This window comes from Impatiens glandulifera, chromosome 8 (genome assembly GCF_907164915.1).
Source record: "Impatiens glandulifera chromosome 8, dImpGla2.1, whole genome shotgun sequence".
Taxonomy (NCBI): Eukaryota; Viridiplantae; Streptophyta; class Magnoliopsida; order Ericales; family Balsaminaceae; genus Impatiens; species Impatiens glandulifera.
The window spans coordinates 38,669,480-38,741,568 of record NC_061869.1 but is presented as its reverse complement, the minus strand read 5'-3'; the positions used below and the strand labels follow the sequence as shown (position 1 = coordinate 38,741,568).

Genomic DNA, 72,089 nt, shown 5'->3' with positions numbered 1-72,089 from the left:
AAACAGAAAACAAGAAATCTTTGAAGCTTCAAGGTTTTTTGAACTTGATTTTTTTAACAAAATAAATCTTGTTTGATGTATAAAGTGCCCTATTTAGGTAAAATGAAAACAATATTATAAAAGATAAACTAAGGGTATCTTGGTTCTTTTTGTTGATGATTTGAACGAATCTGATGGAATGTGTGGTTGATACTAGTTTTTATTTGGTTTAAATCCAATCTAGGTTTAATTTTAGGCTTTGTTTGGATTGTGTTATTTGAATAATTTTCAAATAACTCATTATCTTTTCATTCATTCTCTCCTCAATTGCATCATTCCAATCATCAATCAAAATTTGTTTAAATAATCAACTTTTTCATGACTCCATCTGAACCCTCGTCAACTGAAATGCTAAATTATCCAAAATACCCTTATCTTGCATTCACAAATGTTTTATATAAAATAACTCAAGATCCAACATGTCCCAAATATTACATTTTGCAGATATCGACAAGATTTATTGGAAATGCCTTTAGTCGGTATCGAGGCAGTTCTCTCTAGCGACGATCTCTGATTACCAACCGAGAATGCATTTTACGAATTCCTATTTAATTGGGTGTCGATTCATTATTGAAAACTAGACGAACGTCACATGATCATGAGTACGCGACTATGTAAACTCATGTGTTTTCATTACATGTTGTGCCGAAAGTTGAGAAACATTCTGACTTGTGTCGATATCGATTCTTGGGTTTCTCACAAGATTGTCCGCAATGCTCACTTTTTCAAGGCCGAGCCTCTATACAAACAGCGCGCCCTTTCCACAACTGCTGACTTCTCCGTTGAGTGGAGATATAATTATCATTTGGCTAAGATGGTTGAGTTTAAATCACCTAACCCGCGATGCATTGTTTATCTCGACCTCAAAAGGGAAGAGTGTGCTTATCTATTATCAAAGCGTCAGAGTTATGTTAAGCTTTTCCCTATTGATGGTAAAGGCTTTTTCCTATTTGCAAAATTCATTTGTCAAGTGAACTTTTCCTCCTTTGGACTTTTCTTGGGAATGCAAGATAAGGGTTGTTTGTATTCATCTGTTTTGGTTGAGTACGAGTTTTCATCTAGGTTGAGTACGAACAAGAAATTTAGTTGGAGATATAAAGGGAAATATACTTTTTGGGACAAAAGGTGGTTGGTTGCGAAAATTTGTTTAATAGGGAACCACAGACGGTGGATTTCCTAGATAAAGATAGTGTAAATTTCATTGATGTCCTCCAACAAAAAGAAGAGATTAGGATCGACAAATGATCAGAGGTATCTCAAGGGAAAACTGACATTCTGTTTTTGTTGCTAGTGGATGATAGATCGATTAGTGTAGTGCAATAATATTGTAAAAATTTTAGTGACTCATTGCTGTTTAGAAGAATTTGTGACGATAAATATAGTGAATTACCATTCCATTTTGTCTATTTTGGATTCAAACTATTGTCTCAATGATGAACTAGGTTTGTTTGATGTAGGGATTTTTTCGAAGAGAAAATCTTGTTTGACCTTTTTGATAGTATCCTTAGTCATCATCAACTCAATTCGATAAGTTTGATAAGATCAACTCAATTCGATATAGGTTCGGTACTTCAGTTAACTGGAAATATGTTGGCAAAAACCGTGTCCATAATCTTAGGAAAGAATTCATATGACTTGGCTAACTTCATATGTTAACTTTTTTAATATTTTTTTCATGTAACTTGTTATGGCTCTCATTGTTGGTTGGTGATTGATGCCTTATGATTTTCACAATTGATATTTCTTTTGAGTTTTATCATGTTTCCTGAGTTTATTTGTCTAATTCCTTTTTGGTTGGTTTGTTAGTGGTCTCATTTTCTTATATGCTTGTAATTCAATTGATTTAGCCATTGTTAAATAATTTATTGGTTTTCAATAAACATGAAATTTGAATTATATAAAAGTAGAAATTCGATAAGAGTAACGATAATTACGATAACACGCGAAAGATGAATCTCATAATACCCTAATAATAAGACTTAGATAGCATTAATAGTTAGAAACAAAAACAAAGTATGTTTATATTATATGAACCAAAAATTACAATCACAATATTAAAATAAGAGTGGAGCATCATTGGAAGTGTTTTGGATTATTTTTAATGTTTGATTCATCTTATTAGTTGGTATTTATGTACTTAGACTATCTTTTTATTAGAATACAAAGTATTTTATAATTGTAGTTTTTATGTTAGGAAAGTCATCAATGTATATATTATCATGATTTGCTAGACATAACTAGCTTACTATGTATATATTGCATACAATTGTTTTAACTCTTAACTTATATTAATATATAGAATAATTACATTTAGGTCTCAATGTTTGTAATCAAAGAAAGCCAAGATAATATCATACAAATGTTATGAAACATATTTCTTATTTATACTATATTCCTACAAACTATTTGTTAGTGTACAAATGGGTATTGAAAACTATGTTCAAGGGGAATGAACATATTTATTGTCAAACTTGTTAACATGATTATATATTATCTAAAAATCTTCATTCATTTCCATTAAAGACAATAATTTGTTAAGATTTTGCGAATTAAGAAGATCTTAAGTATGATATGTCGAACTTTTAAATGAGGGATAAACGAGAGGCACTTATATTTCAAAACAAATAATTTCGGAAACATTTTAGAAAGCTTGGACTTTGAATTAAGAAATTTAATATTGTTCAAGATTTGGCTAATCTAATAACCTCTAATAAGATTATGAAAAATGAATAAAATGAATTATTTTCAATTATATTATCAAAATCAGCGAGATATAGTGGAAGTGTGATGGGCCCACAGGTCCCAGGATCGAAACCTGGCTTTGACAAGGTTTTTTTTTTTTTTCTTTTCACTATTTTATTTAGTTCATCTTCAATTATATTATTGTCTCAATGTTTTTAATCAAGGTAACTAAGATACAATCATAAAAATATTATGAAATATATTTCTTGTATGTTCCTACAAAGTATTTGTTAGTGGACAAATGGATATTGAGAACAATGTAAGAGCAATGTATATATTTGTTGTTAAACTTGTAAGCACAATTATATCTTATATAATAAATCAATTCATTCCCACCTAAGACAATAATTCAATAGGATTTTAGAATGGTGTAGAAAGATTTTTAGGAGAAAAAAATTGGTTTTGCTGCCATCGGATGAATTGGAGGCATTTCTATCAGCTTGAATTTTGAAGATGGAAATTCAATATTATTGAAGATTTGGTTAATCTAATAATTCTAGCAACCTATAATAAGTTATGAAACAAATGGGTATTGAAAACTAAGTGGGGAAGGTATAGATTTGTGAATTCTATAAAAAGATTGAATTTTGAAGATAGAAAATCAATATTCTTAAAGATTTATTAAATATTTTTCATTTAATCAATTCTAGATACCTCTAATGAATTGTGAAAAAGATCTTGAAAAAAGATTGACTTACAAAATATATTCCCTTTCAAGGGTTATATGGTATTATCGGCATTCTTTGCCCATAAGAAATTATAAATAAAAATGAGTAAAATATTTCATAATTTTAAATGTTATATATTTTAAAGATAAATAAAATTATTTTGTTATTTTAGTTTATGTTTTTGATGATAGGATTAAATAAATGACTGACAAGGATAATGGGTAATTTGAATTATATTTAAGGCTATATCTGAAATTCTGTTTATTTTAAAAAATTATTAGTTTTGAGTTATTTTGGTAAAAGGAGAGCTAGTTTGATAATTATTCGATATTTTTAAAAAACAATCTCAATCACATCATATATATTCCCAATAATCAAATTACTTAATTCATAATTTAAGTATTTACTTTATTTTTATATATTTTAAATATAAAATATATTTTAATATATAATATACTTAACCCAAAAAAATCTCACATTTTCATCAAATAAAATTTTGATTTCATATCTTTAAAATACATCAAGTAACTCCACAACAAACAAGCTCTGAAAGTAAATATAGAATGCAAATTTATTTTAAAAAAACATGATTATTTGAACGATGTGATTAATGATTCAAGAATGTATTATTTGAGATTAAATTCATATCATTCAGAAAATCTTTAATTATTTTTTAACGTTTAATTATTTTTATCTTTAATTTTCTCAGTATTTCTAAGGTAAAATCCAAGATACAATCATGGACAAATGTATTGAAAACAAAGAAAGGTGATATGTACATATTTGTTGTCAAATTTAGATTTTATAAATTAAGAGTAATGGAGCTGAAGAATGGTGTAGAAAGATATTTGGGAGATAAAAGAATCAATTGTGCTGTTATGAGATGAATGAGAGAAACTTCTATCCCAAATCGAATAATTCAGAAGCTTTTTATAAAAAATTTGGATTTTAAATATGAAAATTCAATATTCTTAATTGATTTTTTCTTAAATCCAAGATACAATCATACACATGTTATTAAACATATTTCTTTATTTATAGTACACAATATTAATTAGTGGACAAATGGGTATTGAAAATAAAGAAAGGGGATATGTACATATTTGTTGTTGGATTTTTTAAATTAAGAGGAATGAACTCAAGAATGGTGTAGAGATATTTTTGGGAGATAGAAGAATCAATTTTCCTTTCATGAGATGAATGAGAAAAACTTATATCCCAAATCGAGAAGCTTTTTATAAACAATTTGAATTTTAAATATGAAAATTCAATATTTTAAAAATATTTTATTAAATATTGTTCATCTATATCAATTATAGCAACCTTTAATATACTGTAAGAATGATCTTGAAAAGAAGATTGGTTTACAAAAATTAATCCCTTCCAAGGATTATATGATATATCTAGTCTCTTTTGCACATAAGTAATCATTAATAAAATGAGTAAAATATTTAATAATTTAAAATGTTATATATTTATAAAAGGATTTTTCAAATTAAGAGAAATTTGAGCACAAGAATGGTGTAGATTTTTGAGAGGTAGAAGAATCAATTTTGCTGTCATAAGATGAATATAGACACTTCTATACCAAATCAAAGAATTCCTAATTTTTATACCGTTTTGATTTTGAAGATGAAAATTCAATATTCTTAAAGATTTTATTAAATATTGTTCATTTATATCAATTCTAGTAACCTCTAATAAGTTGTGAGAATGATCTTAAAAAGAAGATTTATTTATAAAAAGTATTTTGTTATTTTAGTTTATGATTAGAACAATATGATGAAATTTGGATTAAATTCAAGGCTTTATCTGTAATCTGGTTATTTTCAAAATTTATTTTTGGTTTTGAGGTATTTAAAAATAATTTATTTCGGTAAAAATGTCAGAGCTAGTTTGATATTGAGTTATTTGAGTTTAAAAAAAATATATCTTAATCATAGTTATATTCTCAATCATCAAATTACTTAATTCATTTAATTTAAAATACTAAATATATTTATTTTAATTTTATAAATTTTAAATATAAATTGTCATTTTAATAATTTAATCTAAATAATAATAAAAAAAACCAGACATTTTCATTGAATGAAATTTGATTTCCTATCTTTCAAATAATTATACAACAATATCAAGCTTATCCTTGACACTTTCTTTTCAAAAAGGTTGAGCCTATGTAGTGGTCCCTAACCGTCACTAGATTATTAATTAGTATTGTTTACTATTTCGGTAGGATACAAGTATTCGGTAATAAGTATCTTCGTCTATTAGAAACATGGTTTGAATCTTATTATTAAAATAATTTAGATTAGTAACAATTTTTTTTTGTCTTAAATCATAATTGTTTTGTTCGATTTATTTGTTTTATTTCTCATCACTAATCTATACACTTAAAACCTACCGTCTCTTAATTTTTATATTTTTGTATGAATGAAAAATGTTAGCATAACCTACAAAGTAATGACGTTCACTTTACATTAGACGTTCTAAGTGAGAATCGACATATAATTTCTTATATATTATATAAAATAAATACTGAATTTTTGTTTTAAATACATTTATATTTAACTATTCAATTTTGTTTAAAGTGATTAAATATTATTTAAAATATATAAAGAGCTTAAAATATTAAAAAACTATTTAAAATTTTTAATTTCTGATAGGGACAAAGTATTAAAAATTAATTATAGCAATCCTCCTATAAAGTTTAAAGTATATAAAAAGCTTAAAATATTATTTGAATAAATTCTAACCTCTTTTATAAATAAAGAAATACAATGTTTATCTGTATTTTCAATCAAACTTAGGGATTGTTTGAGTAAGTTATTTGAAAATAATTCATAATTTGTTTGATCTTGAACTATTTATGGTTTGATTTATTTTAATATAATAATTTAAATATATAAATTTTATTTTAAAATATAAGAAATATGACTATAATAATTTAATTTTAATAATTTAATTAAAATAATTTAATTTAATTTTAAAATGTAATTAAAAGTTTATGAAAAATATATTTTAGTTAATAACTTAAATATTAAGTTTATTTATTTGAATAAAATTAAAACAAAAATCTTTAACGGTTGATTAACATCATAATCTACATGATATGACAACTTGAATTCTTACTGTTTTTCTCCATATAAATAAGTAATTAAAAAAATAAAAAAAATAATAAGTAAAAAATATATGTATATATAAATTTAGTTATTTGCTTACTTACATATCATATTTCAGATTTCCCTCTCCTCTCTCTCATCGGAGATATAAAGTTTTCAGTTCGTAATTAGCAGGTACACATGAGATTTCTACTTTTTAATCTATTTTCATTACTTGAACGAAGAATCAAATATATGAAAAGAGACCGTTCTGAGAATAATTTAAATATTAATTTTATTTAGAAAGTATTGAAAACTAATCTCTATTGTGGATATGAAAGACATAGAGATTAATCATTGTTGTTACATGTTTAAATGTTAAAGAAATGCTAATAGTTTGTCTCTTTTTCAAGTGGGGAAATATAGGTATTCAATTAAACAAATTTTTATGGGATGGATCAATTTAATAGGGTATCTTTATGTTTGAATTCATATGCTTATTTGAGTTGAATTCTTTAATATTTTGTTATATACATGTTTTTTCTTGTGCTGATTTTTATATCTCCTTGTTGCAGAAAAAAAAAAGTAACATACCTTTTTAAAAGCTCATAAATCAGATTACAAGAAATCAGGTGAAGAATCCAAACTAAACACTACCATATATGCTGCATTTTCTTTATGAAAAGAATCATCTAAAGAAAATGAAGAACAATGAGCAAGGAGATGTTTCAGTTCTTATAAAGAAGATTGAAGAGGCAGAGAGCAATTCAAGATCCAAAATTGAAGCCTTAATGGTAAGTTCCAACTACCTTCAACTCAAGAGGAACAAAATGGCTTCAAACAACATCGAAGCTTCAAGCCTAGTAAACAATCCAAACATCCAATCCAACTCCAACACCAACACCAACGAGAGTATGCTACTAGAACTGGATGCATTAAGAATATAGAACAATCGTCTACACAATACAATAATCTAAATGGAGAAAGAGAATAGGAAAATTGTGAGTCATCAAAACAGCATCATAAAAAAGTTAAGCGACGATAAACAGGAAGTGAAACAACTAGTAGAGAAGAAGATCAACGAGACAACTGGAGAGTTACGTAAAAATTTAGAAGATTAAATCCGAATGATGAGCAAAAGAATAAAGGTGGTAGAACAACTTCATATCGAGAATAAGGAAGTTTAAATGAAAACAAGAGACAAGTACTCAAAAGAGAAGACTGACATGATAATTATTGAGGACTTGATGAAGGAACTCAACAGGGTGGGAGTTAAGTTCGAGGAATTCAGTGATGATATTATGAAGAGGGTTTCGACATTTTCTTGTTGGGATGTGTTTGCGAAGGAATGGGCTAGGAAGAAAGGAATGGAGGAGAAGGAACGGGAAGAAGAGATAATGGAATTAAGGGAGAAGGTGAAGGAAATGGAGAAGGTTGTGAATGAGAAGGATGAAGAGATTGCTATGATTAAGGAAGAGAAGAAGGAGGCTATTAGATAGTTATGTGTCTGGATTGATTATCATCGAAACAATAAGAGGGGTTACTTGAAGGAAATTGTCTCAAGAAATTGTCGGAACTAGAGGATTTTGCGAAGGAAAAGCTCAAGTATGATGTAGAATTTTTGCAGAGATGAACAAAAACGCTTCTATTTCAAAACAAATAATTCCTGAAACATTAAAGATAGCTTGGATTTTGAATTAAGAAATTTAATATTGTTCAATATTTGGTTAATCTAAACTTATGAAACATGAATAAAATATATTATTTACAATTATATTATTAAAATCAGAGTGGCGCAACAGAAGTTTTGTGGGTCCATAACCCACATGTCCAGATCGAAGCCTAGCTCTAATATTTTTTTCTTTTTACTATTTTATTTAGTTCATCTTCAATTATATTTAGGTCTGAATATTTTTATTCAAGGTAACTAAGATACAATCATACAAATGTTATGAAACATATTTATTGTTTATAGTATGTTCCTACAAAGTATTTGTCATACAAATGTTATGAAACATATTTCTTGTTTATATTATGTTCCTACAAAATATTTGTTAGTAGACAAATGAGTATTGAAAACGAAGTTGAGAAGGTGTAGAATTGTGAGTTTTATAGAATGATTGAATTTTGAAGATAGAAATTAAATATTCTTAAAAAGTTATTAAATATGTTTCATCTAATCAATTCTAGACACCTCTGATGAGTTATGAGAAAGATCTTGAAAAAAGATTTACTTACTAAATGTATTCTTTTTTAAAGGTTATATGATATATCTTGCATTCTTTTCCCATAAGAAATTATTAATAAAAATTAGTAGAATATTTATAATTTTATATTTTAAAGATAAATAAAAGTATTTTGTTATTTTACTCTATGTTTTTGAAAGATATGATTAAATAAATGATTAGTTCCTCCCAGATTTCTTTAGCAGTAGAGCATGATCTGATTTTTGCGAAAATGTTTTTGTCTAAAGTTTTGTAGATAGCATCTTTGGCTAGGTTGTCAAGATTATTCTTCCTTCTTTCCACAGCTGTCCATTCGCTTCTTTCTTTTTCGATTTTCATCGGGCCGCCGGTGATGACATACCACACGTTATCATCAAAAGCAACCAGATGTGCCTGCATTCTAATCTTCTATTCATCATAGTCTTCCTCTATAAGCATAGGAATCATGTTTAACAGAGACATGATTCGAAAAATTGATGTTGCTTGAGAATAGAGATCCTCACTCTGATACCACTTGTTAGGCTCGGGATCCCCGAAGGAGATTGGGGGCCTTGCTAGAACAAATGCTTACACAACACACCGGTTGATACTAACTCAGTTAGAAGTTATTATCGATCTCTATTCTACGCAAACCATCAAAAACTCTTGTACCAAGTTCAAATGCGGAAATATTTGTTTCGATTTAAAGCAACGAATAATCGGTTTGGAAGATATAGAAAGAAAAGAACACAAGACACAAAGGATTTTATGAATGTTCGGAGAGAACTCTCCTACATCACCCCTTCTTCTCGACCTCGAGAAGGATACTCTTCTCAACCTTGAGAAGAGTATTCACTTGAATATTCAAGTTGGTTACAACAATTTAGTGGACCACTCGAGACTTAGTTACTGCTCGGTTTCAATCACTCAAAACTTTCACTTTGTTGAATAAATAGATTCAATCAACTTACAATCCTCACCACTCACACAGAATAGATGATATAGCAATACACTTGATTCTAACATAATGTTTTTGAAGGCTTGAATGATATAAATAAGATGCAAGCAAGAGGAGATTGAAATTCAATTTCTATGTATGTATATCTGTTTGTGTTTTCAGTTGGACTCAATTCGTCTTTAATATAGAGTATGACAACGGTCATATATCTTCAACGGATACATGTAACAGACAAATTTGCTTCATAGGACAATAGTCTTTGTTTAATTGGATGAGTTTTAGAATTGGTACAACAGAGAATATCTTCTTTGATCTTTTCTGTTCTTGATAAGAGAAATTCATTTAATGGAACCTGTTGTACTAAGGACGTTCATTTCAGAAGGTTTGAATAATTTTGGTATATGTGACAGTCTGTCTCTACTGCTGCGTCAGACTGCCCATTCCAGATTGGTGAAACAATTCTTTGCTAGACTGCCCATCACGAAACTTTAATTCGGAGCTGATATTGATTAGTAATAGAAATAATTTATTCAGATTATCTATTTAATTAAACCGGAGCTCATTTAATGCTGAAGGCATTTAACTAGAGCTCATTTAATATGGAATGCACGCATCATTTAATGCTGAAGACACTCCTCATTAAATACCAAAGTATTAAATACAAGACGATCGATTTCCACTAACATTAAATACCGGACGACCGATATCCAATACTAGAACATTAAATACCGGACGCGCAACCTTTATATAACCGGAACATTAAATTCCAGACGCACTTCTGAAAACTGACCGGTAGACTCATCTGGAAACCGATCCTAGAAACCGACCGATAAACCGATTTCGCATGAGTGTCGGTAAACCGATGTCACCTGTGTAGAAATTCCGGTAAAACGATGTTGCCTGCATGTAAAAGGTAAACCGATGTCACCTACATGGAAGTTTCGATAAACCGATGTCGCATGCATGTAAATTCCGATATTTTCTCAGCTTCCCTGAAATAACAAAACTCTAATTATTATTTACAGCTGGTGAGATTCAATCCCCGGTCACCTGTGTGATAGGAAGGAGTGCTTACAACTGCACTACAACACATTATTGTTATCTTTAAAACAATTAATATACTTGATATAACTTAGCAGTTTAACTTATATATTTATTTGAACTTAGTTTTATTCATTCATTATTAAAGCTTTTCATAAATTCTAACAATTATATTCTAACAGGTTCTTTATCTTGGGAATGAGAAGAGGGGACCGTGGACGCATCCTTAGATTTGTCTTCTTCATTAAGAATATCAGCACATACTTGGTGAATTCCACCTGAAATATCTTCAAAATGTAGATGTAATTCATTAACTTTGTCAGCAATGTCTTCCATTGTCCTAATAGGGGATGATCGAGGAATACGGGAGTCCGGGATGAAGCATTCTTCCAAAGGAATACCTTCAGAAGAATCTTTTTTATCATCTTGTTCCCCCTCAGTAGAGAGAATTTCCCTGAAATAAGCTTCCTTTAGAGGTTCCCACTTTGCTTATAAATCAGGAGACTTATCAGCAATCATTGTAGATTCTTCTTCTCCCACCAAAGGTTCTTCTTCAATATGGGTAGTAGGAGCCACCTTAGATGTCTCCTTCTATTGAATATCAAATAGAAGAGATTCAATAACAACCTCTTCTTCTTCTTCTAGAACTATTTTAGTTTGACCCAAGACATGGGTTTGTTCAGCAGTCTTCAGGGCCGTGAGACGCGTCTCTTCAAAAGAGATGTTTGCCATTTCAACAAGATGGGCATAAACCTGCTCATCTTCTTTTATCCCAAATTGATCAACATAAAAAATCTCCATTGGCTCGTCTTCATTAAATGAATCATGAAATAAACTCAACCCAAAAGACTCTATACCGTAAGCCTATTGAAGAATTGTTATGCAATAATTATTCATGATGAGATCTAACTTCTTCAAAGCATTCTGCTCTGCACGAGAATCCCTGTCGAGCGAGTTGAAGTTGGCTTTTCTCTTTTCAATCATGGGAAGAAGGATATGTCCTATGATGTTGGCCACCACCAGTTCCTTTCGATTGAGCGCTTCAGAAACCACATCAGTCTTATCCCATCTAAAGATTATTATTCTTAGTCTTTATAATATTCTTCCATTCTTTCAAGATCTCATTCTCTAAGAACATCTCATCGAATTGAGTTTCTAATCTATAGTTCACCCGAGTATCAAAGATGTTTATTTTCTCAACAACTTTCATTTCCACTTGCTCCATCACAAGGTTGACTATACAACTAGCTTCATAAATCTTCTCCGGAGATTCTAAAGCAATCTCCTTTCCCTTCCTAGAACCACAGCTGGTTTAGGAGTCGGCAAAAGTTCTCAGTTGACAATGCCTAGAGATCCCCTTGTTGCTCTGATAATTTCAAAAGGGGATTGAGGCTTAGAAAACACCCCTTCTAGAAGAGAAGACATAATGCCCTTTCCTATAACAGCATATTGGTTTTCAAAAATCCTATCAGAAGGAGGTTTGACATTCGGCAGAGTGGGATCCTGATCAGATAGTAGAACATCAGCATGCGTTAAAGCAATAACCTTCTCTGTTTCAGTGGTAGTTTCAATATTACCAGCAACCTCAATAGCTGCTGACACTTCGGGTGGACAGGCGAAGAAACCCTATCAACATTTTCAATAGTTGGACCAACTAACTCAACAGTCAGCCCTATATCTTGTTCCATCATAGGAACATCACAAATAGGCATAGAGACCAGAGGAGATGAGGAGGTTACCTTAGTGGATTTCATAGATGCCTTAGACGCACCAGATGCCTTGGACACCTTGGACGCCTTCTTCTAATCGACAGTAGGACCAAATGACTTAGCCGGTTTCTTCAACGGGCTGGGGGATGGAGAAAGTGACGAAATAGGAATGGGGACAGTAGGAGGAATACTTTGTCTTGTCCTGGAGTCAACTACTCTAGAATCCTTCTTTAGGGAGCTCTTTTGGCTATTCGTGCTAGCCGCAGACTCCATTACAGATTTGGTTCATTTTGCCCCCGTAGACAACACGAAAGTAGCATGTCTTTTAGATCGAGGGACCGAATGGCCACTTGTTTGTTGGCTAGAAGACCCAGAGACCATATCCTTTTAAAACTTCATTCTCGCAAGAGCGCTCTTCACAGATAAATTAGTGTATATGTGACTCGGGTTAATAGCCTCACCCTCTCCCATAGGAACACCTAAATACTTTAGAAATCGGCTAAGTTGGACTGAGAAGCCCACACTCTCCCTGTTCTTAGATTAAACTGACTCACATAGATTAGAAAATAGAGTAGATTCCCAGTTAACTTGAATACCTTTTGAAATGGTTGTCATGTAGTCAAAGCGATGCTGACTATATAGGTCGAATAAACCTGCTTTGCCTTGGAGTGCCTTCGCTACGATGTCGTTCAAAATAATGAAATGCGGCTTTAGAGCCTTTTTCTCCCCGTTTAGCCTCATTTCAGAACCATCGTTTGAGAAAACATTCTTCATATCCGAGATAGTTTCTGCTGGTAAAGCAAGATTAAAATTATGACCCTCCGATGGAAGTTCAAGAAACTTCGCATAGACATATTCATTAAAAGATATAAGTGTTTCGTTTACAGTTGCCTCAATAGATTCTCCGACCACGGTCACCGTTTTGAAAAACTCCCGGACTTCTTTCTCGTAGAATATGAACGGACTGCCAAGATACTTTTCGAGACTGGAAAACTCAAAGGAACGGAACATATCAACGTCCTGTTGATCAAGAATGTAAACCGAAGCGAAGTCCACTTACAGAGTGTTGTGACCAAGAGTAATGGGTTTTTTGTTAGCTGATAGGATCGGCTTAATCAATAGATGCAGGGGAAAGTCTATTAATGAAGGCTTAATAAAAACAGTTTGATATAAATCCCGTTAAGGATTTAAATCACTTTCTATTATGCACAAACCCTTGCAAACACTTGAAAAAGAATCAAGCATGAAAATGTTTACTTAGGTTTGAAGCTGGGAACCAAGAATGAAAAGATGACAGAAAGAAAAAACACAACAGTTTGTTTATGGATGTTCGGAAAAAAAACTCTCCTACGTCACCCCTTCTTCTAACCACCAGAAGGATTCACTATAATATGCTTTGAATCAAATACAATTTGCACGAATAGCTCACTATTGAATAGAACAAACTCTGTTCAATTTACAATATGATGAAGAATATCACTCAGCTAAAACGATGCTTTGATTCTAACTCTCTATTGATTAACACACAGTAAAGTCGGACCTCTGCCAAGCAAGACATTAGATTTTATTCTAGGTTTGTCCTCTCGCGCGGAAGTGTGTGCGTTTACGTCAAATGTAGATAACTACTATTTAGCTGGCAAAATTAGTCCTTACATTGTTCTTTTGAACACAGATTGACATAATCAATTCTGTCGAGAGAATTCTTTCTTTAATAAGTAAATTTCCCACGGTTGAGCCTAGTCCGACAAGACTAGCAAACATGCTACTAGACCTAACTATCACAGAAAAGAAGGGAAAGTAGTGTTCGAGGAGTTTTCCTACTTCTCTATTCTTCCAATCAGATCCGAAATAGAAAGAAATAAAAAGTCAGTGGACCTACTTGTTCAGATATGATGGAAAAACTGGCAATAGAAACCTAGAAGAATTAGTTGCAGAAAGCGCGACTGTTCTGGAATAAGAAGAAGGCTGAAAAATAGTCCCTCGCTTCTCTCCTTGCTCTTAATGCCTCGCTCAATTCGGAATCTTTCTATTTACTCTTAATGCCTCTCTCTCTCTTGAAGCCTTTGTAGTTGTTCCCACGGTCTGCTATTCCGGGGATACTTTCTTTTTGATCGGAATGCAGTTATACTTCTCCTTAGTAGAACCCCATATCAACCTTCTATTGGCCTTCTCGATGGCTTCTATGTTACGTCGTGTGAGAGAAGCAGTTTGCATCGAGTAACTCGGTATGGTGGACATCACAGAGTTTATGAACGAGAGTTTGCCTTCTGGTTTTCCGATAGGTTGGAATCACTGCCATCGTCTGAACTGGACTTTGAATCAGTCTTTCAGGAGCTGAACCTTTTGGGACCTTATCTTATCTTATTAAGGTAGATGGAAAGACCACATGCTTTCGGAAACCTTTGTCAGTGAAGTCCCTCTCTTGAAAAAAGCTTAGCCATCGTAGAGCTAGACTAGGGGAACTTACTACTCAAGCTAAGGGAAAGGAAGAGAGAAAGCTGGTAGTTTCGATAGAATAATCTAAGTATCGATAGATCGATTAATTGGCTGGCATTTCATCCGTTGTCCTTGAGATTCTTTAAATAAGGAGCATGTACTAACGGTCGAATCATCATAATGACATGTGGCGAGCTTCCATTGGAACGCCTCAATAGTACACAACAGACTCTAAATACAAGGATCGTGGCCATACACAACTGGTAGTGCACAGAATATTCTTCAGAGATGTACCTGCAAAACAAGTAGTGTGAAGGATATTCGCTTACGTGACATTGGTTGATTGGTTGCAGCTGATTGTCGTATCGATCTTCACTGGAAAGTGGAGCAGGAGTAGCGTACAGCTAGATCACGTGAGTAGGTGGGTGGGTGCTCGCTTCAAGCAACCGCTTAAGCATGACATTAGACGTATTTCAATTAGATGACCTCGTCTATTGAAATCAGACGTCCCCGTCTAATAACAGGATCCATTAGACCACCTGGTCTAATGGGATTAGACTTCACGTCTAATTACAATTCACTTCAGACTAGTCTGAAGGAGTTAGATTGCACGTCTAATTTTCTCTTTCTATTAGACTCCACGTCTAATTCAACTAGTTAGACTTCACGTCTAACTCCGCTAGTTAGACTGCACGTCTAACTCCATGTGTTAGACTACACATCTAACTAAACTAGTTAGACTGCACGTGTAACTCAACAAGTTAGACTGCATGTCTAACTCCGTGTATTAGACTGCACGTCTAACTCAACTAGTTAGACTGCACGTCTAACTCAACGAGTTAGATTGCACGTCTAACTCAACTAGTTAGACTGCACGTCTAACTCAACTAGTTAGACTGCACGTCTAACTCCGCTAGTTAGACTGCACATCTAACTCCGTGCATCTAATGTCAAATCGGTCTAATGAACCTCATTAAGACCACGTCTAATAAAGTCTAATTTCGTTACACCTGCACCAAAGACAATTAGACGCATATATTAAATTTTATATTCATTCATCATCAAAATTCTAATAGTCAAACTACATTGACATTTAGTCAAAATAATTTGACCCAACAATTTCCCCCTTTTTGATGATGATGTTAAAAATTTTGCACAGATAACAGGTTAAGTATTCATCATATAAATATAGAAAAACCCCTATTTATCCACAAACTTTTTCAAACACACAGCATTCAGAAAATTAAATCCATAAACACAAAGTACCATTGACAGATTAAACGCATAATCAGGAATGTTTTCAGAAGAAACATACAAAATATTTTCCAAAAATAACATAAATAAGTTCAAAACAAAACAACATCAAAAGAGCTTTTCTTCCTCTTCCCTTAATTATCATTTGGAAAAGAGAATCTACAACCTATGGAATCTCTAAGACTACGGTTAGAGCGGAGTTGATTGATTCTCAGTCCCATTTCTTAGATTTGAACCTCTTCACTCTAAGAACATATTCAACAACCTTCAGGTTGTTCAGAGTTTTGGTAGATAGATGATACCCTTTTCCAGGTTCATCAAGAAGACAACAAAGGAAAGCGCTAAGAGGACCGTCAAAGCCAAAGATAGTCTTCCGAGCACAAAGCATTCTAACTAGATTTCCAAAGAGAAAACTAGTCTAGTTGATAGGTACGCCCCAAGTGATAGCCACCATTATCTCAAAAACCTTCGTACAATACTTGTAGGAAGATTCTTTGGCGAGAAGAGATCTGGAAATGATGTCGCTGAGAAGAGCAAACTCATCTTTCAATAGGCTTTTCTTCCCGTGAATATCCATAAGGGGCGAATCAGCAAAGACATTCATCATTTCGAACATGATATCATAAGGGGAAGATGAAAACTCATGAATACCTTCAGTAGGAATTTAGAAGAACATACCAAACGTGCTTTCGGTGAAACAGATCATCCTGCCTATAACGATCCCAACAATAAATTTGTCCTAATAGAACTTGGTTGTTTCGAAGAATTCACGAATCATCTGTTCGTGATAGATAGGATGAGGGCTGAGGAATTTCTGCAGCCCAGAGGCTTTCAACTATTCAAACATTTTAACCATTCTAGGAGATTTCAACGTAGATATAGATTTAAAATCCACTTGAAGAGATTTCAGAGAAAAAGATGACATTTTGACTAGATGAACAAGAACTAGTCGATTCGAATACTAAAGAGAGAGACGGATTTGGAAGAACTCTACCATTTGAGTAAAACCACTCATTAAATATCAAAGACTAACGTGTAGAAAATATCTAATGATCATATTGACCGTCAAAAACTCAGAAATCTGTTCCCAAGGAACATAGCATTTAATATTAATCATGAAAATGCACAGTTAATACTATACGTACAAAATAAAGTCGTCAGAAATTTTTATCATTCTTTACGTATTGAAAACACGTGTCTTCAATCCTTTCGAGAAGTGAATGATTTAATTTTTGGAGGGAACAAGTACATAAACAGATACATAATCAGATAACAGCTGTCCAAATAGACAGAAGATGAAATGTCTAATTACACAAGTAGTTAGATGTTAATTTTACTTTTCACATTTTCACTTCCTTTTGGGAAATCTGTCTATTAGACGTATACGTCTAATTATGCAAAAACAACACGTGTTGTACGTGTGTCTGGTTAGACGTGAGCATCCACTTGATCTAAACGTAAAAACGTCTAAGTAAAGACATAGGTTCCCAAAGGAAGATTAAACTTCTAGAGTAGACGTACGTCTAAGTAGTTATGTTTCTTAAACTCTTAATCCTTTGGACGTATTAAGACCTCTGTCTTCATGTCTGTCCAGTTACGTTATGAACAACACGTTCCCCTTAATTTATGCACATAACAACATCAATAAAGATCAACAAGACCTAAAATGTTTCTAAAATGATAAAACTTAGCTTCGGGCAGAGGCTTCGTGAAGATATCTGCCGTTTGTTGATCCGTAGGAATATATTCAAGACGAATTTGCTTCTGATTGACATACTATCGGATGAAGTGATGCCTGATTTCGATATGTTTTGTCCGAGAATGCAGAACTGGATTATAGGTGATTGCGATAGCACTAGTGTTGTCGCAGAAAATTGGTGATTCTCTAGCCTCAATCCCATAATCCCTGAGCTGTTGTTGAACCCACAAAAGTTGAGAGCAACAACTTCCAGCTGCAAGATACTCTGCTTCAACTGTAGACGTGGCAACCGACGTCTGCTTCTTACTAAAACATGATATAATACGATCTCCAAGGAACTAACAAGTTTTCCTCGTGCTTTTTCTATCAATTTTGCAACCTGCATAATCTGCATCTGAGAAACTAGTCAAATTGAAACTGGAATCCTTCGAATACCACAATCCCACATTTTGAGTTCACTTTAAGTATTTAAGAATACATTTAGTAGCAGTAAAGTGAGAAAGTTTAGGATTAACCTGAAATCTTCCGCAAACTCCAACGGCAAACTGAATGTCTGGCATACTGGCAGTAACATAGAGCAGAGACCCAATGAGGTCTCTATAAGCTGTTACATCTACACATTGACCACCATCATCTTTGTCCAATTTACTAGAGGAGCTCATTGGAGTGGCTTTTGCAGAGAAGTTCTCCATCCCGAACTTCTTTACCAATTCTTTGGTATACTTGACCTGATTGATGAAGGTTCCTTTTTCCAGTTGACGAACTTGAAGCTCAAGGAAGAAGGTTAATTCTCCTATCATGCTCTTTTCAAATCTGTCCTGCATCAGCTTTGCAAATTTCTCACATAATTTGGGATTAGTTGAACCAAAAATAATGTCGTCAACATATATTTGAACAAGCATAATGTGAGAATCTTTGGTGAATCAAAACAGAGTTTTATCCACAGCTCCAATAACAAAATCGTGATGAAACAAAAATTCAGTTAAAGTGTCATAGTAGGCTCTAGGAGCCTGTTTTAAACCATATAAAGCTTTATCAAGTTTGAAAACATGATTTGGTAAAGTATGATTTATAAAACTAGGAGGTTGCTCAACATAGACATCTTCATTCAATTTACCATTTAAAAATGCACTTTTCACATCCATTTGAAACACTTTGAAATTATTAAAAGATGTATATGCCAGGAAAATTTTAATTTCCTCAAGTCTTGCAACTGGTGCAAAGGACTCATCAAAGTTAATACCTTCCTCTTGTCTGTATCCTTGAGTAACTAAAGGAGCTTTGTTCTTGACAACTAGGTCATCTTCATTAAGCTTATTTGTAAAGACCAATCTAGTTCCTATGATTGACTGACCAGTTGGTCTAGGAGTTAGATGTCACACTTTATTTCTCATAAATTAGTTTAACTCCTCCTACATTGCGTAGATCCAATCTGGATCAACCACTACTTCACCAATTTTCTTGGGTTCAATATGAGAAATGAAAGCGGAATTGACTATTTCATCCAACAATTGACGTCTAGTCCTTCGAGGAGACAAATGATTTCCGATGATCAATTTTGGTGGATGATTCTTGTTCCATATAAAGTTGGATCTATCTCTGAAAAATATTCTTAAACTATGAAGCGATATTGCAGATCTTTATGACATCCGACTAGGATACGTGAAAGGAACTCTATTCTGGCACGACCCTTGGTTTGAAAACCAGCCTATCATCGACAAGGAGGAGTTTCAAAATACTCGTTTCAGAAGGGACTGCGCAAAAGCGAAAATCAGAGACATCAAAGATGGGAATTGGAACTTGCTCTTGAGAAAAATTCCAGAAGGAAAGAGGACACTTGATCATATAAGTAACATACAACTACACGACAGACCGGATATTCATGAATGGAAATCTGAGGACAATGGGAAGCTGGTATTGAAGAAAATATGGGAGGTAATCCGGGAAAAAGCGCAGACAATAGAATGGGCTCCTCTTGTATGGTCAACGAAGATTATCCCTCGATACCAGTTCATCCTATGGCTCGTCTTCTAGGAAAGACTCAGCACTCATGATTGTATCAGTAAGTATATGAGCATCCCGGACGCGAGTTGTCTTCTATGCATAAGAAATGAAGAAACTATAGATCACCTATTCAGGAGCTGCTATATTGCTTCGGAGCTTTGGGACAGATTCTATAAAAGCTTGGAGCTGATCAGTTTCCCGAGCGAATGGAATGAAATCAAAGAAGCAACACTACTCAAAGCCAAGGGAAATAGATTTGCAACAAGCGTGTTCAAGTGCGGCTTTGGAGTAGTGGTGTATAACATTTGGCAAGAACGGAATGCAAGGGTATATGACAGAACCCGCAGGAGTATTGACGAGTTATGGAAAGATATTGTATTGGATTGCAGTGCCCTCGCGGGAACGTGGAGAAGAATTCCAAGCATGGAGCAGAACTAGAATATCTGCAGGAACTGGAATTTACCGTTTTTTAAACATAAGATATTTCGTTTTTGAAAGATACTTCTTCGTGAATAGGATTAGATTCAATTTCAATCAAACTCCCTTTAACAAAGCTTATTGGCTTAATCTTGTTATTTGCTGAGTTAGAGTTTTTGCAAGAAAGGTTATGGTCATTGCTATCAAATCCTAGACCGGATCTAGATCTAGCAGGTTTTAACATGCTGATCTGATGTTTGACTGCTTCTCCAGACCTTGTCCAAGCATTAATAACATAATTTAACCGTTTTTTTAGATGAAAGAGTTTGAATCTGTTCCTTGAGAATCTCATTCTCAGATGAGATCTCTGCTACGTTTTCGTCAAAAATATTTGATTCAGAATATTTATGAGAAGAAGAGATATTTGCTTCATATTTCACTTTCATTTCGTAAAAAGAATCAGATAACTTTTTGTACTCAATGGCCATTTCATTGAGTGTAGTAGTTAGCTCTTCATTGGAAAATTCTAGTGGAGAAGTATCATTTACTTTGTTTTGATCGTCTTCCATCAAGCAAGTTACCTTTTCAGTATCCCTTTCAACAGGTGATTCTTCAGAATCACTTTCTTCCCATTTGGATTTGTTTTCAACACACATGAAAACTTTCAGATCTTTCTGATTCTTCTTTGCTTGAACATTTCGACCATAGATTTGAGTCAGCTTCTCACATATTTCTTTAGCAGAGGAACATGACTTGATCTCGTAGAAAATGTTCATGTTGATCGATTGATACAAAATATTCTTTGCTACATTGTCCAAATTGTTAATCACTTTATCTTCAGTAGTCCATTCACATCTTGGTTTCGAAATTTTTATGGGACCATCAGTAATGACACTCCACATATCGCAATCAAGAGTAGCCAAATGTGCTTCCATTCTCATCATCCAATAATCACAGTTGTCTCTTTACAGATTACGGATCTCATTGATGATAGACATGATTTAGGTTCTAAAAGCTTGAGAATAGAAAACAGAGCTCTGATACCAATTGATAGGATCAGCTTAATCAATAGAGGCGGGGGTAAAGCTATTGACGAAGGCTTAGGAAAAACGGTTTGATGGAAATCCCGTTAAGGATTTAAATCACTTTCTATTCTGCACAAACCCTTGCAAACACTTGAAACAGAATCAAGCGCGAAAATGTTTAAATAGGTTTGAAGTTGGGAACCAAGAACAAAAAGATGACAGAAAGAAACAATACAACAGTTTATTTATGGATGTTCGGAGCAAACTCTCATACGTCATCCCTTTTTCCAACCACCGGAAGGATTCACTATAATATGCTTTGAATCAAATACAGTTTGCACGAATAGCTCATTGTTGAACAGAACAGACTCTGTTCAACTTACAATATGATGAAGAATATCACTCAGCTAAAACGATGCTTTGATTCTAACTCTCTCTTGATTAACACACAGTAAAGCAAGAAAGCAGTTGATAGTTTCGATAAAATAATTTGAGTATCGATAGATCGATTAATTTTCTGGCAGTTCGTCCGTTGTCCTTGAGATTCTTTAAATTAGGAGCATGTACTAACGATCGAATGTTCATAATGACACGTGGCAAGCTTCCATTGGAATGCCTCCATAGTACACAACAGACTCTGAATACAAGGATTGTGGTCGTACACAACTGGTTGTGCGCCGAATATTCTTCAGAGATGTACCTGCAAAACAAGTAGTGTGAGGGATATTTGCTTACTTGACATTGGTTGATTGGTTGCAGCTGACTGTCGTACCGATCTTCACTGGAAAGTGGAGCAGTAGTAGAGTACAGCTAGAGCATGTGGGTAGAAGGGTGCTAGCTTCAAGCAACTACTTAAGCATGACATTAGACGTATTTCAATTAGACGACCTTGTCTAATGAAATCAGACATCTCCGTCTAATAACAGGATCCATTAGACCACCTGGTCTAATGGGATTAGCCTTCACGTCTAATTACAGTTCACTTCAGACTAGTCTGAAGGAGTTAGACTGCACGTCTAACTTTCTCTTTCCATTAGACACCACGTCTAATTAAACTAGTTAGACTGCACGTCTAACTCCGTGTGTTAGATTGCACGTCTAACTCCGCTAGTTAGACTGCACGTCTAACTCCGCTAGTTAGACTGCACGTCTAACTCAACTAGTTAGACCGCACGTCTAACTCAACTAGTTAGACTGCACTTCTAACTCCCTGTGTTAGACTGCACATCTAACTCAACTAGTTAGACTGCACGTGTAACTCAACTAGTTAGACTGCACGTCTAACTCAACTAGTTAGACTGCATGTCTAACTTCGTGTGTTAGACAGCACGTCTAACTCAACTAGTTAAACTGCATGTCTAACTCCGCTAGTTAGACTGCACGTCTAACTCCACTAGTTAGACTACACGTCTAAATCCGTGCATCTAATACCAAATCAGTCTAATGAAGCTCATTAAGACCACGTTTAATAAAGTCTGATTTCGATACACCTGCACCAAAGACAATTAGACGCATATATTAAATTTTATATCCATTCATCATCAAAATTCCAATAGTCAAACTACTTTAACATTTAGTCAAAATAATTTGACCTAACATTAGCTATTTGAGAAAAGATGAAGAAGATGAACACAATTTCTTAGAGAGAAGTTAGAGAAAACTAGGATTCTTAAGAAATTATTCAGAGTAAAAATTCAAGCGCATGCATGTCCTTAAATAGAATCCCAACAGTCACATGGTCTAACCGTCAAATTTAAAAAAGAGGGGTCCACCAATTTAATGTTAGACACCTTTTCCCAAAGGTAGTCATCATTAAATTAGAGGGTATATCAGTCATTTTCTTTTACCTTGAGAGACACGCGTCTTCAAGTTACTAGGAAATGACTGATTTAAATGTTTGAGCGGGAAAATAAGATGACAACGCATAAAGAACAGTTGTCCTTAATTAGTTTGAAGAGTAAGCGTCTAATTGCACATGTAGTTAGACGTTTCATTTGTTTATATATTCTGGTATCTAGGTGGAATAACCGTCCATTTGACGCATGAGTTTATTAGACGTAGTCATCTAATCACATGTGTCTTATAGATGTCTGAATGTCTATTAGACGTAAACGTCTAATTACGCATGAACAACACATATTAGACGTGTGTTTGGTTAGACGGGAGCGTCTATCAGCGCCAGTCTTATAAACGTCTAAGCGTCTATAAGACTTCGATGTCTAACCGCGTATTTTGACTAAGTGTTGAAATAATTTAACCATTGGAATTTTGACGATGAAATGAATTATGCGTTTTGATGCAGGTGTATCGAAATCATATTTCATAAGACTTGGCTCTAATGAGGGTCATTAGACCGATCTCGGCATCAGATGCAAAGTATTAGACGTGCAGTCTAACTCAGTGGAGTTAGACGTGCAGTCTAATGTATACAGAATTAGACGTGAAGTCTAACTCAGTGGAGTTAGACGTGCATTCTAATATATGCGGAATTAGACGTGTAGTATAACTCAGCGGAGTTAGACGTGCATTCTAATATATTTAGAATTAGACGTGTAGTCTAACTCAGCGGAGTTAGACGTGCAGTCTATTGGAATGAGAAAATTAGACGTGCCGTCTAATGGATTGTAAAAGTTAGTCGTAAGTCTAACTCCTTTAGATTAGTCTGAGGTTGAACCGGAATAAGACGTGCAGTCTAACTCAGTGGAGTTAGACGTGCAGTCTAATGGTTATTGGATAATTAGACATGTAGTCTAATTAAGTGCAAGTTAGTCGTAAGTCTAACTCCTTCAGATTAATCTGAAGTGATTGTAATTAGACGTAAGTCTAATTCTATTAGTCCAGGCGGTCTAATGGACTCTATTATTAGACGGGGATGTTAATTTCATTAGACTGATTTTCACAATCTGTCTAACTGAAATATGTCTAATGCTAAGCTTAAGTAGTATGCTTGAAGCTAGCACCCGCCTACCAACGTGCTATAGTTGTACCCTACTCCTACTCCACTTTCTAGTGAAGATCAGTACAACAGCTATATGGAACCAACCAACGAATGTCACGAATACAGGTACATCTCTGATGGAATATTCGGCGCACTACTAGTGGTGTACGGCCACGATCCTTGTGCTCAGAACCTGCTGAGTACAATGGAGGCTTTCCAATGGAAGAGTGTCACGTATCATTCTAAAAGATTCGACCGTTAGCCCCTGCCCAGTATTTAACAAATCTCAAGGACAACGAACAATCTGCCTTACGAACTGCCAGATTTTACAAAGAGTCAATCGATAATTTTGCTTGCTTTTCCAGAGAGAGAAATTAAGCCTTATACTGTGAAGCTGCTTTCCTAATTGTATTGTGTGTGAATCAAAAGAGAGCTAGAATAAAAAATACCTTTAGCTGAGTGATATTCTTCATCTTGTAAATTGAACAGAGTGTGTTCTGTTCAATAGTGAGCTAAGTGTGTGCAAACTGTATTTGCTTCTAATCATATTATAGTGAATCATTCTGGTGGTAGTAGAGTTTCTCCGAACATCCATAAACAAACTGTTGTGTTCTTTCATCTCTGTCATCTTTTTATTTTTCATCTTGAGCTTCAAACCCAAGTAAACAATTCCTCCTTAAATCTGTTTCAAGTGTTTACAAGTGTTTGCGTAGAATAGAAAGTGAATTAAATCCCTAACAGGATTTCTTTCAAACAGTTTTTCATAAGCCTTCTCAATAGCCAGACCCCTGTCTCTATCGATAAAGCCGATCCTATCAATTGGTATCAGAGTCCTGTTTCTATTCTCAAGACTTTCCTGAAATATGTCGACCATAACCAAAAATGCCAGTGCTACAGACATTCCAACTTTCTCTCGAGAAAACTACATTGTTTGGAAGAAAAGAGTTCGTGCTCATCTCTCTTCTCTTCATGATGACATGTGGAATATTGTCACAGAAGGACCTATCAAGATTGATAAGGGGAAGGCTGACTGGACCGCTGATGAAAAGAGGCAGAACAACCTCAACAACATGGCTCTTGATGTTCTGTAAAGATCTCTCGATGACAGTATGTTCAACAACATTATCGAATGTGATACTACCAAAGAGGTCTGGGACAGAATCACCCAACTGTCTGAGGGAAATGAGCAAACTAAGGAAAACAAGATCATGGTTGCCACTCAACAGTTCGATAGCTTCAAGATGCATCCTGGTGAAACAATGAACGATTTCGACACCAGATTCAGCAAGATTGTCTCCTCCCTGTCTATCCTAGGCAAAACCTATAGCAACCGAGAGCTTGCTATCAAAGTCATGCGTGCTCTTCCAAGGGAATGGGACATAAAGACAATGGCGATGAGAGAATCCAAAGATTTTAACAAGATCAATCTCTTTGATCTCTTTGTTGATCTCAAGGCCTATGAGTTCGAGCTGAACTATAGGATGGAAGAAGATTAACCCACATCCGTTATTATTGCCAAGGCGTTGGTGACTGCTGAAGAGCCACCAACCGCTCCGGATGTGAAGATGGCAGCTCACCAGCTGAGCAGCGATGCCATGTCTCTCTTTGTGAAGAAGTTTGGAGACTTCATGAAGAAGAGCAACTCTAATTCAAAATCTTCAAATTCTAATGACAATAAAAAATCTAAAACTAATTTTACTTGTTTTAAATGTGTTATTAAAGGTCATTATGCATCGGAATTCCGGAAGTCGAAACGTGAAGATGCCAAGAATGATGGAAAAGAGATGAAGGCTCTTATGGAAGGTGACGCGAAAAACAAAAGAAGCAGTCGTGGTTCCTACTTTTCATCAAGTGAAAGTGATGAAGAAGAGATGGCTTGCTTCATGGCAAGAGAAGATGAAGAAATAACTCAGGAGACTGAGGTGATGTAGGAGGATTGCAGGAAGGAAGCAAGAAGAATACTCTTTTGAGTACACAGCCTGGAAGATCAAGAATGGCCTTTGCCATTCTAGTAGATAAATGTTTTTATTTGTTAAAAATGTTTTTGGACTTTGGACTACAAAAACTGTCTCTTATGCTTTTCTGTTCATATACAAAGAGAGAGAAAAAATTACTTTGGAAGTAAAGATACTCTCTAGACTAATAATCTTAATCGGTCTATTAGACAAGAGTGTCTAAAAGTACTTGATTTATTCACTGGCCTTCCTCTTGCTGGTTGGCTGCTTTCTCCGGTATCTGTACCGGCTTGCTCGCCTTCCTTCCAAGGACCCTTCTGTCCAATAATTAGAAAACAGTACTTACTGCTTGCCGTATTGCCTAACGGCGTACTCTATTCCGCCTACAGACAAGGCCTATACTTAGCTTCCTTCATACCATGGGGAATCAAATATGTAAGAAAATATATGATCAGTGGTCTTCTTTCCGCTCTTCGAGGCTCTTCTTGTCTAATAGACATATTCGTCTAACAGACGTTTAGTTATATAGATTTATGAAGCAAGAAAACCGTCTAATTACGTGCCGATTAGACTGATCAAGGACAGCTGTCCCACATTGAGAGCTATTCATTTTCCCGCTCAAAACATTAAACAGTCATCTCTTATCAACATGAAGACACATGTCTTTCAAGTTTAGAGAAAATGACTAATATACCCTCATTTTTAATGATGACTCCTTGAAAAAGGACGTCTAACATTTATTGATGGGCCATACCATTAAGAAAAGTGACAGTTATTGTGTGTATCTCTTCTCTGTCTATATAAGGACATTAGTGCATGAGTTTGAAAGTTTTTCATCTCTCGAAATCCTTAAGAACCCTAGTTTTCTCTGTATTTCTCTCTCTAAATCTCTCTGAAATCTTGTCTCGGTTCATATTCTTTCGAAAATGGTGAACAAGAAAATCACTTTGGGTAATTGTACTTTGCAGGTGGATTTTCCATCAGTCTACACTTTCGATCAACCGGAAGTGGTGGATATGTTTAGAACCCTAGAATATTATGGGTTGAGGAAGTATCTCGGTGGTCCGTTCATATTCTATGAGAAAGAAGTTCGCGAGTTCTTCAAATCTGCAACTATAGTGGGTGAATCCATCGTAGAAACCGTCAACGACGTGGAGTTTTCTTTCGATGAAACCGTATATGCAGAGTTCTTTGAACTTCCAACGGAGGGGCACACACTTTCGACTTGGTCCTTTCATCAGAAGTCATGCAAGAGATGAAGAAGACCATTTCTTCCGATGGTTCGATTATCCATGTAAATGGAAGTAAGAAGGTACTCAAACCTCATTTCAATCTGCTAAAAACCGTTTTGTGTGTTTCTTCTGAAAACACTCATTTATGATTTATTTGATTTTGATATTTTGAATATCTTATTTTCATGCAAACAAGGGTTTGTTTTATTTATATGATGAATGAATATTTTGGTATATATATGCAGGTTTTCAATTGCTTCATCGGAAATGGGGAAATTGTTGGGTCAAATTATTTTGACTAAGTGTTGAAATAATTTAACCATTGGAATTTTGATGATGAAATGAATTTTGCGTTTTGATGCAGATGTATCGAAATCATATTTCATAAGAATTGGCTCTAATGAGGGTCATTAGACCGATCTCGGCATCAGATGCAAAGAATTAGACGTGCAGTCTAACTCAACGGAGTTAGACGTGCAGTCTAATGAATGCAAAGAATTAGACGTGCAGTCTAACTCAGCGGAGTTAGACGTGCAGTCTAATAGATCTCGGAATTAGACGTGCAATCTAACTCAGCGGAGTTAGACGTGCAGTCTAATAGATCTCGGAATTAGACGTATAGTCTAACTTAGTGGAGTTAGACGTGCAGTCTAATGTATACGGAATTAAACGTGCAGTCTAACTTAGTGGAGTTAGACGTGCATTCTAATATATGCGGAATTAGACGTGCAGTCTATCTCAGCGGAGTTAGACGTACAGTCTAATATATTTAGAATTAGACGTGCAGTCTAACTCAACGGAGTTAGACGTGTAGTCTATTGGAATGAGAAAATTAGATGTGTCGTCTAATGGATTGTGAAAGTTAGACGTAAGTCTAACTCCTTCAGATTAGTCTGAGGTAGAACCGGAATTAGACGTGCAGTCTAACTCAATGGAGTTAGACGTGCAGTCTAATGGTTATTGGATAATTAGACATGTAGTCTAATTAAGTGAAAGTTAGACGTAAGTCTAACTACTTCAGATTAGTCTGAAGTGATTGTAATTTGACGTAAGTCTAATTCTATTAGACCAGGCGGTCTAATGGACTCTATTATTAGACGGGGATGTTAATGTCATTAGACTGATTTTCAAAATCCGTCAAACTGAAATACGTATAATGCTAAGCTTAAGCAGTATGCTTGAAGCTAGCACCCGCCTACCCATATGCTATAGTTGTACCCTACTCCTGCTCCACTTTCTAGTGAAGATCAGTACAATAGCTATATGGAACCAATCATCGAATGCCACGTAAGAAAATTTTCCTCTCTGATGGAATATTCGGTGCACTACCAGTGGTGTACGGCCACGATCTTTGTGCTCAGAACCTGCTGAGTACAATGGAGGCTTTCAAATGGAAGAGTGTCACGTATCATTCTAAAAGATTCGACCGTTAGCCCCTGCCCAGTATTTAACAAATATCAAGGACAACGGACAATCTGCCTTACGAACTGCTAGATTTTACAAAGAGTCAATCGATAACTCTAGTTGCTATTCCAGAGAGAGAAATCAAGCCTTATATTGTGAAGCTGCTTTCCTGATTGTACTGTGTGTGAATCAAGAGAGAGCTAGAATCAAAAACACCTTTAACTGAGTGATATTCTTCATCTTGTAAATTGAACAGAGTGTGTTCTGTTCAATAGTGAGCTAAGTGTGTGCAAACTGTATTTTATTCTAATCATGTTATAGTGAATCCTTCCAGTGGTTGGAAGAAGGGGTGACGTAGGAGAGTTTCTTCGAACATCCATAAACTAACTGCTGTGTTATTTTATCTCTGTCATCTTTTCATCTTCCATCTTGAGCTTCAAACCCAAGTAAAAAATTCCGCCTTGAATCTGTTTCAAGTGTTTATAAGTATTTGCGTAGAATAGAAAGTGAATTAAATCCCTAACATGATTTCTTTCAAACAGTTTTTCATAAGCCTTCATCAATAGCCAGACCCCCGTCTCTGTCGATAAAGCCGATCCTATCAAAGACATTTCACCTTAGAAGCATAGACTGTATACGTAGTTGAGTGTCTAAGTACTTGCATTTCTTTTAGACGTCCTCGTCTAATAGACCGATTAAAGCTTTTGTCTGCGTGCATCTGATTGAACATATTTACACAATAAATTTCCTCAATTTATGCATATACAAAAAGAATAAATAAATGTTTATGAGGTTCTTAGGACCCAAAAGTATTTTAAAAACAAACAAAAACACTTAGTCCTTGGAAGTGGTGTGTGCCACTATTGATCTTCTAGAGCATGTCTTCAGAAGATTTATCTCCAATCTTCTTTCCTGTAGCTTTCATGTATCACCTACATAAGAAAAAATTTACCACTTTGGGTACCCACATTCACTTGGGTCCTCGATCAATCAGTCCCTTGGGAATCCATATTTGAGTTATTCTTATGGATTTTCCATTTTATGTTGTAATAAGTGCGTATGATTTTGACTTAGTAGACGTCTTCCTACTAGTCAATGATCCTTTAACTTTAGAGGATGGTTTTGTTTTAATACTCCTTGAATTCTTGTCAGGTTTTAGTTTTCCAGTCTTGTTGGTTGCTTTTTACTTAATTTTCAGCCAGCAAACAGTTGGCGGAACATAAGTTATCTCATCCTTTAAATTTGGATCCTCACAGATTGGATCAGTTCCAATATCAGTTAAACTTCCTTTGACAAAGCCTATTGTCTTAAGCTTGTCAGTTGTTGAGTTTAACTTCTTGAAGGACTTGTCTGAGTCATCGCTATCAAATCCTAGACCGGATTTACATCCAGAAGGTTTCAATAGATTAATATGATATTTGACAACTTCTCCATACCTTGTCCAAGAACTGACAATATAATTTAAACGTTTGTTTTTAGAAGAGAGAGTTTGAATCTTTTCTTTGAGCATATCATTCTCAGATGAGACCTCTTCATTGTTATTTTCAAAAACTTTTGGTTCTGGAGTTTGTGATAAAATCGGTTGAGACATTTCAAAGGTGGATTTTATTTCATTATGGGATTCTGATGTCTTTTTTTACTCTATGACCATGTCATTGAGTGCAACTACCAATTCCTCCCGTGAAAATTCTTTAGAAGAGAAATCGAATACCTTCAATTCCTTAGTTTCTTCTTCTTCTTCTTATTCTCTTGCCATGAAACAAGCAACCTCGTCATCATCATTATCATTGGACAATGAGTCAGAGTCGCTGTAGTTCCATTTAGCCTTCATGTCGGCCGCCACAAGAGCCTTCAACTCTTTCTCTTAGTCCTTTTTCTTTTCATCACGCTTTGACTTTCTGCATTCTGATTTGTAATAACCTAAAATACCACAATTAAAGCACTTCACGTTAGCTTTAGATTTCTTATCATCATTAGTATTTGAGTTGTTTGAGTTAGAATTGCACTTCTTTATAAATTTGCCAAACTTCTTCACGATGAGAGCCATTGCATCGCTGCTAAGCTGTTGGGAAGCTGTCTTCACTTCAGTGGCAACTAGTGGCTCATCGGCAGTAACCAAAGCTTTGGTTATGATAATGGATGAGGGGTGCTCCTCTTCAATCCTAGAGTTCAGCTCGAACTCATAGGCCTTCAGATCAGTAAGAAAGTCGAAGAGCTCCATCTTATTGAGGTCTTTGGACTCCCTCATTGCCATGGTCTTGATGTCCCACTCCCTTGGTAATGCACACATAACCTTTATAGAAATCTCTCTATTGCTGTAGGTCTTGCCCAAAATGGATAGGGTGGTGACAATCTGACTGAATCTTGAATAAAATTCATTCATCGTCTCTCCTATACACATCTTAAAGTTGTCAAGCTAATTTGTGGAAACCATGATCTCGTTCTCTTTGGTTTGCGCATTGTCTTCACAGAGTTGAGTGAGTCTGTCCCAAATTTCTTTGATGTAGTTGAACATGATGTCGTCAAGGGATCTGTACAATATGTCCATGGCCAAGTTGTCAAGGTTGTTCGTCCTCTTATCTTCACTTGTCCATTCAGATTTTTCTTTGTTGATCTTGATGGGTCTTTCAGTGACAACACTCCACTTGTCATCGTGCAAAGAAGCGAGATGGGCACGAACTCTCTTCTTCCACACTATGTAGTTTTCTTTCGAAAACATGGGGATCTTAGAAGAGCTAGAATCTTTCGACATGATTCAGGTTCCTTTTGCTTGAGAATATAAAACATAGCTCTAATACCAATTGATAGGATCAGTGCAACCAATAAAGACGGGGTCTTACTGTTGTTAGCAATATCAGATAAACGGATTGATATAAATCTTGTTAGGGATTAATATCACTTTATATTCTTCACAAACTTTTAAAAACTCTTGAAATGATTCAAGTGTGAAACTATTTGTTTGGGTTTGAAGCTTTGAATCAATGAGAAATGGAAGACATACGGAAAGAACACAACAAGTTGTTTATGGATGTTCATAGCTAACTCTCCTATGTTAACCCTTGTTCCAACAACTAGAAGAATTTCATTATATACTTCTTTGAATCAAACACAGTTTACTGATCTAGCTAAACACTCTGTTGAACAGAACACCCTCTGTTCAACTTACAATATTAAGAACAATATTCACTAAGTACAAGAGTAATCTTGGAAGATTAGCTAAACACTATGATCTAGCTAGATAGTTTTTTATTCATTCTCTCTTGAACATGGAAGATGATAGATATCAGTAAGTACAAGAGTAAGCTTGTAAAGTTAAAGAAATGAGCAAAATAATCAATGATTCGACAGTTGTCCTTGAGCATCTATTTGTAGTAGAAGGACACCAACGGTCGAATTTTCTTCATGGACACGTGACAAGCATCCATTGGAAATCCCCCATAGTACAAGAGTATAGCAGACTATGTGCTCATGGATCATGGCCGTACTAAATGGTAGTGCGCCAGATATCATTATGGAACCGTCCTGTACTAAACAAGTAGTGGGAAGAATATTCGTGTACGTGGCGTTCATTCATTTGATGCAAATAGCTGGCCTACTAGACTGCAAGAAAGGGTGGAGCAGGAGTATCGTACAACTAGTTGATCGTTGGTAAACGTATGCTAACTTCAGACGGCTGCTGAAGCGAGGCAGTAGACGTGCTTCATTAGACTACCAAGCTTAATGGATTTAGACTTCAACGTCTAACTTCGCATCCTATTAGACTGCCACGTCTAATGGAGTTAGACTGTAACGTCTAACTACATATCTGTTCGACTAGAACGTCTAACTACGTATCTATTAGACTGACACGTCTAACTATGTATCTGTTAGACTGCCATGTCTAACTATGTATCTGTTAGACTGACACGTCTAACTACGTATCTTTTAGACTGACACGTCTAACTACGTATCTGTTAGACTGAAACGTCTAATTACGTATCTGTTAGACTGACACGTCTAACTACGTATCTGTTAGACTGGCACGTCTAACTACGTATTTATTCAACTTTCACGTCTAACTACGTAGCTGTTAGACTTGCACGTCTAACTACATATTTGTTAGACTGACACGTCTAATTACATTTCTCATTAGACTTCCACGTCTAATGGAGTTAGACATGCACGTCTAACTAGCAACACGTCTAATTAGCCTACTTAGACCACATCTAAGTTAGCCAAATCTGATACACCTGCATAGAAACAATTAGACGACTTAACATCTTTCATATTTAAACATAATCAAAACTCAGTTGATTAATATTTAATAATTTCTAAGTTAATTAACTCTTCACTTAGTTCTTCCCAACAATTTCTTATAAGTTAATTAACTCTTTACTTAATTTTTTCCAACATAATTGAATCTTTAGATTGATGATTTGAACATAACATTAATATAATAAGTTTATTCTAAATATTATTAATAAACTAATATTGACTAATTTGAACATAACATAATTTAGAAATGTTTGACATCATAATTGAAAACGCATTACATACAAAATATATATATATATATATATATATATTATTTTCTTCTGCATATATGACAAATGTACTGACACATAATTTAGCCCTATAATTTGAAGTGAGTAAATTTTCTGAAGCTTAAATGTTTTCAAGAATTGTTCGACACAATAAATAGTTCAAAAAGCGTTAAAACAAATGTTATTGACGGTAAACTTATGCTATTATAATATTTTGTGCCAGCAATGTTTGACGGTGATATAATTACGTATAAAATGCACACGATCTTTTATTTACCTATTTGCCAAAAATATAATGCACACAAGAACAATTATATGAACAATTACATAAAGTACAAGAACATTGAGTATATAAATAAAATTGACTTATTTTTTGAACCTATTATTTCAAGATAGAGAATTCTTGAAAAAAAATTAACATATGGACAAAATATAAACACATAAACAATTACGAAAAGGTAAAATGTTAATGCATAATCATTTGAAGAGTTTTGAGAAATATCAATGGTAAATAAAATATGTCAAATTGGTTTCTATTAGAGTCGGCATTATACAAAATATTAAAACAAATAAGAATCAATTAATTTAATGTGATCTTATCCCAATTTGTATAAAATTAATTTAAATTTATCTATAAATAATTACCTCATTAAATATTTATGAAAAGATGAGAAATATATTATTGTAATAAATGTAAATGACACATTTATTCTTTTGGAAAATAAATTTCAACAATACCCTTTATAATCTTCAAAAATATGTGAAACCTAAGTATATCAACAAAGAGAGTGATATAAAGATGTACAAACCATAGAGAAAGATAGTTATGGCTAGAAAATCAAGTAGAGGTAGCCAGAAAATCCCAATAAAGTGAATTGAAGATGGGGATAGGTGTTTTGTAGCGTTCTCGAAGAGAAAGTCTGGAGTCTTAAAAAAGGTAAGTGAACTTTCTACTATGTGTGGAATAGATATGGCACTAATTTTGTTCTGTGAAAGTGACAAAGCCTTTTTGGGTGTAGATTCCCAAAGAGTGTTTGATTTAGCATCACTTAAAATCATTGAGGCACAACATATCTCCAGTATTCAAGAGATGGAAGCTAAAATAATGAATGATGAAGAAATGCTCAAACTTGAGTCACAACGTAGGAAAACGTTGTCACTAGAGATGACTAACCATGCTCTGGGAAAATGGTGTGAGCAGCCAATTGAGAAAATGAGCTTACTCCAAATACAAATTAGGAATGCTAGTATGGAAGACCTAAATATGGTATTCGAAGAACAAGAAAAAGTTAAAGATGGCCACACACAATTGGAATTCATTGGATTTATTAGACCTTACTAGTGTAAACCAAATTAGTCCATAAGTGATTTGTTTTTTTGTTTGTGTCAAACTTTATTAGAATATGTTATATGAATTTTATTAAAATATGTTATTTTAGATATCCATCTTCGACTTTTGGTGGTAATGTATTTTATTCTTAATGTTTTTTTTCTATTTAATTGAAGTTAAAATAATATATCAAGTGATCATTATTGAAAGCTCTCATTCATTTTCAATAATATATTTTTTTTTAACAATCACTAATTTTTTAAATCACTAATTTTTTAAGGCAGAACTCAATTTTTAAATAAAAAATAAATTAATAAAAACTACAAGAGGAAAAGCCTTTAAGTTTGTGTTGAACATTTTGATGTATTAAAGTGGGACAACTAGAGGTCGGCAGTGGGTCAAGCTAACCAAGCCCGGCATGTCCACAGCCCATTTTTGGCCCGGCCCGACGAGTTTTGACGGGTCACGGGTCAGCATGATAACATATCATGGGTTGGGCTGGGTTTGATTTTTTTAGCCCATATGCTTGGCCCGGTCCGGTCTTCTAATATCCCAGGGCACGGCCCGACCCACAGCCCGACATGGCACATTAGTAAATAAAAAGAAAAAAACGGTAACATTTATAGAAAAAGACAAAAAACGATAACAAAAAAACGGTCACATTTCTACGGACTCTATAAATTGAATATTTCTCTTCATTATTAAATCGCCTATTCTTCTCTCTCTTAATTATCTTTTATCAACCGCTCAACCTCATAAATTGATATTCTCTCTCAAGTTTTAACATTTAATTATCATTTCTCATTTAATCTACTTTTTTTTTCTACTAATCACTAATGGCAAATTTTGGAAGTTCTTTTTCTAGTGACGCAACAGGTGCACGACGAAGAAGACATGTAATTGAAGATGTCTCACCATTTTATCATCAAGAGGATGAAGATGATGAACTCCAAGTCGATCATGAACTCCAAGTCGATCATGAAACCCAAGAACAAGTTACACATATGGTTGCGCCTTCAGTTGAGACAACAGGATCAGGTAACACTAACACTAAGAAATGTATATAACATTAAATAAATGTGTTAGATTAAGAAGACCATTAATGTTTTTTGTTCATCAATATTGTTATTCTGATTTTATAGTAGAAGATTAAGCCGAATTTTATTTAGCTGAAGATTTTGTCATGGACAACCTTTCTCATGTATCTTTGCCTTTCATATCTTGGAATGAAGTTAGATGGTTCATCCTTATAAAAATCTAGTACTTTATAGAGATAGATCTCTTATAAATTGAATAAAATCTTCAGCACAAGAAAAAATATTGTTAGAAAAATCAATATAGTTAATTTACTTAACCATCTAAAAGAACTTAATCACTCCTTAACTATATGTGCAGGAACAACTTCAACCGAATCAGCTGACTTCATCAACAAGATCGGCCAAACCAAAATACTCAAACTGATCTATCCCCTTTGTTAAGCAAAACCAGCCCAAACATATTCGAAGGAAAGTCGGCTCGGCTCAAACTCATGCCCGGCTAGAAGTGTTAACCGATTAGTTTTGGCTAGCTCAAAACATTGAAGATCATAAGGCCAACGGGAATATTATTCAAAGTGATGATTAATCTGAAGACGACGTAATGAAAATATCTTGGAAATACGCAAAAGAAGGTTCTGAGATAAGGCATTAGGCAAATCTAATGATTGCATATTTTAACCAAGCCTACAAGCAACCTTCACGGTGCAGGCGGCCGCCCTTATGCATGGCTTCCACGTGTATAAAAAGCAAACCTAAGCTTCTCTGACCGGCTCGGCTACCCATGACCAATTAGCTCAAGAGAAAGAAATATGAACGTTTTCATATTTCCTATATAAGAGGAAACCAAGGGCATTAATAAAGACACAAATCCAACGTGCGAGCTATCAACTCAGCTTTCACCTGATCAAACATAAAAAGCATCTGAATTCATACAGTTTCTTTGATCAAAGTGAAACAGTTGTAATCTTTAAACATTCTGTGAAAAAGTGTATTACAATACTGTGTGTGTATTGTAAAGTGTATATCGAGTAGTAAATAAGACTCGATCATACTATGGTGTGTAATATTCTATTAGTGAATATCTTTCTCACTGTTTGAGAAGAAGGGGTGACGTAGGAGGGTTTTGCTCCGAACATCCATAAAAATCTGTGTTCTGTGTTCTTCATTTACTTTTTGTTACTAAGCTAACCGAACCAACTATTCCTCATCTCAACCGAACCAAATTCTCTTCACTTAAACCAATCCTCTCATACTTCCTTCTATTAATCGAATCGTGTGCAGTTGCTTCAGGTTGAAATAGACACTTCCGCCCTTGAACTCGGTTCAAGAGTTTGTAACAACTTGTGTGGTGTTAAGAACGGTTCTAATCTTTAACTAGATTAGTGCTAATTTGGTGTGTGTGTTGTAAGTGATTTACCGTTAGCCGGACCCCGGTCCTCTATCGGTGATCCTGTACCTAACAAGTGGTATTAGAGTAGGAATCTTAACAATCAAGCAACCGGAAACGCTGACAAACATGACTCACAACGAAAAACCCCCGATGCTAAATATTGAGGTGTTTGTCAACTGGAAGGTTCAGATGTACCTACATCTGATCACTATGGATGAAGAAATGAACTCCATTATGAAAGAAGGTCCGATAAAGATTGAGAAGGAGATCGGTGCATGGACGGCTGAAGACAGAAGGAGAAACGACCTGGACAACTATTGCAAGAGACACATCTTCAAATCTCTGGACAACAACACTTTCGGTAAAGTCAGAGATTATCAAATTGCAAAGGAAGCCTGAGAAACTATCATTCGGCTCCATGAGGCAAACGAAAGTACAAAGGAAAATAAAATTCTGGTGGCAACTCAGAAGTATGAGAACATCAGAATTAAGTCCGGAGAAAACATGAAGAAATTTAGTGATCGATTCACTAGTGTGGTAAATGAGCTATATACAATTGGAAAAATATACGATAATCGGGAAATAATTGTTAGGGCATTGAGATTTTTGCCAAGTGCATGGGATATAAAGATCATGGTAATGCGAGAGTCAAGTAATCTCGGGCAGATGAAACTGCATGATGTATTAGAGGATTTGAAAGCGTACGAGTTTGAGATGAAGTCTCGAATCGAAGATGAAGCTTCAACCTCAACCGCAACTAAAGCTTTAGTGACATTGGTGGAACTACCGGCTCATGTATCAGCCGATCCGACACCAATCAAGAACCCTAAATCAGATCTGCGATGATGTGATGGCCATGCTGGCAAAGAAATTCGGAAGAGTAATGAAAAAAATCAACCATCGAACAACCAAAACTACAACTATGATTACAATGACAAATCAAATGTAAGATGCTATAATTATAACGCTTTTGGTCATTTCAGGTCGGAATGCAGAAGATCGAGACGAGACGACCGAAAACCGGCAAACAACTACCAGAGGGGCGATAACCAACAAAACGGTGAAGGAAAAGAGACTCAAAAAGCACTAATAGCTTCCGACGGTAGAAGTGAGTGGGCTTACTCCGACAGTGATGAAGACGGAGTCACTTGCCTCATGGCTAAGGAAGAAGAGATACCCAACTTTCAAGAGGAATTCGATTTCTCAAGTGAAGAATTCACTAAAGAGAATCTGGTTAGTGCACTCAACGACATGGTTGCTGAGTTCAAAAACCTATCCATTATATTACTGATCCAGTCAAACGTTAAAACCTGAGAGTCAAGTGGAACCATCGGCGAGCCGAGTGGAACCAAGATATATGAACCGATTGAATCATCCTTTAAGAATGAGAAACTCAAAGAGAAAGTTGAATCGTTAACCGAAGAAAATGAAAGAACAAAATATGTCATGAATTCTTGGAAGAAATCCAGTGAAGGTGTTAGCTAGATGTCTACATACCAAAGACATCCCAAATGCATGTTTGGGCTCGGCTACATGGGTAACAAATCGACTAACCGAAAACCTTCCAACGGGATGAAACTCAACAAAGGAAATCTTCCATTCGTAAGATTTGTCAAAAGCTCTTCAACCGACAATGGGGCAGACCATGATTCAAAATCAGACAAAGAAATAAAATATGTAGGACCAACTAACTCGGCTAAATGGCTTCATCCTGAGAGAAAGAAAGACAACCGGCCAGTATAGAAGCAAACTGATACACGCTCATGTAGAACTAACCGACAATCACCACCACGACACAATGAGGTATTTTTAGACAGACAAAGAGATGTCAAGCCGAGTACCAGTAAAACAATTAGAACTAACACTTGGGAAGTCATCCGACTTATTAAAGTATGGATCCCTAAGAGACTAATCAATCACGGACCCAAGTAAACGTGGGTACCAAATTGGTGTAAATATGTAATTTTTGCAGGTCAGGAGGAGCAAGCGGTTAGGAAATTCAGAATGGTATCTGGATAGCGGGTGTTCCAGACATATGACCGGAAACAATGGACTACTAACCGACATTGTATATGAAGTCGGTGCAATGATCACTTTCGGTGACAATTCTAAAGGTAGAGCCGTGGGCAAGGGTAAGATTGTCCTTGGCAACCTATCTATAAATAATTTACTGTTATTTGAAAACTTGCATTTTAATTTGCTAAGTATTAGTCAAATGTGTGACATATGATATACGATTGAGTTTCATAAGCATGCATGTTTGGTTAAGAACTCTCATGTTCCATAAACAAATAATCAGCACCTCTAAAATATTCGAGATAAAGTTCAGTAAGGCGGATGAGCGAACATCAATTGGGAGAATGAATTTCTTGGATGAAAATATGATATGCAACCAAAAAATTCTGTATAAATTCTAAAAAACGATTTTCATCTCTTACATAATCAAATCAACAACATAACAGATTTCCCATGGTATGAAGGAAGCTAAGTATAGGCCTTGTCTGTAGGCGGAATAGAGTACGCCTTAGGCAAAACATTAAAATTCAAAATTGAGAAAAAAATTAATAATAAACAAAAACTATTAACAAACAAAAAATAACTCTATTATAATGATGAAGATAAGTACGTAATGAGGCCCCTTTTCCTCTCCACCTACCATATCTATCAAATAACATATGCTCATTCATATTAAATATTGTGATAGAGTACAATTGACAAAATTTGTTAACTTGGTCCAAAATATCATTCTATCTTCTCTAAAGTTTTGACCATAGAGTAGTTAAACTTAAAACAGAAAAATAATTCACTTCAAATTCCTAAGCCCTAAATCACTAATTGAAATTGATTATCACTTACCCTAAAGCCAAAACCTTAAATGGCTAAATCCTTAATCCAATGTTATTGCTGGACTATTTAAATATGAAATACCTGAAAATAATAAGGCATCGAATTACATTCACTGTGTCAGATTACGAATAGCTAAAGGCTGAAGCGGTAAATAAGATCACTAGTTGTTGAGTACTGAATTGGTTAATGGTGAGGAGTCTCTAGACTGACAAACTAAAATCTTCACTGAGGACTGAAGAATAGAATAGAATTAACGAAACTAATATAGTTTAGGAATTTTTAGACTTTTAAGTTTGAAATTTAGTTTAAGAGTTTAATATAATATTATATTATATATAACATCTGTTTGGGATGCGTGGGGGGCTGGAGCCCACCACAGTCCACCCTTTTCGTCCGCCCCTACATATAATTTAATTATTTATTTTATTTTTATAAATTTTAAATAAAAAATATTTTAATAATTTAATCTATTTATTCCAAAAAATATCACATTTTCATCAAAAATACATCTTTCAAATACCTCAAGTAACTCCACGCCAAATAAGCTCAAGCTAAGTAAATATAGAATGAATAATTATTTTTAAAAATGATTAATTATTTGAAAAGACAATAACTTTTGGATGGGTCAATTTAATGGGGTATCTTTATGTTTGAATTCATGCTTATCTGAATTAGTGTTTTGTTATACACATGTCTTTTCTTGTGCTAATTTATATCTCTTTGTTGCAAAAATAGAAAAATAAATTACAGACCTTTTTTAAAAGATGATAAAGCAAATTACAATAATTTAGTTGAAGAATACAAACTAAACACTACCATATGCTGCATTTGCTTTATGATAAGAATCATCTAATGATAATGAAGAACAGTGAGCAAGGAGATGCATGTTTTAGTTCTTATAAAGAAGATTGAAGAGACAAAGAGCAATTAAATATCCAAAATTGAAATCTTAATGACACATTCCAACTGCCTTCAACTTAAGATGAACAAAATGACTTCAAATAACATTGAAGTTTCAAGCTTAGTAAACAACCCAAGCATCCAATCCAACTCCAACACCAATGAGAGTATGATACAAGAACTGGTTGTTTAAGAACAATGAACAATCGTCTATAAATTACTATATTCGAAATGGAGAAGGAGAATAGGAAAATAGTGAGTCAACAAAACAACATCATACAAAAGTTAACCGACGAGAAAAAGAAAGTGAAACAAATAGTGGAGAAGAAGATCAACAAGACAACTGATGAGATACATAAGACTTTAGAAGATCGAATTCGAATGATGAGCAGGAGAATAAAGGTGGCAAAATAGCTTCATATTGAGAACAAGGAAGTCTACATGAAAACAAGAGGCAAGTACTCGAAAGAGAAGACTGACATGATAATTATTAAGGACATGATGAAGGAACTAAACAGGGTGGGAGTTAAGTTCGAGGAATTCAACGATGATATTTTGAAGAGGGTTTCGACATTTTTTTGTTTGGCTGTGTTTGCGAAGGAATGGGCTATGAAGAAAGGAATGGAGGAGAAGGAATATGAAGAAGAGATAATGGAATTAAGGGAGAGAGTGAAGTAAATGGAGAAGGTTGTGAATGAGAAGGAAGAAGAGATTGCTATGATTGGGGAGGAGAAGAAGGAGGCTATTAGACAGTTATGAGTTTGGATTGATTATCATTGAAACAATAGAATGAGTTACTTGAAAGAAATTGTCTCAAGAAATCGTCCAAACTTTAGGATTTAGCGAATTCGGAAGAGCTCAAGTATGATTATGATTTTTTGCAGGGAATGAATGAGAGGCGCTTCTATTTAAAACAAATAATTCTTAAAACAGTATAGAAAACTTGGATTTTGAATTAAGAAATTTAATATTGTTCAAGATTTGGTTAATCAAAACTATATTAGCAATCTCTAATAAGCTTATGAAACAGGAATAAACTTATGGCTCTAATGTTATTTTTTTCCTTTGTACTATTTTTATTTATTTAATCTTCAATTATATTAGTAGACAAATGGGTATTGAAAATTATGTTTAGAAGTTATAGATTTGTTAGCTTTATAAATGTTTGAATTTTGAAGATATAATTCAATATTCTTAAATATTTATTAAATATGTTTCATATAATCAATTCTAGACACCTATAATGAGTTATGAAAAAGATATTGAAAAAAGATTGACTTACAAAATATATTTTGGTTATATGATATATTGGCATTCTTTGCTTATAAGAAATTATTAACAAAAATGAGTAAAATATTTCATAATTTAAAGCGTTATATATTTTGAAGATAAATAATAGTATTTTGTTATTTTAGTTAAATTCAATTATTTTGAAGATTTTATTAAATATTGTTCATCTATATATATCAACTGAGAAAATGATTGATTTACAAAAATTAATCCCTTTCAAGGTTGATATGATGTATCTAGTTTTTTTTTTTTTTCACATAATCAATCATTAATAAAATTTGTAAAATATTTAATAATTAAAAATGTTATATATTTTGAAGGTAAATAAAGTTATTTTGTTATTCTAGTTTATGATTTAGATAATATGATGGAATTTGGATTAAATTCATGTTTTTTTTATCTGAAATCTGGTTATTTTCAAAAATTATGTTTGGTTTGGAGTATTTATAAATGAGTTATTATTTTCGTTAGAATGAGAGTTAGTTTGATATTGAGTTATTTGAATTTAAAAAAAATAACATCTTAATCACATCAGGTATATTCTTAATCATCAAATTACTTAATTCATATAATTTAAAATAATAAAATATATTTGCTTTATTTTTATAAATTTTAAATATGAAAAGTCAATTTAATAATTTAATCTAAATAATAATAAAAAACTCACATTTTTATTAAATAAAATTTTGATTTCATACCTTTCAAAAAATTCTAGAACAAACAAGCTTGAAATATATAGCTTATCCGACACTTTCATTTTTAAGGTCGAGCCTCCGTATTGGCAATTTTCCCTAACCATCAATGGCGAGTCGAGATAGATTATTAGTATTGTCTAATATTTAGGTAAGGTACAAGTATTTGGTTATATAAGTATCGTCTTCTATTAGAAACATTGTTTGAATCTTATTATTAAAACAATTTAGATTTGTAACAATTTAGATTCCAATTGGCACTAAAAATGTCGTATCCCGCTCTTCCTTTTTATTGATAGCAAAAGAAGGTCCTTCTAATTAGCGTGCTTAACCCAGAAAATCCAATCTTTTCTATCTATCTTTAGAAGTAGGGAGAGAGAATGTAAATATGAGCTTTAAATTTTCCAACGAAACTAAGCACTTTTTTCTTACACCGTGCATTGACCATAGTATACTTCTATTCGCATTGACCTTAGAAAGTTTCTTTCCAATCTCGGGATACCACCTAAATAACTGCAGTTAGAGAGTCAAATAGGTCAGAAAGAAACCGTGTGCTGTCATTAACTCTAAATAATGGGCAAGATTTGTCGCCCAAAGAGAGTGGCTACATTGACAGTGAATGATTATTTTCTCGAAAAATATTGAACCAAATACAATTTATAAAATTATCGTATCAAAAACCGAACGTGAATAACTATGATCTTATCTTTTCTTCTAAGTAAATTATTGAGATTCAAGTATATAGTTACTTATTAGGGTAACTCAAGCAGAAATAGTCGATATTAAATTTTGAACTCCAATTAACTTAAGAGATGAAATATCACTCAAATAGCAGTAGACGATGATTAAGTTTTGAACTCCAATTAACTTAAGAGATCCAATATCACAATTCGATTTTCATTCAAAACGTTTTATGTTGAAAGATTGGCATACCTATATTAATAAAATAAAAGCTCCAAAATATAGGGTGAACCAAAAATGATAGTAGATTGAAATCCATGGATAATTATCACTATCTTTTTTTTGAACTCTTGTTTATTTGCACTAAACACCAAAAGATTAAGACCCGACAAGAAATGGTCCATTTAATTAAAAAATTGTTTAAGCACAATGATAAAAGCATAACATGAAAAAATTATGCATAAATTGAATACATTAGAATAATTAATTGACTTGAAAATCTTTAAAAAGAGCAATAAGATTTCCACACGAATCCACATGTTTTCCGGATCCAATCTCTGACATCGCTATGATAATGACATTATGAATAATCTTTAACGGCCTATTATCATTGTTAAAAATTCTTCGATTTCTTTCCATCAAGATAATCCACCAAAAAATAATAGGAATAGCGACTCATCTTCTAAGTCTCACATTTTTAGTCTCCCCAATCCATGTCTCCCAATAGTCACTAACAGTTTCCGGCATAACCCATTGTATTCTAGTCATATTCCATAAAATACTTCATATATTTGCAACAACGTGACAATGTAAAAGTAGATGAGAAACTGTCTCAAACTCTTTCTAACACATACAACAACGACTCATAATAATCATGTATTTTTTCATACATCTATCATCAGTAAGAATTGTTGAGTTATGGAGCCTACACTTATAATATACTATATATTGTTAGTTAGAGTTTATTGGGTTTGTATTTGGTTTTGGGCTTGGTTCTGACTAACAGTTATTTAAGTTTATTACTTGAATATTTACCCTATAAATATGTGATTATTAAGGATTTACATAAGTTAGACATAATTCTAGAGAAATAAAGTGTGAGACAAAAACTCTGTATTCCTTCTTTGAAATCTGGTGACGGTTTAAGTGGACCTAGCTCATTTTAAGTGAACCACTATAAATTTGTGTCTTCTTGTGTTCTTCTTTCTTGAGTATTTTACAGATCGTTTCGGTCATATTTGGGAGATACAAATTCTAACAACTCGTATCAGAACAGTTAGGCTAGATCTGAGCATTAGAAATGATAGCAAGCGAGAGCAGTATAGGACATGGGATTGGAAGATTCGATGAGACATATTATGCCTTTTGGAGAATGCAGATTGAAGATTATCTCTATGGAAAGAAGCTTCATGTTCTTTTGAGTGAGAAACCAGAGAAGATGAATGAAGCTGAATGAAAACTCCTTGATAGACAGGTTTTGGGAGTTTTCCAATTGACGCTAGCCAAGACGGTTGCTCACAATGTAGTAAAGGAGAATACCACCATGGTTCTGATGATAGATCTTTCTGATATGTATGAGAAACCATATGCTAACAACAAGGTACATCTAATGAAAAGACTCTTTTACTTAAGAATGGTTGATAGTATTTCTGTTATTACTCATTTGAATGAATTCAATACAATTGTGAATCAATTGCTATATGTTGAGATTGATTTTGGGGATGAAATTAGTGCCCTGATTTTGTTAGCATCTCTACCAAATAGTTGAGAACCTATGAGGGAAGCAATTAGTAATTCAGTTGGAAATGTTAAACTAAAGTTTGATGAAGTTAGAGATCGTATTCTTGCTAAAGAGGTTCGTAAAATTGATTCTAGTGAAACGTTCAATGGTTCTAATATGAATGTGGAAAACAGGGACAAAGGTAATAATATAAATTTCAATCGAGGTAAGAGCAGATTTATGTCGAGGAGCATGAGGAGTCAGTCCAAGTCTGGGTAGATATTTCAGTGCTGGAATTGTGGTAAACAGAGTCATTTAAAGAGGAACTCAAAAGCACTGAAGAAAAAACGGTGATGATAAAAATGATGCAGCCAACGTTGTTATAGAATCTGTTTTTGATGCGTTACTTCTATCTGTTGATAGCCTAATAGATTTATGGGTTTTGGACTCGGGAACGTCTTTCCACACCACTACTCACAATGAATTAATGGAGAATTATGTGGCTAGAAACTGGGGGAAAATTTATCTCACACATGGTGAGCCACTGGATATTGTTGGCATGGGGGACATCAAATTGAAGATGACAAATGGTTCTGTTAGGAAGTTTAATAAGGTGAGACACATTCAAGTTTTAATGCGCAATCTGATTTTTATTACACAGCTTGATGAAGAAGGTCACAATTTCAGTTTTGAAAATGGTGCATGGAAGGTAACTAAAAGAGAAATAGTTGTTGCTCGAGGTCACAAAACTGGAACGTTATACATGACTTCAACTTGTAGAGAAACGGTTTCTACTATAGTTAATGACTTGAAGAACAATGAGCTGTGACATTGCAGGTTGGGCCATATGAGCGAAAAATGGATGAAAATTCTTTTGAATAATGGACAGATTCCAGAACTGAAATCTGTTGAACATCAGTTATGTGAAAACTGTATTCTTGGAAAACCAAAACGGGTGAGTTTCTTAAAAATTGGGAAGGAGCTCAAGAAAGAAAGGATAGAGTTGGTACACACTGATGTGTGGGTACCTACACTTGTTTTTTCTATTGATGGATCACAATACTACGTGACGTTTATAGATAATTCAACAAAAAAGGTATGGGTAAATTTTATGAAGCACAAGTCTAAAGTATTTGTTATTTTCAAGATATATAAGGTATTGGTTTAAAATGAAACAAATCAAAAAGTTAAGTGCTTGAGATCCGACAATGGAGGTGAATATATCAATTCAGATTTCAAAAGTATTGTGATGTGAATGGGATCAGTATAGTGAAAGCTGTTTCCTGAACGCCTCAAGAGAATGGAGTAGCTGAACGGATGAATCGAACATTGAACGAACGTGCTAGGAGCATGATATTAAATGTAGGGCTGCCTAAAACCTTATGAACATAAGCTATCAATATTGTTGCCTATTTAATAAACAGTGGACCATCTGTTCCTCTTGAATTCAGAATACCTGAAGAAGTCTGGAGCAATAAAAAGGGTAAACATTTCTTATTTGAAAGTGTTTGGTTGTTTATCATATGTTCATATTAATTAATATGATAGGAGTAATCTTGATCCAAAGTCTAATAAATGTTTTTTCATTGGTTATGGTGATATTGAGTTTGGTTATCGTTTCTAGGATAATCAAAATTGGAAGATCATTCGTAGCAGAAATGTTATCTTCAATGAATAGGTTATCCACAAAGATTATGTTGGAAAGACATTAGATGGTGATTCTAATCTAGAAGAGACTGGTACAGTTGATTTGAGAGATTTTTCAGTTGAATATATATCGACTCTCATAGAGACCATGAGAGCTCTCACTTTCCCCTATACCCATTCTACCCATAATATCAAAAAGAAACTCTCACTTAACATGATCATATGCTTTCTCGATATTGAGTTTGACAAAAACACATTTATCGCCTTAGAGTTAGCCGAATCAATACACTAATTGGCAATTAGTGCCGCATAAAAAATTTGACGTTCTTTGATAAAATACATCTGATTTCCAGAGATAACCGTACTCAAAATTCCATGCATCCTAATTACCAAACATTTTGAGTTAATTTTATAAAATGATGTAACCAAACTGATAAGATAAATTTTTTAACCTGGTAGTTCCAGTCTTACGAATTAGGACAATCAACAACATATACATGAATTTATAAAAACAGTTTTTGAAGAATTATTTGATTTTCTTTTAATATTAGATTTGTTCGAGATTATTTGAAAAGTATCGTACATAAATTTTTTTTATCAACCACCATTGCAGATAATGTTGGTTCTTGAACTCTTTCCCGCGACTATTAGGGTTTCACTTTCTCTTCTTCTCCATGTCTATCGGCTTTATGATCTAAGTAACACTAATCCGCATTCCCTCGAATTCCTATGGCCGTGAATTTCTTCTCTAGAAGTCGCTGCCCTTTGTCATTCATCGAATCAAACTTTGCCTTTGCTTTTAAGGATAAAAAAATTTCCGATCGTATGCTCCGTATTGAAATCACCACCGATCTTCCTGAGACTAAATCGAAGGACAAGAATCTAAGAAGCTTAATCAGTTGGATCGGTGACGACAATATGATGAAGGAAACTTCATTGAAAGATGATGGTAGGTTTGCATTTGAATTCTACTAAACATCAATATATTAAGACACTCCTATAATATGTTTCGCTTCAAATTCTACTAGATGCAAACTCTTGGTATTTACTATTTATTTAAGGAAATGTATTCTTATTTTTGAAGAAGTTATTGCTGATGTATGAACAAGTTCAAGTTCAATACAAGAAGAACAAATGTGGTTACAGATGCATAAGTCGTGGATTTTTCAAATTAGAGAAGTTGCATAGTGTTTCATATTGATTCCAAATGTTAACTTTTGATGAAATGATCATAGAATACATTTCAAATACCTGATGGGGAGGATTTGAACTTGTTGACCCATTGTTAACCATCTCATTTGGGTAAGCATTCAACTCATGTTGTTAAACTAACTTTGTAGTTTTTATAACTTTTTGCAAAATCTGTAGATATGTCTCTTTCCTTTTTGTCTAAGATACCCGAATTGTTGTTCATATATCAAGGATGAATTTGGAATTGGTTGTTTGACAAGATTATTTCATTTAAAAAATCTATCTAGTGGTTTAGCCATTACCCTTAGACAACTAATTCTTAGAATCCATGTATCAGGTAAATATAGGTCTTTGTTCTCATATGGTCACTACTCATTGGTTTCATTTGGAAAAACTTTTGTATATGAGAAAAACCGCCAATGGATTTTAAGTGCATTTCCTGTTAGAATTAGACTTATTTTAAATTAAAAGACTATTTCTTTATGCATGTTTCTGATTTCTAATTAGTGGGTCTAATTTTAGAGGGCGTAGTTTTTCTTTACTATTTCTTAGACAGTCTATTCTTGCTTTTATTCGGTTAGTGGCTTTATTGGTTGTGAGTTGAAAGGCTTTAAAGCCTTACATTACAGTTTATGAGATAATCAGTTTTATAAAGGTTTTCTCATACATTTTCAAACACTTTTGACATAAAAGGTGTGGCTAATGGATACACTATAATCACAACCTTCAATCACCTTCTGTCGACGATCCAATCTTATAATTACATTGAAATCTTTTCTTTTTATAGTTTTTTTTGGGTACATTTTGTTTCCAAACAAAATCTCATTCAAAATCTCATTCGGATCCAAACCCAGATGAGAAAACATAGGAATTGATGTTTTCAAATGAAACCAATATATTTGACAAATTTGAGTTTGACTGTTTTTGGGACATGTTACATTGGCCTTGTTTGATAAAGGGTTAATCCAAATAACTCTTTATCTCATTATCAATCAAATCACTTGATGATTCAAATTATCAACTTAAAGTAACCCAAAATGATCTATTTTTAGTATTTGTGTTACCGTATTTGCCTAATTAAGGATATTGTCTCTACTTAACTGTCATGTTTCTATGTGGAACAGAAGAAGCTGCTTTAATGGACCTTTTGAGATTTATGTACAATATCACTTTGTCAACAAATTCAATACATGGCTTGCTGGACTAATAGCGGCTGATAAATACAAAGTTTCTTCCTGCATTAGATATTGTACAAAGATGCTGTTGAACGGGCTTATAACGTGTGAATCATCCTTGATCTATCTCGGTCGTATTTCCTCTATTGGAATGGTCGATGAAGTTCGGCCACTAGCCGGTGCAGCTGAGAAGCATCTTGTTATGCACTTTACCAACTTTATGAAATGAGTATATATTGACTGGAAATACAAAAACAATTAAACAAAAAACAAGAAATCTTTGATGCTTCAAGGTTTTTTGAACTTGATTTTTTTAACAAAATAAATCTTGTTTGATGTATAAAGTGCCCTATTTGGGTAAAATGAAAACAATATTATAAAAGATAAAATAAGGGTATTTTGGTTCTTTTTGCTGATGATTTGAATGAATGCGATGGAATGTGTGGTTGATACTAGTGTTTATTTGGTTTAAATCCAATCTAGGTTTAATCTTAGGCATTGTTTGGATTGTGTTATTTGAATAATTTTCAAATAACTCATTATCTTTTTATTCATTCTCTCCTCAATTGCATCATTCCAATCATCAATCAAAATTTGTTTAAATAATCAACTTTTCCATGACTCCATCTGAACCCTCGTCAACTGAAATGTTAAACTATCCAAAATACCCTTATCTTCCATTCACAAATGTTTTATATCAAAATAACTCAAGATCCAACATGTCCCAAATATTACATTTTGCAGATATCGACAAGATTTATTGGAAATGCCTTTAGTCGGTATCGAGGCAGTTCTCTCAATCGACGTTCTCTGATTACCAACCGAGAATGCAGTTTACGAATTCCTACTTAATTGGGTGTCGATTCATTATTGAAAACTAGACGAACGTCACATGATCATGAGTACGCGACTGTGTAAACTCAAGTGTTTTCATTACATGTCGTGCCGAAAGCTGAGAAACATTCTGACTTGTGTCGATATCGATTCTTGGGTTTCTCACAAGCTTGTCCGCAATGCTCTCTTTTTCAAGGCCGGGCCTCCATACAAACAACGCGCCCTTTCCACAACTGCTAACTTCTCCGTTGAGAGGAGATATAATTATCATTTGGCTAAGATGGTTGAGTTTAAATCACCTAACCCGCGATGCATTGTTTATATTGACCTCAAATGGGAAGAGTGTGCTTATCTATTATCAAAGCGTCAGAGTTATGTTAAGCTTTTCCCTCTTGATGGTAAAGGCTTCTTCCTATTTGCAAAATTCATTTGTCAAGTGAACTTTTCCTCCTTTGGACTTTTCTTGGGAATGCAAGATAAGGGTTGTTTGTATTCGTCTGTTTCGGTTGAGTACGAGTTTTCAGCTAGGTTGAGTACGAGCAAGAAATTTAGTTGGACATATAAAGGGATATATACTTTTTGGGACAAAAGGTGGTTGGTTGCGAAAATTTGTTTAATAGGACACCACAGACGGTGGATTTCCTAGATGAAGATAGTGTAAATTTCATTGATGGAGTCCTCCAACAAAAAGCAGAGATCATGATCGACAAATGATCAGAGGTATCTCAAGGGAAAACTAACATTCTATTTTTGTTGCTAGTGGATGATAGATCGATTAGTGTAGTGCAATAATATTGTAAAAAATTTAGTGACTCATTGCTTTTTAGAAGAATTTGTGACGACAAATATAGTGATTTACCATTCCATTTTGTCTATTTTTGATTCAAACTATTGTCTCAATGATGAACTAGGTTTGTTTGATGTAGGGATTTTTTCGAAGAAAAAATCTTGTTTGATCTTTTTGATAGTATCCTTAGTCGTCATCAACTCAATTTGATAAGTTTGATAAGATCAACTCAATTCGATATAGGTTTGGTACTTCGATTAACTGAAAATATGTTGGCAAGAACCGTGTCCATAATCTTAGGAAAGACTTCATATGACTTGTCTAACTTCATATGTTAACTTTTCTAATATTTTTTTCATGTAACTTGTTATGGTTCTCATTGTTGGTTGGTGATTGATGCCTTATGATTTTCACAATTGATATTTCTTTTGAGTTTTGTCATGTTTCCTGAGTTTATTTGGTTGGTTTGTTAGTGATCTCATTTTCTTATATGCTTGTAATTCAATTGATTTAGCCATTGTTAAATAATTTATTGGTTTTCAATAAACATTAAATTTGAATTATATAAAAGTAGAAATTCGATATGAGTAACGATAATTACGATAACACACGAAAGATGAATCTAATAATACCCTGATAATGAGACGTAGACAGCATTAATAGTTAGAAACAAAAACAAAGTATGTTTATATTCTATGAACCAAAAATTACAATCACAATATTAAAATAAGAGTGAAGCATCATTGGAAGTGTTTTGGATTATTTTTAATGTTTGATTCATCTTATTAGTTGGTATTTATGTACTTAGACTATCTATTTCTTAGAATACAAAGTATTTTAAAATTGTAGTTTTTATATTATGAAAGTCATCAATGTATATATTATCATGATTTGCTAGACATAACTAGCTTACTAGGTATATATTGCATACAATTATTTTAACTCTTAACTTATATTAATATGTTGAATAATTAAATTTAGGTCTCAATATTTGTAATCAAAGAAAGCCAAGATAATATCATACAAATGTTATGAAACATATTTCTTGTTTATACTATATTCCTACAAACTATTTGTTAGTGTACAAATGGGTATTGAAAACTAAGTTCAAGGGGAATGAACATATTTATTGTCAAACTTGTTAACATGATTATATATTATCTAAAATCTTCATTCATTCCCTTGAAAGACAATAATTTGATAGGATTTAACGAATTAAGAAGAGCTTAAGTATGATATGTCGAACTTTTAAATGAGGGATAAACGAGAGGCACTTCTATTTCAAAACAAATAATTTCGGAAACATTTTAAAAAGCTTGGATTTTGAATTAAGAAATTTAATATTGTTCAAGATTTGGCTAATCTAATAACCTCTAATAAGATTATGAAAAATGAATAAAATGAATTATTTCCAATTATATTATCAAAATCAGAGTGGCACAGCGGAAGTGTGATGGGCGCACAGGTCCCAGGTTCGAAACCTGGCTTTGATATGGTTTTTTATTTTTTTTCCTTTTTACTGTTTTATTTAGTTCATCTTCAATTATATTTAGGTCTCAATATTTTTAATCAAGGTAACTAAGATACAATCATAAAAATATTTTATGAAATATATTTCTTGTATGTTCCTACAAAGTATTTGTTAGTGAACAAATGGATATTGAGAACAATGTAAGAGCAATGTAAGAGCAATGTATATATTTGTTGTTAAACTTGTAAGCACAATTATATCTTATATAATAAATCAACATTCATTCCCACCTAAGACAATAATTCAATAGGATTTTAGAATGGTGTAGAAAGATTTTTAGGAGAAAAAAATCGGTTTTGCTGCAATCGGATGAATTGGAGGCATTTCTATCAGCTTGGATTTTGAAGATGGAAATTCAATATTATTGAATATTTGGTTAATCTAATAATTCTAGCAACCTATAATAAGTTATGAAACAAATGGGTATTGAAAACTATGTTGGGAAGGTATAGATTTGTGAATTCTATAAAAAGTTTGAATTTTGAAGATAGAAAATCAATATTCTTAAAGATTTATTAAATATTTTTCATCTATTCAATTCTAGACACCTTTAATGAATTGTGAAAATGATCTTGAAAAAAGATTGACATACAAAATATATTCTCTTTCAAGGGTTATATGGTATTATTGGCATTCTTTGCCCATAAGAAATTATAAATTAAAATGAGTAAAATATTTCATAATTTTAAATGTTATATATTTTAAACATAAATAAAATTATTTTGTTATTTTAGTTTATGTTTTTGATGATATGATTAAATAAATGACTGACAAGGATAATGGGTAATTTGAATTAAATTTAAGGCTATACCTGAAATTCTGTTTATTTTAAAAAATTATTAGTTTTGAGTTATTTTGGTAAAAGAAGAGCTAGTTTGATAATTATTTGATTTTTTTTAAAAAACAATCTCAATCACATCATATATATTCTCAATAATCAAATTACTTAATTCATAATTTAAGTATTTACTTTATTTTTATAAATTTTAAATATAAAATCTATTTTAATATATAATCTACTTAACCCAAACAAATCTCACATTTTCATCAAATACAGTTTTGATTTCATATCTTTAAAATACATCAAGTAACTCCACAATAAACAAGCTTTGGAAGTAAATATAGAATGCAAATTTATTTAAAAAAATATGATTATTTGAACGATGTGATTAATGATTCAAGAACGTATTATTTGAGATTAAATTCATATCATTCAAGAGATTTTCCGACTTGTCTAGTTATTTATTCTATATGCAGACTATAAGAATAATTGAAATTTCTTTTAGCATGTTAGTTCTTTTAAATATGTCGAAAAGTTTTAACTTTATTCAATTTCAGTAAATAGGCTTCTTTCAAATTTATTTTTGATAATTTTTTTATTTCAAATGAATGGATAATTATAAATATAATAAAATATTAAACATGAATAAACTTTATTATTTACAATTTTATTAACAAAATCGGACTGGTGCACGGTAGCGTGGTGGGCTCATAATCCAATTGTCCCAGGATCAAAATCTGGTTCTAATAATAATTTTTTTTTAATGTTTAATTATTTTTATCTTTAATTACATTTAGTTCTCAATATTTCTAAGGTAAATCCAAGATACAATCATGGACAAATGTATTGAAAACAAAGAAAGGGGATATGTACATATTTGTTGTCAAATTTAGATTTTATAAATTAAGAGGAATGGAGCTGAAGAATGGTGTAGAAAGATTTTTGGGAGATAGAAGAATCAGTTGTGCTGTCATGAGATGACTGAGAGAAACTTCTATCCCAAATCGAATAATTCAGAAGCTTTTTATAAACAATTTGGATTTTAAATATGAAAATTCAATTTTCTTAATTGATTTTTTCTTAAATACAAGATACAATCATACACATGTTATTAAACATATTTCTTTATTTATAGTACACAATATTAATTAGTAGACAAATGAGTATTGAAAATAAAGAAAGGGGATATGTACATATTTATTGTCAAACTTGGATTTTTTAAATTAAGAGGAATGAACTCAAGAATGGTGTAGAGAGATTTTTGGGAGATAGAAGAATCAATTTTCCTTTAAGGAGATGAATGATAAAAACTTATATCCCAAATCGAAGAATTCAGAAGCTTTTTATAAACAATTTGAATTTTAAATATGAAAATTCAATATTTTTAAAAGATTTTATTAAATATTGTTCATCTATATCTATTATAGCAACCTCTAGTAAGCGGTAAGAATGATCTTGAAAAGAAGATTGGTTTACAAAAATTAATCCCTTCCAAGGATTATATGATATATCTAGTCTCTTTTGCACATAAGCAATCATTAATAAAACTAGCATGTATCCCGTTCATTTGCACGAGTAATAATATAAAAAATCGTGAAAGAAATATGACAAAAATTAATCCCTTCCAAGGATTATATGATATATCTAGTCTCTTTTGCACATAAGTAATCATTAATAACACTAGTATGTATCCCGTTCATTTGCACGAGTAATAATATAAAAACCGTGAAAAAAATATGACAGTAAAAATTTTATGGGCGGGTCAACCCACAATCCGACCCAAGTATCCATTTACTCTCACATATATTCAAATTAATCACAGCTCTCAACCCGACAATCCGGACACTTTAAAAATTAAGCATCATTATATATATAAGTAAAATATTTAATAATTTAAAATGTTATATATTTATAAAACGATTTTGCAAATTAAGAGAAATTGGAGCTCAAGAATGATGTAGATTTTTGAGAGGTAGAAGAATCAATTTTGCTGTAATAAGATGAATATAGACACTTCTATACCAAATCAAAGAATTTCGAATTTTTATACCGTTTTGATTTTGAAGATGAAAATTCAATATTCTTAAAGATTTTATTAAATATTGTTCATTTATATCAATTCTAGTAACCTCTAATAAGTTGTGAGAATGTTCTTAAAAAGAAGATTTATTTATAAAAAGTATTTTGTTATTTTAGTTTATGATTTGAATAATATGATGAAATTTGGATTAAATTCAAGGCTTTATCTGAAATCTGGTTATTTTCAAAATTTATTTTTGGTTTTGAAGTATTTAAAAATGAGTTATTTCGGTAAAAATGTCAAAGCTAGTTTGATATTGAGTTATTTGGGTTTAAAAAAAATATATATCTTAATCATAATTATATTCTCAATCATCAAATTACTTAATTCATTTAATTTAAAATACTAAATATATTTATTTTAATTTTATAAATTTTAAATATAAATTGTCATTTTAATAATTTAATCTAAATAATAATAAAAAAACCACACATTTTTATTGAATGAAATTTGATTTTCTACCTTTCAAATAATTATACAACAATATCAAGCTTATCCTTGACACTTTCTTTTCAAAGGTTGAGCTTATGTAGTGTTCCCTAACCATATCTAGATTATTAATTAGTATTGTTTACTATTTCGGTAGGATACAAGTATTCGGTTATAAGTATCTTCGTCTATTAGAAACATGATTTGAATCTTATTATTAAAATAATTTAGATTAGTAACAATTTTTTTTTGTCTTAAATCATAATTGTTTTGTTCGATTTATTTGTTTTATTTCTCATCACTAATGTATACACTTAAAACCTACCGTCTCTTAATTTTTATATTTTTGTACGAATGAAAAATGTTAGCATGACCTACACAGTAATGACGTTCACTTTACATTAGACGTTCTAAGTCAGAATCGAACAAAAACATATAATTTTTTATATATTATATAAAATAAATATTGAATTTTTGTTTTAAATACATTTATATTTAACTATTCAATTTTGTTTAAAATTGATTAAATATTATTTAAAGTATATAAAGAGCTTAAAATATTGAAAAGCTATTTAAAATATTTAATTTATGATAGGGACAAAGTATTAAAAATTAGTTATAACAATCCTCCTATAAAGTTTAAAGTATATAAAGAGCTTAAAATATTATTTGAATAAATTCTAACATCTTTTATAAATAAAGAAATACAATGTTTAGCTGTATTTTCAATCAAACTTAGGGATTGTTTGAGTAAGTTATTTGAAAATAATTAATAATTTGTTTGATCTTGAACTATTTATGGTTTGATTTATTTTAATATAATAATTTAAATATATAAAATTTATTTTAAAATATAATAAATATGACTATAATAATTCAATTTTAATAATTTAAGTAAAATAATTTAAATTTAATTTAATTTTAAAATGTAATTAAAAGTTTATAAAAAATATATTTTAGTTAATAACTTAAATATTAAGTTTATTTATTTGAATAAAATTAAAATAAAAATCTTTAACGGTTGATTAACATCATAATCTACATGATATGACAACTTGAATTCTTACTGTTTTTCTCCATATAAATAAGTAATTAAAAAAATAAAAAAAATAATAAGTAAAAAATATATGTATATATAGATTTAGTTATTTGCTTACTTACATATCATATTTCAGATTTTCCTCTCCTCTCTCTCTCATCGGAGATATAAAGTTTTCAGTTCGCAATTCGCAGGTACACATGAGATTTCTACTTTTTAATCTATTTTCATTACTTGAACGAAAAATCAAATGTATGAAAAGAGACCGTTCTGAGAATAATTTAAATATCAATTTTATTCAGAAAGTATTGAAAACTAATCTCTATTATGGATATGAAAGACATAGAGTTTAATCATTGTTGTTACATGTTTAAATGTTAAAGAAATTCTAATAGTTTGTCTCTTTTTCAAGTTGGGAAATATAGGTTTTCAATTAAACAGATTTTTATGGGATGGATCAATTTAATGGGGTATCTTTTATGTTTGAATTCATATGTTTATTTCAGCTAAATTCTTTTGTATTTTGTTATACACATGTCTTTTCTTGTGCTGATTTTTATATCTCCTTGTTGCAGAAATAGAAAAATAAAGTAATATACCTTTTTAAAAACTCATAAATCAGATTACAAGAAATCGGTGAAGAATCCAAACTAAACACTACCATATATGCTGCATTTTCTTTATGAATAGAATCATCTAAAGAAAATGAAGAACAATGAGCAAGGAGATGTTTCAGTTCTTATAAAGAAGATTGAAGAGACAGAGAGCAATTCAAGATCCAAAATTGAAGCCTTAATGGCACATTCCAACTGCCTTCAACTCAAGAGGAACAAAATGACTTCAAACAGAATCGAAGCTTCAAGCCTAGTAAACAACCCAAACATCCAATCCAACTCCAACACCAACACCAACACCAATACCAACACCAACGAGAGTATGCTACTAGAACTGGATGCATTAAGAACAGAGAACAATTGTCTACACAATACAATATTCAAAATGGAGAAAGAGAATAGGAAAACTGTGAGTCATCAAAACAACATCATAAAAAAGTTAAGCGACGAGAACAAGGAAGTGAAACAACTAGCAGAGCAGAGGATCAACGAGACAGCTGGAGAGTTACATAAAAATTTAGAAGATCAAATCCGAATGATGAGCAGAAGAATAAAGGTGGCAGAACAACTTCATATCGAGAATAAGGAAGTCTACATGAAAACAAGAGACAAGTACTCAAAAGAGAAGCCTGACATGATAATTATTGAGGACATGATGAAGGAACTCAACAGAGTGGGAGTTAAGTACGAGGAATTCAGTGATGATATTATGAAGAGGGTTTCGACATATTCTTGTTGGGATGTGTTTGCGAAGGAATGGGCTAGGAAGAAAGGAATGGAGGAGAAGGAATGGGAAGAAGAGATAATGAAATTAAGGGAGAAGGTGAAGGAAATGGAGAAGGTTGTGAATGAGAAGGAAGAAGAGATTTCTATGATTAAGGAGGAGAAGAAGGAGGCTATTAGACAGTTATGTGTCTGGATTGATTATCATCGAAACAATAAGAGGGGTTACTTGAAGGAAATTGTCTCAAGAAATTGTCGAAACTTCAGGATTTTGCGAAGGAAAAGCTCAAGTATGATGTAGAATTTTGGCAGAGATGAACGACAACGCTTCTATTTCAAAACAAATAATTCTTGAAACATTAAAGAAAGTTTGGAATTTGAATTAAGAAATTTAATATTGTTCAATATTTGGTTAATCTAAACTTATGAAACATGAATAAAATGTATTGTTTACAATTATATTATTAAAATCAGAGCCTGGCTCTAATATTATACCCACATGTCCAAATCGAAGCCTGGCTCTAATATATTTTTTTTTTACTATTTTATTTAGTTCATCTTCAATTATATTTAGGTCTGAATATTTTTAATCAAGGTAACTAAGATACAATCATACAAATGTTATGAAACATATTTATTGTTTATAGTATCTTCCTACAAAGTATTTGTCATACAAATGTTATGAAACATATTTCTTGTGTATATTATGTTCCTACAAAATATTTGTTAGTAGACAAATGGGTATTGAAAACGAAGTTGAGAAGGTGTAGATTTGTGAGTTTTATAGAAAGTTTGAATTTTGAAGATAGAAATTAAATATTCTTAAAAGGTTATTAAATATGTTTCATCTAATCAATTCTAGACACCTCTGATGAGTTATGAGAAAGATCTTGAAAAAAGATTTACTTACTAAATGTATTCTTTTTCAAAGGTTATATGATATAGCTTGCATTCTTTTCCCGTGAGAAATTATTAATAAAAATGAGTAGAATATTTATAATTTTATATTTTAAAGATAAATAAAATTATTTTGTTATTTTACTTTATGTTTTTGAAAGATATGATTAAATAAATGATTACTTCCTCCCAGATTTCTTTAGTAGTAGAGCATGATCTGATTTTTGCGAAAATGTTTCTGTCTAGTTTTGTAGATAGCATCTTTGGCTAGGTTGTCAAGATTATTCTTCCTTCTTTCCAAAGCTGTCCATTCGCTTCTTTATTTTTCGATTTTCATCGGGCCATCGGTGATGACATACCACACGTTATCATTAAAAGCAGCCAGATGTGCCTGCATTCTAATCTTCTATTCATCATAGTCTTCCTCTATAAGCATAGGAGTCATGTTTATCAGAGACATGATTCGAAAAATTGATGTTGCTTGAGAATAAAGATCCTCACTCTGATACCACTTGTTAGGCTCGGGATCCCCGAAGGAGATTGGGGGCCTCGCTAGAACAAATGCTTACACAACACACCGGTTAATACTAACTCGGTTAGAAGTTATTATCGATCTCTATTATACACAAACTCTTGTACGGAAATATTTGTTTCGATTTAAAGCAACGAATAATCAGTTTGGAAGATATAGAAAGAAAAGAACACAAGACACAAAGAATTTTATGAATGTTCGGAGAAAACTCTCCTACATCACCCCTTCTTCTCGACCTCGAGAAGGATACTCTTCTCAACCTTGAGAAGAATATTCACTTGAATATTCAAGTTGGTTACAACAATTAAGTGGACCACTCGAGACTTAATTACTGCTCGGTTTCAATCACTCAACACTTTCACTCTGTTGAATAAACAGATTCTGTCAACTTACAATCCTCACCACTCACACATAATATATGATATAGCAATACACTTGAATTCTAACATAATGTTTTTGAAGGCTGGAATGATATAAATAAGATGCAGGCAAGAGGAGATTGAAATTCAAGTGCTATGTATGTATATCTGTTTTTATCTATCTGTCTTAGTGTGTGTTTTCAGTTGGACTCCATTCTTCTTCAATATAGAGTATGACAACGGACATATATCTTTAATGGATACTTGTAACGGACAAATTTGCTTCATAGGACACTAGTCTTTGTTTAATTGGTTGAGTTTCAGAATTGGTACAACAGAGAATATCATCTTTGATCTTTTCTGTTCTTGATAAGAGAAATCCATTTAATGGAACCTGTTGTACTAAGGACGTTCATTTCAGAAGGTTTGAATAATTTTGGTATATGTGACAGTCTGTCTCAGCTGCTACGTCAGACTGCCCATTCCAGATTGGTAAAACACTTCTTTGCTAGACTGCCCATCACGAAAGTTTAATTCGGAGCTGATATTGATCAGGTAATATAAATCATTTATTCAGATTATCTATTTAATTAAATCGGAGCTCATTTAATGCTGAAGGCATTTAACTAGAGCTCATTTAATATGGAATGCACGCATCATTTAATGCCGAAGACACTCCTCATTAAATACCAAAGTATTAAATACCGGACGATCGATCTCCACTAACATTAAATACCAGACGACCGATCTCCACTATTGGAACATTAAATACCGGACGATCGATCTCCACTAACATTAAATACCAGACGACCGATCTCCACTATTGGAACATTAAATACCGGACGTGCAACCTTTATATAATCGGAACATTAAATTCCAGACACACTTCTGAAAACAGACCGATAGACTGATCTGGAAACAGATCCTGGAAACCGACCAATAAACCGATTTCGCATGCATGTAAACGGTAAACCGATGTCACCTCTATGGAAATTCCGGTAAACCGATGTCTCTTGCATGTAAACGGTAAACTGATATCACCTACGTGGAAGTTTCGGTAAACCGATGTCGCCTACATGTAAATTCCGGTATTTTCTAAGCTTCCCTGAAATAACAAAACTCTAATTATTATTTACAGCAAGTGAGATTCAATCCCCGGTCACCCGTGTTGCAGGAAGGAGTGCTTACAACTGCACTACAACACATTATTGTTATCTTTAAAACAATTAATATACTTGATATGACTTAGCAGTTTAACTTATATATTTATTTAAACTTAGTTTTATTCATTCATTATTAAAGCTTTTCATAAATTCTAACAATTATATTCTAACAGGTTCTTTATCTTGGGAATGAGAAGAAGGGGCCGTGGACGCATCCTTATATTTTTCTTCTTCATTAAGAATATCAGCACATACTTACTGAATTCCTCCTGAAATATCTTCAAAATGTAGAGGTAATTCATTAACTTTGTTAGCAATGTCTTCTATTGTCCTAATAGGGGATGATCGAGGAATACGGGAGTCCGGGATGAAGCATTCTTCCAGAGGAATACCTTCAGAAAATCTTCTTTATCATCTTGTTCCCCCTCAGCAGAGAGAATTTCCCGGAAATAAGCTTCATTTAGAGGTCCCCCCTTTGCTTATAAATCAGGAGACTTATCAACAATCATTGTTGATTCTTCTTCTCCCACCAGAGGTTCTTCTTCAACAAGGGTAGTAGGAGACACCTCAGATGTCTCCTTCTGTTGAATATCAAATAGAAGAGATTCAACAACAACCTTTTCTTCTTCTTCTAGAACTATTTAAGTTTGGCCCAAGACATGAGTCTGTTCAATAGTCTTCAGAGCCTTGAGACGCGTCTCTTCAAAAGAGATGTTTGCCATTTCAACAAGATGGGCAATAACCTGCTCATCTTCTTTTATCCCAAATTGATCAACATCAAAAATCTCCATTGGCTCGTCTTTATTAAATGAATCATGAAATAAACTCAACCCAAAAGACTCTGTACCGTAAGCCTGTTGAAGAATTGTTGTGCAATAATTATTCATGATGAGATTTAACCTCTTCAAAGCATTCTGCTCTGCACGAGAATCCCTGTCGAGCGAGTTGAAGTTGGCTTTTCTCTTTTCAATCATGGGAAGAAGGATATGTCCTATGATGTTGGCCACCACCAGTTCCTTTCGATTGAGCGCTTCAGAAACCACATCAGTCTTATCCCATCTAAAGATTCTTCTTCTTAGTCTTTATAATATTCTTCCATTTTAAGAACATCTCATCGAATTGAGTTTCTAATCTATAGTTCACCCAAGTATCAAAGATGTTGATTTTCTCAACAGTCTTCATTTCCACTTGCTCCATCACAAGGTTGACTATACAGCTAGCTTCAGAAATCTTCTTTGGAGATTCTAAAGCAATCTCCTTTCCCTTCCTAGAACCAAAACTGGTTTATGAGTTGGCAAAAGTTCTCGGTTGACAATTCCTAGAGATCCCCTTGTTGCTCTCATAATTTCAAAAGGGGATTGAGGCTTTGAAAACACCCCTTCTGGAAGGGAAGACATCATGCCCTTTCCTATAACATCATATTTGTTTTCAACAATCCTATCAGAAGGAGGTTTGATATTCGGTAGAGTGGGACCCTGCTCAGATAGTAGAACATCAGCAGGTGTTGGAGCAATAACCTTCTATGTTTCAGTGGTAGTTTCAATATTACCAGCAACCTCAATAGTTGTTGACACTTCGGGCGGACAGGTGAAGAAACCCTATCAACATTTTCAATAGTTGGACCAACTGACTCAACAGTCAGCCCTGCATCTTGTTCCATCATAGGAACATCACAAATGGGCATAGAGTTCAGAGGAGATGAAGAGGTTACCTTAGTGGATTTCTTAGATGCCTTAGACGCACTAGATGCCTTGGACGCCATGGACGCCTTCTTCTGATCGACAGCAGGACCAAATGACTTAGTCGGTTTCTTCAACGGGCTGGGGGATGGAGAAAGTGACGAAATAGGAATGGGGACTATAGGAGAAATACTTTGTCTTGTCCTGGAGTCAACTACTCTAGAATCCTTCTTCAGGGAGCTCTTTTGGCTATTCGTGCTAGCCGCAAACTTTATTACAGATTTGGTTCATTTTGCCCCCGTAGACAGCACGAAAGTAGCATGTCTTTTAGATCGAAGAACCGAATGGCCACTTGTTTATTGGATAGAAGAGCCAGAGACCATATCCTTTGAGAACATCATTCTCGCAAGAGCGCTCTTCATAGAGAAATTAGTGTATATATGACTCGGGTTAATAGCCTCACCCTCGCCCATAGGAACACTCAAATACTTTAATAATCTGCTGAGTTGGACTGAGAAGCCCACACTCTCCCTGTTCTTAGATTAAACTGACTCACATAGATTAGAAAATAGAGTAGATTCCTAGTTAACTTGAATACCTTTTGAAATGGCTGTCATGTAGTCGAAGCGATGCTGACTATACAGGTCGAATGAACCTGCTTTACCTTGGAGTGTCTTCGCTACGATGTCGTTCAAAAGAATAAAATGCGGCTTTAGAGCCTTTTTCTTCCCGTTTAGCCTTATTTCAGAACCATCGTTTGAGAAAACATTCTTCATATCCGAAATAGTTTCAGCTAGTAAAGCTAGATTAAAATTATGACCCTCCGACGGAAGTTCAAGAAACTTCGCATAGACATATTCATTAAAAGAGATAAGTGTTTCGTTCATAGTTGCCTCAATGGATTCTCCGACCACGGTCGCCGTTTTGAAAAACTCTCGGACTTCTTTCTCGTAGAATATGAACGGACTGCCAAGATACTTTCCGAGACTAGAATACTCAAAGGAACGAAACATATCAACAACGTCCTGTTGATCAAGAATGTAAACCGAAGCGAAGTCCACTTACAGAGTGCTGTGACCAAGAGTAATGGGTTTTTTGTTAGCTGATAGGATCGACTTAATCAATAGAGGCGGGGGAAAGGCTATTGATGAAGGCTTAAGAAAAACAGTTTGATATAAATCCCGTTAAGGATTTAAATCACTTTCTATTCTGCACAAACCCTTGCAAACACTTGAAACAGAATCAAGCATGAAAATGTTTACATAGGTTTGAAGCTGGGAACCAAGAATGAAAAGATGACAGAAAGAAAAAAACACAGCAGTTTGTTTATCAGCAGTTTGGTATCATAAGGGGAAGATGAAAACTCATGAATACCTTTAGTAGGAAGTTGGAAGAACATACCGAACATGCTTTCGGTGAAACAGATCATCCAGCCTATAACGATCCCAACAATAAATTTGTCTTGATAGAACTTGTCTGTTTCGAAGAATTCACGAATCATCTGTTCGTGATAGATAGGATGAGGGCTGAGGAATTTTTGCAGCCCGAAGGCTTTTAACCACTTGAACATTTTAACCATTCCAGGAGATTTCAACGTGGATACAGATTTAAAATCCACTTGAAGAGATTTCGGAGAAAAGGATGACATTTCGACTAGATGAACAAGAACTAGTCGATTCGAATTCTAAAGAGAGAGACGAATTTGGAAGAACTCTACCATTTGAGTAAAACCACTCATTAAATATCAAAGACTAACGTGTAGAAAATATCTAATGATCATATTGACCGTCAAAAAATCAGAAATATGTTCCCAAAGAACATAGCATTTAATATTAATCATGAAAACGCACAGTTAATACTAAACGTACAAAATAAAGTCGTTAGAAATTTTAGTCATTCTTTACGTATTGAAAGACACGTGTCTTCAATCCTTTCGAGAAATGACTGATTTAATTTTTGTAGGGAACAAGTACATAAACAGATACATAATCAGATAACAACTGTCCAAATAGCCAGAAGATGAAAGGTCTAATTACACAAGTAGTTAGACGTTAATTTTACTTTTCACATTTTTCACTTCGTTTTGGGAAATCCGTCTATTAAACTTATACGTCTAATTATGCAAAAACAACATGCCCTGCACATGTGTCTAGTTAGATGTGAGAATCAACTTGCTCTAAACATAAAAACGTCTAACGTCTATTAGACGTATGCGTCTAATTATGTTCCCAAAGGAAGATTAAACTGCTAGAGTAGACGTATGTCTAAGTAGTTATGTTTCTTAAACTTCTAATCCTTTGGACGTATTAAGTCCTCTGTCTTCATGTCTGTCCAGTTACGTTTTGAACAACATGTTCCCCCTTAATTTATGCACATAACAACATCAATCAAGATCAACAAGACCTAAAATGTTTCTAAAATGAGAAAACTTAGCTTCGGGCAGAGGCTTCGTGAAGATATCTGCCATTTGTTGATCCGTATGAATATATTCAAGTCGAATTTGCTTCTGATTGACACGCTCTCGGATGAAGTGATGCCTGATTTTGATATGTTTTGTCCGAGAATGCAGAACTGGATTATAGGCGATTGCGATAGCACTAGTGTTTTCGCAGAAAATTGGTGATTCTCTAGCCTCAATCTCATAATCCCTGAGTTGTTGTTGAACCCACAAAAGCTGAGAGCAACAATTGCCAGCTGCAATATACTCTACTTCAGCTGTAGACGTGGCAACCGACGTTTTCATCTTATTGAACCATGATATAATACGATCTCCAAGGAACTGGCAAGTTCTACTCGTGCTTTTTCTATCAATTTTGCAACATGCAAAATCTACATCTGAGAAACTAGTCAAATTGAAACTGGAATCCTTCGGATACCACAATCCCACATTTTGAGTTACCTTTAAGTATTTAAGAATACGTTTAGCAGCAGTAAAGTGAGAAAGTTTAGGATTAGCTGAAATCTTCCGCAAACTCCAACGGCAAACTGAATGTTTGGCATACTGGCAGTAACATAGAAAAGAGACCCAATGAGGCCTCTATAAGCTGTTACATCTACACATTAACCACCATCATCTTTGTTCAATTTACTAAAGGAGCTCATTGGAGTGGCTGCTGCAGAGCAGTTCTCCATCCCGAACTTCTTTAGCAATTCTTTGGTATACTTGACCTGATTGAAGGAAGAAGGTTAATTCTCCTATCATGCTCATTTCAAATCTGTCCTGCATCAGCTTTGCAAATTTCTCACATAATTTGGGATTAGTTGAACCAAAAATAATGTCGTCAACATATATTTTAACAAGCAAAATGTGAGAATCTTTGGTGAATCTAAATAGAGTTTTATCCACAGTTCCAATAACAAAATCGTGATCAAACAGAAATCCAGTTAAAGTGTCATAGAAGGCTCTAGGAGCCTGTTTTAAACCATATAAAGCTTTATCAAGTTTAAAAACATGATTTGGTAAAGTATGATCTACAAACCAGGAGGTTGCTCAACATAGACATCTTCATTCAATTTACCATTTAAAAATGCACTTTTCACATCCATTTGAAACACTTTGAAATTCTTAAAAGATGCATATGCTAGGAATATTTTAATTGCCTCAAGTCTTGCAACTGGTGCAAAGGACTCATCCAAGTCAATACCTTCCTCTTGTCTGTATCCTTGAGCAACTAAACGAGCTTTGTTCCTAACAACTAGGCCATCTTCATTATGCTTGTTTCTAAAGACCCATCTAGTTCCTATGACTGACAGACCAGTTGGTTTAGGAGTTAGATGCCACACTTTATTTCTCATAAATTAGTTTAACTCCTCATACATTGTATTGATCCAATCTAGATCAACCACTACTTCACCAATTTTCTTGGGTTCAATCTGAGAAATGAAAGCAGAATTGGCCATTTCATCCAACAATTGACGTCTAGTCCTTCGAGGAGACAAAGGATTTTCGATGACCAATTCTGATGGATGATTCTTGTTCCATATAAAATTGGATCTTAAGGGATTGGTCATCTGAACAGGTGACACCTCGACGTGTGAACTCTCAACTGACTGCTGAACATGAGTTTGTACGTTTGGTTGAATTTTAACCGGATCAGCCACAGGTTCAGAGAATGAAATCCGTTTATTAAGAGCTTCTTTCTCACTTACAGATTCAAGATTTATCGCTTCTAATCTGTCAGCAAGATCAATGGGATCACTGGAGTTACTCTCAATAGGTTCATTAAAGACAACATGAAGAGATTCCTCAATAGTCTGAATTCTTTTATTAAAAACTCTGTAATCCTTGCTTACTGAGGAATATCCCATAATGAATCCCTCATCTGCTATAGCATCAAAAGCGGTCAGATAAACCTTTCCATTGTTATGAATAAAACATTTACACCCGAATACTTTAAAGTAAGAAACTGTGGGGATTCTCCCGTAATACAGTTCATAGGGAGTTTTATCACAACGTTTGTTAATTATTGACCGATTTTGTGTGTAGCAAGCACTGTTTATGACTTCTGCCCAATACCTTTGAGGTACGTCTGATTCAGCTAACATAGATCTCGCAGCTTCCTTCAAAGTCCTCACTCTTCTCTCAGCGATGCCATTCTGCTGTGGAGTTCTGGCACTAGATAACTCGTGCCTAATTCCAAACTCCTCGAGATAAGAAGAAAGATATATATTTGTGAACTCAGTTCCATGGTCACTTCTAATGCACACAATATCAGAGATTTCTAATTCTGAATTCTCTTAAAAATACTAATCAAGTTTTTAGAAGTTTTGTCCTTAGATGGTAAAAATGCTACCCATGTGAATCGTGAAAAATCATCAATAATAATTAGGGCGAAACTCATTCCTCCTAGGCTTTTTACAGGAATTGGACCAAACAGATCCATGTGTAACAATTCTAGGCAACGACTGGATTGAGATTTTCCTTTACTTTTGAATGATGATGTGCACTGTTTGCCTAACTGACATGAAGGACATACCTTGTCCTTAGCAAGCTGTAATTTAGGTAATCCAATAACTAAATTGTTTGATCAAATGTTGTTAATGGTTTTGAAATTCAATTGGTTCAACCTTTTATGCCATAACCATTTCTAGTCATTCTTGGCAATCTAGCACATAGAATCAGAAGATTCTTTTTGCCAATTCATTTTATATGAGTTTCCTACTCTACTACCAGTTAACAAAATATTTCCATCTTGATCCTTAACTAGACATGCATGAGTTTGAAAATCAACTGACAAACCATTATCACATAACTGACTGACACTGATCAAGTTATGGCACAAATTGTCTACAAGTAACACGTCATTAATGGTTAGGTTACCATGGATTAACTTACCCTTACCCATGGTCTTATCCTTTTTGTTATCACCAAAAGTAATTTTAGGTCCAGAGCAATCTGCTATATCAGTAAGAAGCCTTCTATTTCCTTTCATATGCCTGAAACAACCGCTATCAAGATACCATACAGATTCCTCCAGCCCATCGTTCATTTGTACCTACACAAAAGAATATTTACAATCTTTTGGTACCCACTTTTAATTGGGTCCTCGGTCAATCAGTCCCTTAGGAATCCATATTTGAGTTATTCTGATGGATTTCCCATTTTGTGTTGTGATTAATGCGTATGATTTTGACATAGCAGACGCCTTCTTGCTAGCCACTGATCCCTTAACTTTTGAAGACGATTTTCTTTTAAAACTCCTTGACTTTGAGTCAGGTTTTAGATTGCCAGACTTGCTGGCTGCTTCTAACTTATTCTTCAGCCAGCTAACAGTCGACGGAACATAAGTTATTTCGTTTTTGAAAGCTACTTCTTCGTGAATAGGATTAGATTCAATTTCAGTCAAACTCCCTTTAACAAAGCTTATTGACTTAAGCTTGTTATTTGTTGAGTTAGACTTTTTGCTGGACAGGTTATGGTTATTGCTATCAAATCCTAGATCGGATCTAGATCCAGCAGGTTTTAACATGCTGATCTGATTTTTATCTGCTTCTCTAGACCTTGTCCAAGCACTAACAACATAATTTAACCGTTTGTTTTCAGATGAAAGAGTTTGAATTTGTTCCTTGAGCATATCATTCTTAGATGAGATCTCTGCTACGTTTTCGTCAAAAATATTTGATTCATAATTATTATGAGAAGAAGAGATATTTGCTTCATATTTCACTTTCATTTCGTAAAAAGAATCAGATAACTTTTTGTACTCAATGGCCATTTCATTGAGTGTAGTAGTTAGCTCTTCGTTGGTAAATTCTAGTGGAGAAGTATCATTTACCTTGTTTTGATCGCCTTCCATCAAGAAAGTTACCGTTTCAGTATCCCTTTCAACAGGGGATTCTTCAGAATCACTTTCTAATCATTTGGATTTGTTTTTAACACACATGAAAACTTTCTCATCTTTCTGATTCTTCTTTGCTTGAACATTTCGACCATAGATTTGAGTCAGCTTCTCACATATTTCTTTAGTAGAGGAACATGACTTGATCTCGTAGAAGATGTTCATGTTGATCGATTGATACAGAATATTCTTTGCTACATTGTCCAAATTGTTAATAACCTTATCTTCAGTAGTCCATTCACATCTTGGCTTCGAAAGTTTTATGGGACCATCAGTAATGACACTCCACATATCGCAATCAAGAGCAGCCAAATGTGCTTGCATTCTCATCATCCAATAATCACAGTTGTCTCTTGACAGATTAGGGATCTCATTGATGATAGACATGATTCAGGTTCTAAAATCTTGAGAATAGAAAACAGAGCTCTGATACCAATTGATAGGATCGGCTTAATCAATAGAGGCGGGGGTAAGTCTATTGACGAAGGCTTAGGAAAAATGGTTTGATAGAAATCCCGTTAAGGATTTAAATCACTTTCTATTCTGCACAAACCCTTGCAAACACTTGAAACAGAATCAAGCGCGAAAATGTTTACATAGGTTTGTAGCTGGGAACCAAGAACGAAAAGATGATAGAAAGAAACAACACAGCAGTTTGTTTATGGATGTTCGGAGCAAACTCTCAAACATCACCTCTTTTCCAACCACCGGAAGGATTCACTATAATATGTTTTGAATCAAATACAGTTTGCACGAATAGCTCACTGTTGAACAGAATAGACTCTGTTCAACTTACAATATGATGAAGAATATCACTTAGATAAAACGATGCTTTGATTCTAACTCTCTCTTGATTAACACATACTAAAGCAAGAAAGTAGCTGATAGTTACAATAGAATAATCTGAGTATCGATAGATCAATTAATTTTCTGACAGTTCGTCCGTTGTCCTTGAGATTCTTTAAATTAGGAGCATGTACCAACGGTCGAATGTTCATAATGACATGTGGAAAGCTTCCATTGGAACGCCTCCATAGTACACAGCAGACTCTGAATACAAGGATTATGGTCGTACACAACTGGTAGTGCGCCGAATATTCTTCAGAGATGTACCTGCAAAACAAGTAGTGTGAAGGATATTCGCTTACGTGGCATTGGTTGATTGATTGCAGCTGACTGTCGTACTGATCTTCACTGGAAAGTGGAGCAGGAGTAGCGTACAACTAGAGCATGTGGGTAGGTGGGTGCTAGCTTCAAGCAACTACTTAAGCATAACATTAGACGTATTTCAATTAGACGACCTTGTCTAATGAAATTAGACGTCCCCGTCTAATAACAGGATCCATTAGACCACCTGGTTTAATGGGATTAGACTTCACTTCTAATTACAGTTCACTTCAGACTATTCTAAAGGAGTTAGACTACACGTCTAACTTTCTCTTTCCATTAGACTCCACGTCTAATTAAACTAGTTCGACTGCACGTCTAACTCCATGTGTTATACTGCACGTCTAACTCCGCTAGTTAGACTGCACGTCTAACTCCGTGTGTTAGACTGCACGTCTAACTCAACTAGTTAGACCGCACGTCTAACTCAACTAGTTAGACTACACGTCTAACTCCGTGTGTTAGACTGCACGTCTAACTCAACTAGTTAGACTGCACGTCTAACTCAACTAGTTAGACTGCACGTCTAACTCAACTAGTTAGACTGCACGTCTAACTCAACTAGTTAGACTGCACGTCTAATTCAACTAATTAGAATGCACGCCTAACTTCGTGTGTTAGACTGCACGTCTAACTCAACTAGTTAGACTGCACGTCTAACTCCGTGCATTTAATGCTAAATCGGTCTAATGAATTGAAACAGAATCAAGCGTAAAATGTTTACATAGGTTTATAGTTGGGAACCAATAACGAAAAGATGATAGAAAGAAACAACACAGCAGTTTGTTTATGGATGTTCGGAGCAAACTCTCATACGTCACCCCTTTTCCAACCACCGGAAGGATTCACTATAATATGTTTTGAATCAAATACAGTTTGCACGAATAGCTCACTGTTGAACAGAATAGACTCTGTTCAACTTACAATATGATGAAGAATATCACTTAGATAAAACGATGCTTTGATTCTAACTCTCTCTTGATTAACACATAGTAAAGCAAGAAAGCAGCTGATAGTTTCAATAGAATAATCTGAGTATCGATAGATCAATTAATTTTCTGACAGTTCGTCCGTTGTTCTTGAGATTCTTTAAATTAGGAGCATGTACCAACGGTCGAATGTTCATAATGACATGTGGAAAGCTTCCATTGGAACGCCTCCATAGTACACAGCAGACTCTGAATACAAGGATTATGGTCGTACACAACTGGTAGTGCGCCGAATATTCTTCAGAGATGTACCTGCAAAACAAGTAGTGTGAAGGATATTCGCTTACGTGGCATTGGTTGATTGATTGCAGCTGACTGTCGTACTGATCTTCACTAGAAAGTGGAGCAGGAGTAGCGTACAACTAGGGCATGTGGGTAGGCGGGTGCTAGCTTCAAGCAACTACTTAAGAATAACATTAGACGTATTTCAATTAGACGACCTTGTCTAATGAAATTAGACGTCCCCGTCTAATAACAGGATCCATTAGACCACCTGCTTTAATGGGATTAGACTTCACTTCTAATTACAGTTCACTTCAGACTATTCTAAAGGAGTTAGACTACACGTCTAACTTTCTCTTTCCATTAGACTCCACGTCTAATTAAACTAGTTCGACTGCACGTCTAACTCCATGTGTTATACTGCACGTCTAACTCCGCTAGTTAGACTGCACGTCTAACTCAACTAGTTAGACCGCACGTCTAACTCAACTAGTTAGACTACACGTCTAACTCTGTGTGTTAGACTGCACGTCTAACTCAACTAGTTAGACTGCACGTCTAACTCAACTCGTTAGACTGCACGTCTAACTCAACTAATTAGAATGCACGCCTAACTTCGTGTATTAGACTACACGTCTAACTCAACTAGTTAGACTGCACGTCTAACTCCGAGCATTTA

At 33.7% G+C, this 72,089-nt stretch overlaps 3 protein-coding genes across 3 annotated transcripts; all 3 read left to right on the top strand.

The window, feature by feature from the left end:
* The first annotated feature begins 37,607 nt into the window (after positions 1–37,607).
* LOC124913306 lies at positions 37,608–49,278 on the top strand. The gene is made up of 4 exons (XM_047453900.1): positions 37,608–37,942; positions 38,087–38,336; positions 39,076–39,235; positions 49,196–49,278. The coding sequence occupies exons 1-4, from the start codon at positions 37,608–37,610 to the stop codon at positions 49,276–49,278; spliced, it is 828 nt and encodes a 275-aa protein (XP_047309856.1).
* A 905-nt stretch (positions 49,279–50,183) lies between these two features.
* LOC124913305 (BTB/POZ domain-containing protein POB1-like) lies at positions 50,184–50,794 on the top strand. The gene is made up of 2 exons (XM_047453899.1): positions 50,184–50,608; positions 50,701–50,794. Exons 1-2 carry the CDS (start codon positions 50,184–50,186, stop codon positions 50,792–50,794), a joined length of 519 nt encoding a protein of 172 aa, XP_047309855.1.
* Positions 50,795–57,432: 6,638 nt separating this feature from the next.
* Positions 57,433–58,365, top strand: LOC124913304 (COP1-interactive protein 1-like). The gene has a single exon (XM_047453898.1). It carries the CDS (start codon positions 57,433–57,435, stop codon positions 58,363–58,365), a length of 933 nt encoding a protein of 310 aa, XP_047309854.1.
* Positions 58,366–72,089: the final 13,724 nt, after the last annotated feature.

Coding starts and splice junctions, on each gene's coding strand:
- LOC124913306 (XM_047453900.1), top strand. CDS start 37,608: ATGAAGAAATTTAGTGATCGATTCACTAGTGTGGTAAATGAGCTATAT. Junction 37,943..38,086: donor AAGAACCCTAAATCAGATCT/GCGATGATGTGA, acceptor TGGTCATTTCAG/GTCGGAATGCAGAAGATCGA. Junction 38,337..39,075: donor AATTCACTAAAGAGAATCTG/GTTAGTGCACTC, acceptor TAATTTTTGCAG/GTCAGGAGGAGCAAGCGGTT.
- LOC124913305 (XM_047453899.1), top strand. CDS start 50,184: ATGTCGTGCCGAAAGCTGAGAAACATTCTGACTTGTGTCGATATCGAT. Junction 50,609..50,700: donor GAGTACGAGTTTTCAGCTAG/GTTGAGTACGAG, acceptor TTTGTTTAATAG/GACACCACAGACGGTGGATT.
- LOC124913304 (XM_047453898.1), top strand. CDS start 57,433: ATGAAGAACAATGAGCAAGGAGATGTTTCAGTTCTTATAAAGAAGATT.